Below are 71448 nucleotides of genomic sequence, written 5' to 3' on the forward strand. Positions count from 1 at the left end.
CTCTGGATATACTTTGGGTGACTTGACGCGTCATAAAATCACCGGAAGAAAATGCACAACTACAAGTTCTGAATTGGGGCGGGTCACAATCAGGCCCCCTGAAGCAATGCATACTTCCGCAATCCACCAGTGCTCAGTGGCCAAGCCTGGTATTGCAGTTGTTTTAGGGAGCTGTGGACGGGTCCCTCGATTCATGGAGCCCAGAAGTAGATATTCCTGTTCACTCCAATACAAGCGGGGAACAGGAAGTTGTCCCTGCAAAAAATTCTGGATATCAATCAAAGGCTCATAATTATCTTTATACCATGTACTAATAAAATAAAAGTTTTCTCTTTTCAAAACGCCACCCCAAGTGTTTTATTAGCCATCCTTTTTGCAGGAGAAAGAGGGGTGGGCAGCTGAAAGGAGCCATAGTAAAATAAATGTTGTTTCGGCCCGGCATCCGAGAGGGCTCATTTTAGTTGGGTTGGTATTTCGTTTTCATTTGCTTGTTTAGCTATGTATAACAGTTAACAATGTTGGTGTATTACAATTCCTTATGTGGGTAGGCTACTCGCTCAGACCTTATGATGCTACAATGCTAACAATGCTAGAGAACGAGAATATTTCTAAATCCGGAACGTCATGCACTAGGGCGTGGCTAGGCTCCCATGATGCGGAAGCAATTCTCTCCTTGATGTTGCCCTGCACCAATGAGCAGTTTTCATAGGAATAAATGGGCGCCATGTTTTATTCCGCTGTCATTTTCCATAGGTCCATGGTCACAATGAACGGGGCCGAGAGGATAGACACTACAAATTATAGCGCTCTTTGGTTGACAGCGGGAGAGGGAGAGGAGATGGCGGACCCGCGCTCTGTCTTCCATATATGTTTTTAAAGGTTTTGAAACATAGGGTACAGATTAATAAAGGCCTGCATGAGACTCATGTGGTCCTACCCTCAAAAGTAGAAAAATATAAACCTGGTGTGCAATGATCATGTTTTACATAAAGAAATTGCTTGTTAGATGGAAGACGGATCCGTGCTGTCCTTGAGGACAGATGGGTTGTTTAACAGGCAGTGGGTTATTTAACACGACACAAGCAGTGAAAATAACCACAGCCAATCAGAAGCAAGGACCCGACCGAGCGCTTTCTCTCATTGGTTTAGAACAGTATATGATCCTACCAAGTGTGAGTTCGGTCACAGGAGAACACAGAGAGACGATGCGATTGTGAAGGAAATGTATATTTTCCCCGGGCATCGTAGGTGCAACGGTGCAACCTAGAAAAATTATTAGTCGCACTCTTAAATATTTTGGTCGCATGTTCAACCAAATTGGTCGCTCTCTGGAGCCCTTTCCTAGCCTTGACAGCGAACCCTGCAAGCTGTATCCATGCTCAGACATTCATCTATCCAGGTACTCTGTGGGGTTGTTAGAGATAAGTGTTTTTTTTTACATTATTGCATTATTGCATTGCCTTGCCTCGTCCCGCAGAAAAGGGGAAAATAGTTTGATATAGGGCTGCTCGATTATGGGAAAATCATAATCACGATTATTTTGGTCAATATTGAAATCACGATTATTCAAACTATTATTTTTCAGTTTGCAAGAGTTTGATGTTATATTTATTCAGCATGTCTCCCAAAAAAAACTTTGTAACTGAGAACTTTGAAATTTCGCCTTAAAAAATACACAGAATGGTCAAAAAGAAAATGTTACAATCTAAAATGATATACAGATATGTATCCAGCTGTTCTGCCCTTTGTATAAAACATTTAAAAAATAAAAAAAATCGATTATGGTAATTTTGTGATCGTTTGACCCTAAAATCGAAATCACAATCAAATTTTGATTAATCGCCCAGCCCTAGTTTGATATTATCTTATTTGTTCTTACTGAGGCTTGCAGTGTCGCATATCAAATCTTGAGAGTAGGGCCAAAGCCAAACTTCTCTAGTGCATTGAACAGGTAGCTGTATTAAATCATGTCAAAAGCTTTTTTGTGCATCTCAAGCTATTATAATCTCTGGCTCGACATTGTTAGGTTGATACATGCTGAATACACATTGAACATTGAATACACGCTGAAGGCTGCTCGACAACTGCCTACCCACTATAGAACACGTCTGATCAGGACGTATTAATTTAGGCATAATTCTCTCCAGTCTACCTGCCAGCACCTTTGTTAAAATGTTTTAGTGGCCACATAGCAGACTGACTGGATGGTACGACTCACATAGCAAGGGATCCTTATATTTTTTGAGTAATAATGAGATGGAGGCCTGTTATCATAGTCCGGCGGAGGGTATTTTTAATCAAGACTTCTTCAAATACCTTCAACAATAATGGTAGTAATTTGGGAGCAATTTTTTTTTTAACTTAAATTGGTCACCAATCACGGCCTGGAGCCTTTCCGGATTTCATTTTTTTAAATGCCCTATCAATCTCAGTGAAGGTTATATTCCTTTCCAATCGTGATTTGTCCTCTCCATCTAAGGTTGGCATCTCCAATATACTAATGTAGTACTCTACCAATTCTTCATTGCCCGCTTCTGATGATTGCGCAAGAGCTTACTGGCAGGTTCCACATATTCATAAAATTCATGTCGCAATTTCAAATGAAGATCCATAGCGTTACTGTTACTCAGGGAATCAAATTCAATCTGAAGGGAAATCCTCTCTCTGTACAAGTTTTCAGAGGATGATGTCCAATGTAATTGGTTACTACTTTGATCCTGTCAATCAACTCGCTAGCCCATTTGGTTTTCCTCTTATTCTCAGCGGCGTTATAGGATGTCACTTGTCCCCTCACATATGCCTTCATGGTTTCCCTCAGCGTTCCATAACTTATCTCAGGAGACTCGTTAGTTTCGAGAAATAGATCTATGTGCGTGTTTAGGAATTCAACAAAGTCTTTATCTAGAGTAGTCTTTCGTTAAGACGCCATGTATGCTGAGGGAGCACATTTTCAGAGAAAACTGAAGTTTCAAAAGCAATTCGATTCAGAAATTTTGGTAGACTATTTTTTTTTTAAATTTAATGCTCTGGAATTAATACTCTGTGGGGGGGGGGGGGGGGGGTTGAGCATGATGCATTAATGCATCTTGGAGATTTGTTATGTGTGGTGAGCTTTGTACTGGAACGATCCAACGACGGGTCCAAGACAAGGTTCAGATCCCCTCCCAATATCAATTCACGCCAGTCGAAGTCTGGTAGGAGTAAAAAAAGATTACTGAAGAAATCATTATTATATATTATTAATTGGGGTATACACATTCGCAAGCACAGTTGGCCTATTCAATAATTTCCCTTGAACAATTACATAGCGACCATTTTTGTCCCTTATCGCGAACTCTGTGCAGGAGAATGGCCACCCCTCTACTTTTGCAATTAAAGTCAGAGTTTGTGTAAATTTTGTACATTTGTGTAAATCCTCCTCTTCAGAGTTTTGGTTGGTCCTTATTTAATACGTTTATTTCATGTAAATACACAATTTCAGTTTTTAATTTGCTTGAATAAGGAAATACCTTGCTTCGCTTCACAGGATGATTTAATCCCCTTATGTTCCAACTCACCAAGGTGGTCAGCTCTGCCCATACTGTTATTTACCGCTGCCATGGAGACGACCTCTCAAGTGATGCCACTGCCCGCTCTCTGTTCATTGCTGCCAGTGGTTCCAAACAGACTGCATTGGAAGTTCCCTGAGTTTGATAATAAGGCTATAGCCACACAAAGAGAAAAGGAGGGGGTAGGGTATGGGTAGCACAACTGGACACATGTATAAAAAAATGAATAACAACACAACTTATCACCAATATACTAAAACACAAACGTGAAGAAACGTGTCTCTTGGATAGAAACCGCCTACTCTTCCATTCTCATTCACTCTACTCCTACACTGCTTCCTATGCAAGCTCCGAAAAGGAACAAAACACAATAGTAATTCAATGATCAAGTAGCTCTTACGTTATCACAAAAAATTCTTACAAATATTTGTACTGTGAAAAGCCGGATACACTCAATGATTATTTTTTTTAAATTCTTGCTTATTTCTGGTTTTTCCCTCTTTTTTATTTTCCACTAATCAGGCAGGTTTGAGAGCCGGCCGTTTGAGAGGGGTCTGAAGGGCCGCAGCGTCAGCATGAGGAGCCCCAGCAGGGCGCGGGACACCCTGAACAAAGTCCTGCCCCTCCGCTGGTCCTTCGGCTCCAAGGACCGACGGAAACCCCAGAGCGCGGCGCCCCCCCCCGAGCCCCCACCGGGGCCGGCCGAGCTGGTGGAGTACCTGGAGTCCGGGCGCCGGCCGCGCTGCACCAAGGAGCCCATCGTCAGTCTGATGGCGGGGCAGCCCGCCGCCAAGGACAAGGCTCGCCACGGCCGCCCCGGCGTGGGTGGGCTCAACTGCATGGGGAGGCCGGAGGAGGACGGCTGTCCGGAGTCTCCGGGGTCGCAGGAGGCGGAGGGCCAGAGGCGGACGTCGGGCGGCAAGACTTCAAGCCTGAGGCGCGGCGGGAAGAGCAGCCAGGGGAAGGAGGAGAGCCCCGCCACGAGCACGACCGCCAGCACCGGCACCCTGGGCAGGAGCACCCTGACCCGCAGGAAGGACAGCGGGAAGCAGGGGTCCTCCAAGGGCCCCCCGGAGGAGGTCGAGACCAGGAGGGGGTCCAGCGCGGGGGTCCAGCACAGCGTCAGCACGCCCAGCCTCCGGCAGGGTTCTCTGAGCAGGACCAATGAGCAGGCGGGGAGGGCAGAGCGGCCCGCGGCCCAGAGGGGGGAGCAGGGGTCCCGCGGAGGGGAACCCCGGCCCGGCAAGGAAGAGGAGGCCATGGGCCACGACGGGATGTTCTCGTTCCTCAAGGGGAACTTCCTGAAGAAGGACAAGGACGCCAGGAGGACGAGGCATTGCGGGCCGGCCGGGGACGCAGACGCAGACGCAGGGAGGAGCAGCTCCTCCAGGCTGTCACTGTCCAATGGGGAGGCAGGAGGCACTGCGACCGCCAGTGAAGGACGGCGCTCAGATGGTGCGGGCCATCCCGGTGCTGAGCTGCCCAATGGGAAGGCGGCCCGCGGCACAGCGGATATCAAGCGCTCCCAAAGCTCCTCCAACATCCCCTCTAAGACTGAGGCGACGATGCGCAGGACGGCCTCACTGCACCGCAACGGGATCCCCCATACGGCCGCGTCCCCCCACGGCCAGCCCACGGACAAGCTGTCCCACGGCACCCTGCAGAGGCCACGTCACAGCACCCACTCCCTGGGGCGCAAGAAAACAGTGCCAGAGTCCAGCTTCTGAGGTTTAGGTGGACAGAGTCTAGCTTCTATGGTTTTCTGAGGTGGACAGTCTCTGCTGGACTGTAGAGGAGGTTGACTCTTTCAAATGAATTGTTGAGGAACATCGATACCGGAAGATTTGAAGAGATCCCATAAAAACTGCCCAAATACCACACAGTCAACACTGAATATTTACACATGAACACACGCGCGCGTGCTTGCAAGCCTATGCACATGAAAGCACTGGTGCACGCACCCCCTTTATGCGTGTGCGCACACACGCTCCTACGCCAAACCAATCACGCAAAGTGTGAATAATGAAAGCAATACAACCCAATTCCCGATCGCGTGGCCTAATGCTCACAGGAAGGAGGCTGTCTCACGTAAGGATGGAGAGCGGCCAGTCTCCAGCTGCAAGGACTTCAGCACATTCACATGATGTGTCACGTTTGGTGCCTTAATCTGTTTCGACAGTCTTAGTATAACTCTTGCCACCGAGTGAACGTGTGTGAGTATGATCACTCCTCGACTTTCGATTTGTCCTTTCTCTCCGCTAAGATCTTTGTTGCGTGCGTTTCTTTGGTAACCTCATGCTCTAGATTAATATATTGTTCTCACAGTCTCACAGAGCAGCTTCAAGAAGTGTGCCTTTCCAGGCAGATGTCTATTTCTATTTTAAATGTATATATGATATATGGTGACGTGTTTAGTATATATGATTGTCAGTCTGCTATGTTTTCCTTTAATTCATGTAGCAGGACCGCCCAGTCCAGCACCAGAAGTAATTGTCAAATGACACTAAATGCCTAATCCACCCTACAGCGTGCATTGACCAGTCCTACTAAATCTCATAATTGTCTTTGAATTTGTTTTAAAATCTTGCCTCGTTTTGATCACTGCAATATTTTGTTTTTTTGTTTCTGTCAAGGTTCCGACGCTGTTTTTTGAAATAGTCACAAATCATTCACTCTTCCCCATCAGATTCAAGGTGACTCGTTTGGCATGCAAGCATTTTAATGTTTCTTTGTAGGACTAATTAGCTCAGAAAGCATAATAGCGCAAATACAGAATCTTGCTGTCACAGAAATGCCATCAGGACACACATCCTCTCTCACACTGTTATGCTGTCACATCTTCTCCCCCTTTCCTGGTTCAATGTGCCTCTTAAGTGCCTTGTTTAGTATTCAAGCAATTTAACGGTGAAGGACACGATAATCAAACCTATTGATTTGGCTCTCTTCTCACTAATACCAGGCAGGGGACAATACTTTGGACGTCAGCCTGATAACCTATGTTTGTTAGACGTTTGCATCGCCCCGCTTTGTACACAAACTCAATGTTCTCGGTTCACAGCATGGAATAGAAGAATGTATTATTTATTAATCTATAAACTTTTTTTATGGATTTGAGGTATATTTTGATATGTAATGATTTGGTTTACTACTCTGGCATATGAAAATGACATGTATTTTGATGGTTGAAACCTAGTATGCTTAATGTGAATCATTTGAATCTATAGTGACAATACTGTTTGTCAAAATATGTTAATTAAAAAAATAATCAAAGCAAATCAACTAAAAGAATGTCTTAAGAATGTCTAAATCTTACTGTTTATCGTTGGAAAGACACAAGTCTACCATAAGAACAGCTTTCAGGAAATACCATCACCTTCACACATTCCTTTTTTGGCAAATACCAAGCCATACAAGCCAATAGCAATTCATAGCAGGTTATAATGTAAACCTGTGTTTGAAAAGAGATGTTTCATTTAATTCATTAATGTGTTCCACCTGCATTTAGGAATTCATTATGAAGCGATATAACATGAGGGTTTGTTTAACACAACTCGTTGTTCCGTACCGCAACACTGTTATGCCAATAATGGTAAATCACACCCTCCTGTTTAGCAATGCTTGAACAGATAAAATTACATAACAACTCTTTGTCTTCAGACATGTCAGTGTGACCAGAATGTGAACATGTTGATTCCAAGCTTTGGCCATGAACATGTTTTTTATCACACTGCTGCAATATTTGAACATTTGAATGCAGTACTAATAGATGATTTTGCTTGCATTAAAGGGCATTCAAATCTCTCTATAGGTTTTCACCTACCTGTTGACAAACAGGAACATTATACCATAAACCTTTTCATAGCCTTAATTGGTTTTGTTAAAAAAAAGATTTATTCAAAGAGATTTGTGACGCTTTATCATATTAATGTTTGGCATCGTTCTTATAATGTAAAATTATACATTTTGAGATACTGTTTCCCATTAAAAATACTTTTCTTAATTTAAATTGAATTTCGAGCATTCATACAACAACCCTGCTTTGTAAAAGTGCTTTCAGGTTTTAGTTATTTCTAGGACAGTGATGCCGGCATGTCTGTGGCATCAATGCTTAATCACCGTGAAACCATGTCAGCCAATCAGAGGTCATTAAAGTTAATCTTGAGTGGGCGCAGCTTCTGCTTTTAAAAAAAAAAAATTGCATTCTCCCACACACGCCAGCGAATAGTAGTGAATATTGTTGGTCTTCTGGCTTTTTGAGATTTAGTATTAATTAATGATTATGTGCTGAAGGCATTCTTAATGTGTTATAACCGTTTATAACAAGCAAACCTTTTGTAACTGGTCAGAAAAATAATGCATCTGACCTTTCCTATTCTCCTAAATATTTGAGGCAATAATATATCAATCAAACTTTAATTTGTGAGAGTATTCAAAGCCTACAACCAGACCGCAGAGTCCTTAGAGTCAAGTGCTGTCCAGATCATTTAAGGATTCAGAGTTAGTGTTCGACACAGCCGCAAGCAGCTAAGAGGACGTTTGCATAAGCATGTATTGCGACCTCTTGGTCGCAATTCCCGCCCTATTCATGGAAATATAAGTTATCTGATTGTATTTAATGTATTGTACCTCAATGGACAGTCATCCTCCTTTGATTGGCATGCCTTTTGGTTTCACAAAAATGGAAGTTTTTCATGTATGAGGAACTTTGTCAAGTCTTTGAAGGGTTAAATCTTGAATTGATTGCATGCCTCACCGAAATATTGACAGTTAGGGTTAGGGTTGCAATACACCGCTCTAATGTTCTTGTTGCCTGCAGCTAGGCTAGATATAGCTTTAAGTATACAAATCAAAAAGACTGAGTCCTCGAAATGTAAATACATTTGTTCATTTTTAGTTCAAAAGTAAGTCTAGCGATATTTTCTGCAGCGACAGGTGTTTGGAAGTTATATCGAGGTAAGTGGCAGAACCCTTCATTGTAGTGGAACTCAAAGGGCGGCTGGGGACATAGGGACGGATGAGACGTTGGTGAGTGCAGATCCAGGCACTATACCCTGAACACCAGAATAAATATAATAAAAATAGTGTGAAGAAGAATCTTAAATCCAGCATTTGTCCTCTTGCATGTGCTGCCTCAAGCATGCGACAGGAAAGGGACAACCGAAAACCCTCCTTAATAAGGGGATACAAAAGGTTACTCTAATTAGATGCACTTTTCCCTCTCCTGCAGGACTGGTATATAGATTGTTGTTTTACTTGCTGCAATCACCGTGTAATAAAGTTTCACGGTTACTCGTTTTTAATACATGTCAATTCAGTCTTGTATTCCAGTTACGTATTTATGTAACACTATGTATTCCTAGCTTTTATAGTAACAAAATTACTAAAAGGCAATGTTATTGCTATTTATTATATTTTTACTTTTATGTTTATCAAATATTCTTTACCCACATGTTTTTCAACATGCACAGAAAATTTCCGCAACTTTTACTTTCCATTAATCTAAGGGAAATCATGGTTGCTATCATAAGCAATCGAGTTCAGTGGCAGTGTCCAAAATCGTACCGGGGCGAAAATTGTACCACCTACGTAATCCGCGTCGAAACATTACGTACCGGGGGACAGCAGCAGTCATCGACTACTTGACTTTCACAGGTGATGGTAAACGTTTCCATGGTAACAGCGAGCCTCACCAATCAAAGACGTTGTGTTACACTTTAGGATTGTGGGTAATGTAGTAGTAGTAGGTGGTTTCAAATGACATCGCAAGTAAAAGTTGTTAAAAACTAGAAGTTCACGTCTTTAACTTGTGGCTTCTGCAAGAGCATATACCATCGTTTCACAATATACTTGCAATATACACAATATGTATACTTACCACGTTGCACGTGGTAATTATACATTGGATGGTTACGACATTATGGCTTTTAATCAAAACCTCTATGGAGAAAATGAATGGATTCTTTTACTCCCGGAAACACACTGTTACACTCTATACTGTGTGCTGTTTATAGCCGCATCTTGTCGCCGTGGAAAAAAAATGCCTTATGCTCACGATGACCCCAAATCATTACTATACTTTTTTTTGCGACTGATGACCGTCATTTCGTATCATTTATTGTATGGGTCCCTATGTGTGTGCGACTGTTTAACATAAATACATAGAGCGTCTACACAGAGTGGCTCTTGAGCGAGTCTACAGTGGCTGCTGCAGTACACAGCAGAGCGGCCAGGAGATGTGACATGACATCATATTCCAAAAGATGATTGGTGTCTTTGTGCACCAGTCACTGAATCGATTCTCTCCGAAGCAGGAGACACATTCAACAGCCCAAGGCCTGGAAGTCCATTCCATTTCACAACTGACTTTAATATTAGTCAGGGCAGTATCACAGATGTAGCTGTCAGTTATCTAAAAAAAGATTGGATCTGAAAAACAGATGGACTCAGAGAGAGAGAATCTGAGAGTTGTTTTAACAAGGAGAGGCAGAATTTGGATTCCTATTTCATGAGCTAAAATCCCAAATGTTACTTTCATCCAAAATTACAAAAAAGACAAGAAAGGAAAGACAGTCAGCACAGTTTAATTATTTAAAAAGTGACATTAATTAATCACACTAATATAAATGTTGACAGCTTTAGCCTGCAAATAAATTGGTTTAAACAATCCCATTTTGGTATCTCATCTCGCATGTAATGTGTGTGTGTGTGTGTGTGTGTGTGTGTGTGTGTGTGTGTGTGTGTGTGTGTGTGTGTGTCTAACCGTGTCACCACTCTACCAGGTTCACTACTCTACCAGGTTCACTACTACTCTACCAGGTTCACTACTCTACCAGGTTCACTACTCTACCAGGTTCACTACTCTACCAGGTTCACCACTCTACCAGGTTCACTACTACTCTACCAGGTTCACTACTCTACCAGGTTCACCACTCTACCAGGTTCACCACTCTACCAGGTTCACTACTCTACCAGGTTCACTACTACTCTACCAGGTTCACTACTCTAACAGGTTCACTACTCTACCAGGTTCACCACTCTACCAGGTTCACTACTACTCTACCAGGTTCACCACTCTACCAGGTTCACCACTCTACCAGGTTCACTACTACTCTACCAGGTTCTCCACTCTACCAGGTTCACTACTACTCTACCAGGTTCACTACTCTACCAGGTTCACTACTCTACCAGGTTCACTACTCTACCAGGTTCACCACTCTACCAGGTTCACTACTCTACCAGGTTCACTACTCTACCAGGTTCACTAGTCTACCAGGTTCACTACTCTACCAGGTTTACCACTCTACCAGGTTCACTACTAAAATAACGGATTTAGTTTTTACCCTACAAAATACCCCCATCGTTCCAAGTTTATAGCGTTTTGGTAGAATGGGCTAAATACAGCCAACAAGAATGTGTCTATACACGCTTTTTTGCTCCCAAACGAACATTCCAACTCGTTATCATACAAAACATATCCCAGATCCATTTTACACTTGATTTCTCCTTTAATAGCATAAATCCTTCAAATGACAAGTCAAAAGGTCTGTAAATGCAGAATTAACATGGTGTTATTCATATCTTTTGATTTCATTATCTTTCAAGTCTTTTTATTTTCTCCACACTGACCAAATGAATAAAAAAGGACTACGGAGCCTCATGGTTAAACATTCCAGGAGGTCTTTAGCACAGGGGCAAACACAGGCGTAGCTCTGCAGTTAATTATGGCCCTGCCTTTTACAACTATAATTTCACCTGTGATCAACTCACTCACTCACACTTCTGAAATGTAGTTCAGCTTTTAATTGTATGAATCATTTTCTTCCCTATTTTTGTCACATCTATAAATTAATGTTATATTATCAATACAAATACAAATTTGCATTTATTTCTCTTAATTAAATGTACCCATGAGAGACTTTGTGACTTGTTCAAATGAAGTGCAAAGAAAGATGCAACACTTTTCAAAAGGAGCACATACTTATTTTCTGCATATTAAAGCTGCCTTAGGCGGGACCGTGGGAGGTGAGTTTTGGTTTGGGGTGATGTAGTCGGGGCATGTAACTCGCCAGGAACCCATACAAACAGGGTTTATTGAAATGGTATAAAATGGATATTATTTTTTTGAAACTGCTTTCTCTGTTACAGGACAGCATACTGGCATTGCAAAACACACAGCACAGGCATACACTATCAAGCCAAGAGATGATGGCTCCACTAATAGTCATAAACACAAAATGTTGCAACTGCACACAGATTGATACAAAGCAAACAAAGTAACTGTCTGCTAGCAAGGTAGCAAATGTAAAACTTGGACCAAAATCGATTGTCTTGGTTTTTCTTCTTTATAGTGAAAATCAACACGTAAAATATCAAACTTTTGAACACCAAAATAAATAAAATAAAACATAATTATTGACGCTTCTGCCATGGGCGTCAAAACAGGCTACAGGATGTTACCCTCGGGACAGAACACTACTGCACCGCATTTTTAACACATTTACCCAAAACATCATTCAAAACTCAAAGTTCATAGGCTACATTAAACTAATCCACATATCACATAGATACAACAAATGCTATAAAACATCATGAATGCACAGGCTTGTAGCCGTAGCCTCCATTTTCAAAATCACAGCATATTTACGGTATCCATAATAGACAGGGACGGAGAGCGTTTTATTTTTTTTGATCGTGAATGGTATGACACATGTCATTCGTGCTTTCCTGCACTTCCCACGGTAATGGCTGTAGGTTCTGTTTTTGTTAGGATTTTGCTCCCAAACACATCTTAACGATTATAGACTCACTGTGAGTGAGTTTTATTGACCAGTCTAGCAGCACTACAGAGATATTCTATACTAACATTTCCCAGTGAGACTCCACTCCCTTCTTCTCCACCACGGTTATCACACAAAGAAGTAACTTCCATTCAACTAATACTGCTAGCGAGCGTTGATTGAAAGCATATGCTCTTTCTATTTACGTTTCTCTGACAGGTAAGAAGGAGGGGGCTTAGCTGTAAAACATTAGAAATTACTTACTGCAGCTTTAAGGTTTGCTTGATATGATGTGTCAACACAAAAAAAAATGCCATTGCAAATAAACACAATGTATTATCTGCTCTAAGCTACAATATTAGGCCTAATTGCAGCCAATAACAGTTGTCAAGCAAGTTAATGTGAATGCGTGCTTTGAATAAATGTATGCAAATAGAGCTTATAAAATGGTACCATCTTGTATGTTTTTTCTTATTTTCAGCTACCTGTTGCCTTACATTGGATCTCGGAGGGCCTGATCACTCAGTCTGACACAACGCACAGCTCTTGGTGTTCATCACAGTCCGTCTCCGTTGGCCTCGGTGTGGGGTTGGCTGGCCGGCAGCAGACCATGTGACAGGGCCTGGGGCTGGGCCGCCCCCGGGCACCAGCCTCAGGCTGACGTTGCCGCCGTTTGTGGTGCTCGGGTTAACCACCCTCAACCCCCTGTTCAGCGGCTTCACGGCCCTCAGGAACTGCCTCTTGAAGGTCTCGCTGAGGGTGATGTACAGGAAGGGGTTGATGCAGCTGTTGGCGTAGCCCATGCTGATAGCGATGTTGTAGGCGTAGGCGAAGGCAGCACTGGGCTTCTGCACCCCCAGGTGCACCAGCTGCAGGATGTAGTACGGAGCCCAGCAGGTGAAGAACGCCAGGCAGATGGCCACAGCCATGCGGGTCACCTTCCGGGTCCTCAACCTGAGGCTCCGGGGGGGCAGGGGAACCACGCTGGTGGCCATGTGCTGCAGGATCTTGAAGAACACCAGGCAGATGATAGCCAACGGCAGCGCAAAGGCCAAGAAGAACTGATAGAGCGTGAACCAGTAGGTGGTGGTGGCGGGGTTGGGGAGCAGCAGGGCACAGCCCGCCAGCCCGCCGGGCAGCGGCATCAGGCCCACGTACATCCACACGGGGAGGATGGTGACCAGGGACAGCGCCCATACCAGCCCGATGACCAGGGAGGCCGTGCACGGCGTGCGGACGTGGTTGAAGCGGATGGGATGCACGGTGGCGAGGTAGCGGTCCAGGGTCATGGTGGTCAGGATGTACGTGCTGACGATCTGACTGTTGGAGTCCAGCACCGTGATGACGGTGCACATGGTGGCCCCGAAGTGCCAGGCGCCGTTGCCCAGCAGCTGGTGGATCAGGAAGGGCATTCCCAGGAGGAAGAGCAGGTCCACAATGGACAGGTTGAAGATGAAGATGTCGGGGACGGTCTGCTTGGCGCGGCATTTGGTCTTCTTCAGGATGGTGTAGATCACCATGCAGTTCCCCAGGATGCCAAGGAAGCAGATGATGCCGTAAATGGTCGGGAGGATGGCGCTGCACTGCAGGGTGGCTTTTACAACGAGATACCAAAGGTCAAAGGTCAGATTGAAGGTCAAATAATAAACAGCTTTTTAAATTGACTATGAGTGGCATCTGATTTTCCAAAGTCCAAAGTCACCATGTATGAATTTATCTGTTATTTTTTATTTATCAATGTTTCCTTCATTCTTTATTCTTCTACAAACAAACTTATGTTCGGAATCCAGTGCCATATGGGTCAGGTGTTTTATTCTCTGTGCTTTATGGGTTGCCTCAAGGAGCCAGCTTTATGGTGCGTTAGTAACCATGTATGACTTATTAGAAATATTGTGAAGGTTAGGACATGGTTAGCACTATAAAGATAAATTGAGACGAAGAATGGATGGCGTTGCTGCTGTGAGTAAAAAACATTGAAGAGCAGACGCAGATGCGTCTCTTTAACAGCATACATGGCACTAAGACTATTGCTCAAGGATACCTCCTGACTAATGAAATAAGCAAAACGGAATAAAAACCAACAAACAAACACATACATAGATCTACGTTATCATCAATTGAGAACTCCACTCAGATATAGGCTACATGTATATTATGCCTTCAGAGTGTAGGATGATACATTACATAGAAAGCAATTTTTAATATGAAGGAATTGAATAGTTAGTATTTATTTTAAAGGTAGTAGCCAGCGTCGAAGTGGTTGTGTGTGATTCTATCGATGTATATGATATAGATCTAAGTGAATGCTGAAATCGAAAGAGACTTGCTTGACTCTATAACCTACCTGTGGTCAAATTAGAATAAGAAATATTAACCAAAGAATCGTTGAAGAAATCCATCAGTATTTCCAGGCAATATTTCCAAGACAGCAAAGTAAACTATCAAAAAGTTGCCCCAAAAAACGGTGTTTGAAGAAAATGTTTTAATCCTTCCCTCTTCGGAATAAAGTTATTCTGGGAATGAGGTTTCTACGGATCAGTTATTGTGGCGAGGAGCATCCATCTCAATTTGGCACAAATGTTGCTGAGGTGTCAATCTCGTCCACTCGTACTCAGAATGAAAGAGAACGCAGGTTGAGTCTGCGCTTTATGCAAACTCCAGGGTTTCTTTGGTGCTGCCTGAAAATGTCAAATTCGGTTCTTTCTAGACAACTTGCTCTTATAAAACGTTGTTTTCATTTGCTACTTCTTTGGATGTGGCCTAGGCTGCATGTGAAGAAGACAGAACATAAACCCTTCATTCAACTATAGCAGCACATGATTTAGTGATCTATGCTCACATCTCATCCCATGTGAGATGTGAGCATCACGTGCGTTACCGCGCTCCGCCACTAGGTGGCCATCATGCCCTTCATGTCTACACACGCACCTCGTTGTTCCCTGCGATCATATTCAACCGGGCTTAGCGAGACAGACTGCTCTGCTCATCTTTGAGTCATTAATTTACTGATTCTTTAACAAAACCTAACTTGGCCGATCCAAACCTTAACGTAAAGGCATTCACATCGAACCGTATTTCCACAAAAAAAAATCCCCCTATTTTTTACAGGGTGTGTATGTCGATCCTTCTTCACTTCCCCTCGAAAACGAGAGCAAAACCGAAACATGTTTTTTAAGGAATAACTCTCGCTCGGGATGCAAGGGACCTTAAGTCAGTTGCATTTCTGTTGGTCGGCCCAGGCCTCTGCCAACGTTTTTAAGAAATTGAATGAAAACTGAATTGTAATGAAATTTCATTTGTAATTTAAATTTAATATTAATGTGTAATTTAACTTAATTCACAATTAATTTGACTCACAAATTACCTTATTCAGCAGATATTATATACTTGCAGATAATTAGATACTTTTGCTGCAAGAAGCAGCTTGTTTATATCTGTGTGTGTATGTTTGAGAGAGAGAGAGAGAAAGAGAGAAATGTTGAATGGGGTACAGGAATGAAGAAAGGAGAAAGAGAGTAGAGAGTGAAAAGAGTATTGACTAGCGGTGAAAAGAAGCCCAGATCACATGATGTCTGAGGCCTCATGCCCTACAGGAGCTCATAAACACACCGTTGGCCATGGACATGTCATTCAGCCTGACATAAGCACGGGAGAGAGAGAGATTATTATAGCACCCCCTTATGACAGACTTAGACCATCCTATAATAGCAGAAACAAATGATTCTTCCGATGTTATAACGTGTGAACCCATAATGGCACATTGAGCAACACTCCCCAGACATGATAATGTCAGGCTGTGTGGATAGCTCAGTGAATGGTGACTAGACAGATTGGAGAGGTTATGGGTCAAGCTTTTTAGTAAACAATTCATTCTTCCACTTTGCCAGATACTGGAAAATCCATATTCAGCCACATAAAGAGTGGCTGAATAGGTATCAGGTGGTGTTCATTCAGTCAGCCATCTCATGTGTTTTCTGTCACCATGGAAACACTATATTAATGATTGCAATATTCTCCAAGCTTGGGTAGTGAAAGTTGCTTATCTTCTGAAAGCACCCGGCCATTACCAAATAATCGTTCATACAATCGGTTTCCTGTTCAATTAAATCATAAGCATATATAAGATAGAATACAATTCAATATATTTGTATATAATACTTGACATTGCCTTATTATTTGCATATCCACCAAGCGCTATGTTATTCTGTGCTTTGCTAAGTTCATAAAAACAATTCTACAAAGGAGATATGTCATATGAGATGAGAAAAGTTTTACATTTCACGACAATCTTTATTCAGGCCACAAAGTTTTGTTTCTGAAAGTTTTGTTTCTGATTTATAAAAAGTATATAAAGCTAATATATAATAATAACATTAGCCCTAATAATAGGTTTCATCTGCTCCAAATTGCTGGGCAAGTGTACCATAAGCACTTATCCTTAATGTGACCGGCCAGATTCACAATGTTCATTACCAAATGTTGATGCTTGGGTTTCAAAACTCGACCTGAGTGACGGAGGGCAGAAAAGGAATCCTGTTATCTTGTAGTTAGCCTTTTCAAAGGAATCAGAAAGCAAATAAACTTCATCTACAACAGGTTTAATGAAACAGTTTTGAAAGTAAGGGAATAAACATTTTGCAGAACTATAGCTCAGAAGGGCCATGGGGAATGAGCTAAAAAATGTTACTTTTAATAATCCAAGGATAAAAAAAAATCAATGCTGATATGTATGTAGTCTTCTCTTTTGATTTGATCTCGAACAGCAAATTCTTTCCATTAATTCTGGTTTTCACCTTTTTTTTTCAAGTAAAAAGCAAGTTTCTTGAAGTAAAATGTGCATTCAACAAAGTTGGATGTAATTTACTCGAACAAAGCTTAGATTATGCAATTTGACTCCAAACACAGAGGCAGAGTCACAGCCTTATGTCTTTGCTTATCAGATATGTTAAGTTAGGTTTCACTGAAAACATTTCAGAGATGGCATTGGCCTCCCCAGGTAAGGTCAGCTTTCATCTGAGAGCTCTCGAGTCCCTGACCTCTGAACTGTGTGTGCATGCATGTGGTCCAATGTAAGTATTGGAGTCTGTTGGTCCCACAGTGGATTTGAATAGAAATGTTGCTGTGTCGTGTCTTTTATAATCCTGTTGGTTGCAAGCAGTGTTTGTGTAGGGGACCACAAGCGTTGCAAGGTAGAACAGGACATTTACATTTACATGCAGGGGATTTAGCAGATGCTTTTATCCAAAGTGACTTACTATAAGTACATCTGTCAAAAGAAAGAGAAACAATATATCACTGGAGGAACAGTAAGGATGTTCATAGAACCAAGTGCCAAGCACTAACCAGGACAGGTGACAGGAGAGAGACAGGTTTGCCCTCTCCTGGTAACCCCTCAGGTAAGCCAGTTTTTGTTAACTACATACTAGCAATGTTGAACTACTAGAATATGATTTGCATTACATTTGTATTGCATTTAGGCAATGCTGGGGAACAGCAGTGACTGGCCTCTGTGTGGGGTTTGTTTGTTGAGCAGGGACGTGGATAGTACCATTGTTGCATTAGTCGAATCGGATGTCATTTAATGAGCATGTTATTTCTGGATTTCTGTCATGTTGTTTCCTAATTATGCATAATCTTTAAAAATTTCCTCCACATGTTGTTTATCTACTTTTCTCGGCATCTGACACAAATTTATTTATCTCGCCTTTGCAAATTATCATATTTTCATGTGCTAATTAATTCAGAAATATGTAAAAAATAATATCATAATGTAAAATATTTTTGATCAAAATGTGTGATCAAAACAAAGAGCATATTAAACCTGATGATTGGCCCTCTATTTTTAGTTAGTTTAGTCAAAGCTCAGCCAGGTGTTCTGCTCAGTGGTGTTCTGCTGACTGAATATAATATTACAGGAGTAGGAGGCACAAGTATCAGGTCACCGTGAACATTGAGTAAGCCTAATATATTTTGGAATTTAAGTGTCATATTTTTTATTGTGCAATGGTGTAAACTAGATCCAATTACCTATAAAACGCGCTTTATTTTCTATTTAGGGCTTACGCACTATAATTCGACGTTAACTTACATCGCAATGAATAGTGTTTGGAATGTATTTAAGTAGCATCTGACCTAACATACATGCGCGCGCACATGCACGCACACACACACACACACACACACACACACACACACACACACACACACACACACACACACACACACACACACACACACACATTGTATAAAATACGGTCTATGCGTTTGATCCATGAATGTTCCTTCCTTCATCCCATCGCTTTCCATAATAAAAGCGCACGAGGAGGGCGTGGGGATGTGTCGTCACAGGTCACGCGGTGTTTGCCTCCACAACAGAAGAAGGGTGGAAATATGGCGGGCGACGGGGAGTCGCTGGAGTCTTGGCTCAGTAAGTATATCTCTATAATGATATCGGTGTCCTATTGCATGAACACTTAAAGTAATGTGTTCCTTTGCCTGGCTTATAACAGTATTTTAAAGCGCTTCGACTGGCTCCTCAAGGGTGTCACGGTCAGATCAAGTGTGTTTACCATCACTTGTCAGAATGGGTCAGACGCGGGCTAGGACCTGTGGTCCTAGCTCCTCTCTGCGAAAACAGAAAGCGGCGATGCGAAGTAATTGTCCACGTTGCCGGTCGTATTGGCATTTTAGAGATGACATTACAGGTCGCAAATGTCAGCTAGCGAAAGCAAGTGGGGCTAATCTGGCTGACATGGGTGTGTGATCCTACCATAGCAATCCGTTTTACGCTCACAGTAAGAGCATCAGCCGACGTTTGTTTAGGATAAAATGTGGAGGAACCAGAAACGGGGTTGACCAGATGAACATAGACGAGGTGCCTGTAGGCCTTCACTGAACAAAGAACAACCACTGTGAAGTTGAAGAGCTATAGGGCCATCTAAAGGGAATGACAGCGTATGAGCCTTTTATTAACGACCTATCTTAACTATTACGGTCTGTGTCTGTAAGTGTACATGCGGGAGAGACAAAGAATGAGGGGCGGTTTATAGAGCATTACCTTCTCTTAGTCAGTATGTTTCATGCCTGACTGTTTGCCCGTTGTTTTCCCTTTTTTATTAAAAAAGGCGAAGTCAAATGAAAGCTACATGATGAATAACCCTGTTTGATTATTTCCAGACAAAGCCACCAGCTCAGCTAACCGACAGGAAGACTGGGAGTATATTATGGGATTCTGTGACCAAATCAATAAAGAGCTTGAGGGGTATGGGCATCTTTTACTTTATTCATAAATAATGTGTCAGATACTTCCTGTTCCAGAAGAGAAATAATTTGGGAAATAAACTTGAACTCTATTATACATTTCCCATTAATTGTGTGTATGTTACCCGAGGTAACAAGTTGTTGAAGATGATATATTTTTACAGTAGCTATGCTGGAAGCTGATCTAAAATGTAATGGGCTCATTATAAAACAACATTTGTTTTCCTTGTATGTCATTTTTGCAGTCCACAGATTGCTACAAGGCTGTTGGCTTACAAGATTCAGTCTCCACAGGAATGGGAGGCCATGCAGACCTTGACGGTATGTAGCCTAACTGCGCTCACATGGGTCACTGCCCCTTCTCTGGGTCACTGCCACTCAGTCATGTTATAGTGATGCGCTAGCATGGGGACAGGAATAAGGACACAGTTGTTCTTGACAATTCCCTAGTGTGGCTTTTAGGATAATAGATCATCATTGAGTCATTATGACCACGTAGCCTATCTTGGTAATTTGACCTTTGGCATTAAAATTTAATGCCAACGGTCAAATTACCAAGATAGGCTATAAACAACATTTAATGATTAAATGTTGTTTTTATGTGATGTCATGTCTAATGCATCGTTGTTGTTATTTGATGTATTCATACTTTTGACCATCTGGTATTCTGCAGGTTCTAGAGGCTTGCATGAAGAACTGCGGTGGAAGATTTCATAACGAAGTTGGAAAATTTCGCTTTCTAAATGAACTGATAAAGGTAGTTTCACCCAAGGTGAGTCCCATTGTTCATTTTCTTTAATTTTTTCCAGGGAAACAACAATATTAAGGGTGGATAATCAACTAGTATGACACAGTGGATTGGTTTCAAATCATTCGAGACAAAAATGCTAGCTGCAGAGAAAACTAAGCCTAGAGCATTTTGTATGAAAAAGGTTAGAGGGTTTGTCTCCTTTCAGAAAAGAAAAGAAAATGAAATTAAAGTTGACAATTTTTCATTTGTAATTGTGCAAGACACTTTACTTGGACATGCTCAATCTTGGCAAACAACATTTTACAAAGCGGTTTATAAAAAAAGGGGAAAAAAACTCATTCAGGTTTCTATGGTTATTGCTGTTTTTTATCATGTTAGCACAGCAGATAACTTATTCTAAACCTCTCTAAAGGCATGAGGTAATGACATGATTCACTTAATCATGTCATTCACGTAAGGTCACTTTACAAGACCACAGCTGTTTGACTCAAAACAGCTCCAGCATGTTTGCTTAAAGATTTAAAAATATCTGTGGAAAAACAGACTGTGTTATACATGTGCTTGATCAATTGAAAGACAAGGCAAAACAAACTTTTGTCACAGTTTCTTAAGTGATTCAGTCATACAGAAATAACTAAAAGTAGGTTTTCAACGCCACTGGAATAATTGCCTGAAGCTATTTATAACAGTTTTATTCATTTCCATGTTAAGCACACTCATTGATGTCCAAAGCACAATACTGGCGACGCTTTCTCATCCTTTGATAGTTCTATTTGTAACCCTTCAAATTGTTATGTTTTTTTCAGTACTTTGGTGACAGAATATCGGAGAAAGTGAAGAATAAGGTCATTGAGATTTTATACAGTTGGACTGTCTCTCTGCCTGATGAAGCAAAGATCTCAGAAGCGTATCAAATGCTAAAGAAGCAAGGTAAGCATAGAACCGCTTTAACTAAATATTATTATTATTATTATTATTATTATTATTATTATTATTATTATTATTATTATTATTATTAACTTTGGGAGTGTTTTGATTTTATTTAAATTGTGTGAGGAAATGGACCTGTTGTTTTCAATCTTCAACTGAATGAGGATGTGTTTTGATTTCAGGGATTGTGTCAGTGAACCCAGAACTCCCTCACGATAACACACTAATACCTTCACCTTCCCTGCGGCCCAAGAATCCTGTTTTTGAAAACGAAGAGAAGAGCAGGGTAGGAATTATTTTAAATGCACGTGCATATATCACATGGATCCCGTTGTATATTTAATCATTTACATGTGTTTCTCTCTGCAGTAATGAGTAGTTTTAGATTTATGTAGATGGAAAGTCTCTCGTGTTATCATTTGTGCTACGGTTACTGGCATGTCCTGACCTAAAGAGGGCAGACCGTTGGTGGGTTAGTGTTGGATAAGGTTGATGAATAGCTCATCGGTTGTTTTCTCTCAAAGCGTTGGGGCAGAATTTCGCTCTGCGTAGTTTCTGTGAGAAACAGGCCATGAGACTGACCTGACCTTTGATAACTCGACTTGATGAGGCTTGATTGATTTCTCTGCCTTCTATAGAGATTAGCAGAACTTCTCAAGAGCAAAAAGCCTGAGGACCTGCAAGAGGCCAACCGGATCATCAAAAACATGGTGAAAGAGGTCAGCACTGGCATCTAGCTGGTATTAAAATTCTTCTCATGATTGCTTATAGGTCCCATGGCATGCTACTTTATGGATGCTTTTATATAGACGTTCATGAAATTCAGCTGTGGTGCAGAATTACAGCCACTACGAGCCAGTTGCACATTGATCTTTCCCCAAAAGCGCCGTTTAGGTGTCTGTAGCTTTAGTGCAAATGAGGAGGAGAGAGGCGGGTCAAAGAGGAGGGTGGGGGTGTGGCCCTGAGCAGCTTGCGGCCACGGTACCATGCGCTCTGTTTACAGTGGATGCATCGCAATGGCGAGGCGCACACAGCCATTGGCCGTGTTCTGTAAATATTCTAGAACACCCCGGTGGGAGTCCTGGAGCTCTATATCTTAATGATATCATATAATGCATAGATATCTATATCATATAATATATATTATCACGGCCAAAAGCTGTGTGCGCCTCCAGACGATATTATGAATCTCAAACGTCTGCGTCGGGTTCGGAGCCCCGCTGCCCGCTGCCGAGGCACCACCGCCTCGGAAGCGGGCAGCGTGCCTCGCGGTGCTAGTGCCTCGTGGCGGCGGGCGGCGGGCGGCGGGCAGCGGGCAGTGGGGCTCCTCTTTGATGTGGAAGATGATGAGGAAGATGACTTCCACATCAAAGAAACAATTGCAAGAAACAATCACGGGCAACAATCCCTTTCTCCTCCGCGGTTCATGTACTTCAGGGAGTCAAAGCCAAATTTCTGTGCCCCCCAATTCCATCTCAACCATGGCTGAGGTAACCCCCACTACGAGTCTCATTGTGGAAATACCAGAGACGTCAGAATCCAACCTGTTATGCGCCATAACACCAACAGCAGAACGGTAATCCAAATAACAAAGAAAACACTTGCCTAACAGTGTGTGTGTATTCACACACACACACACGCACACACATGTGGCACTCGCACGGTCGTAGCTCATGGGGCAAAGCAGAGAAGGGGAGGTTACATGTCCCCGTATGACGAAATACGGGAAAAAAATCCAAATCGGCATGTCTGAGCTTTGTTTGTTCAAAGGCAGAGCAGGATAGCTAGTCCTCGGTCTACACCGAACGCCATTTCTAGCTACTGGGGGACCATTGGAAGCCTAGGGGAACTCATATTAACTTTAGAATTCCTCATAAAGTGACATTTTCATGCCATGGCACCTTTAAGATTTTGCTGTGTATTTTCCAACTCCAACCAAATGCCAGATGAGAAGATTGAAAACGCTGTATGTTACTATAGAGGGTCTGTCTGGCTGAAGTTTACCTGCCTTTAAATGAGAAAAACAGGCAGATTAATGAATGGATGAGTGAAGGGTATCTCTAAGTTGAAGTACTAAATCATGTCTACTGTGGGTTCTCCTTACAGGACGATGTACGGGCCCAGAAAGTTACAAAGACGAACAGAACCCTGGATGAGGTGGACCACAGGGTTAAACTCCTCAATGAGATGTTGAATCACTTCAGTGAAGAGGTCTCCACAGATGGGGACAAGGAGATCATCAGGGTTGGTCTTTAAATAGATTTATCTCACTTCATCTGTATTTTTTATTATTTGTTGACAAAGCGAAAATGTTTAAATTGTTTGTAAATGAGGAGGCTCACAGACAGCTATTGTAGTGAAATATAAACCCCATAAGAACTAATTTATACACATCACATTTTAGATGCAGACACGATCATTGAAGTCATTATTTTTAAAGGAACTTGTAATTAAACCCATAGCAATAATGTGGAAACCCCAGTCGATAATGTAACAAATTTTTGAGCGCATAATATAATAAAATTATGCCTATAATGTTCCAACGTATAACATTCGTTCACCACAAATGACTCTTAAAACCAGTGCCAACATTTAAATATTTTTTCACCATTCAGCGAACAAAAGGCAAAAGGCTGATTATCATTTAGGGGGCCACTCAATGACCTGCAGAAGTGTCATCAACACGCTCACTGAAGTGGTGTGAATAATACCGACTTTCTACTCCTTATTCACATATAAGGTAATCTCGGAGAAAATACTACCTCGAGGGTATTATGAATCAGAAGATTTTCATGGTACAAATGTCAGGATATGTTGTTCACACATACGGCCCATCAGGTGAGTCTCAGGACTTACACGTGTGTCTGAAAGCAGCTTGTGTGTGAGCATTTAATTACATTATAAAATGATCAATTTATGGTGACAGGGGTAATTGTTCAATGGAAAGTGTAGTATACTATGCATGCAAATCAATTAACTTTTACTACTATTGGTTAGTTGAAAATAATAATCATCATTGAGATTAAACATCTCTTCCAGTGTCCTTGCCAAGACAGGCAGCAGTAGCCTACAGTCACAAATAGCATACACACAAAACATAAGAAAAACAAAACAACTAAAACAGTCCACAGGGGGGAAGGGGGATATCAATATCGCAATTGAGGAGGATCAAGGAGAGGAGTAATGCTACATTTGAGTAACAAGTGTAGTGTAGTCTTGTGGTGAACTCTATAGACATAATTCACCATAATGTGTTATTGACATGTTTTCGTTGTGTTATAGGGGCACTGTCTCTTTAAGATCACGTGACTTGTGTGTTGATATGCGGGTCGGCGCGATGTTTGAATTTAACGGTTTTAATATGACAAAATTAACGAGCTGCTGTTGCTTGTCGAGAAATTGTCTCTTCCCTTCTTTTATAGCAATTTCTACAGTCTATAGACAGAACGTCTTACCTGGGAGAGTTTGTCGACGGCAGAGCCATTTTGTCTAAAAACATAACGTCTTAACTGGGCGAGTGTCGCTGCGGTGTTTGCGTGTGTGTTCTTACCTGCGCGTGTGTCGATGGCGGAGCTGTTATGTTTAAAGGTCCCATGGCATGCCACCAGGTGTGGTGTGATTAGAAGTTACAAGCCGTTTTGGAAATCTTCCCCTTATGACATCCCAGGTGGGCGTGTCCACCTAGATGTGTGACAGATAGATGAGCAACGTTTGCTACAGTCCACTGGGTAGGCTGGTAGACTGATCTATCCAGCACACATCTAGGTGGACACGCCCACCTGTGATGTCATAAGGGGCAGATTTCCAAAACGGCTTGTACCGGCTAATTACACCACACCTGGTGGCATGTCATGGGACCTTTAAAAACATAATGTCTTACCTTGGCGAGTGTCGCTGTGCTGTGTGCATGTGTGTTCTTACCTGCGTGTGTGTCTATGGCGGAGCCGTTATGTTGAACGACATAATGTCTTACCTGGGCCAGTGTAGCTGCGGTGTGTGTGTTCTAACCTGCGCGTGTGTCGATGGCGGCACCGTTATGTTTAAGGGCTAGTTTAGCTGCGGTGTGTGGGCGCGTGCGTGTGTGTTCTTACCTGCGTGTGTCTCGATGGCGGAGCCGTTATGTTTAAAATCATAACGTCTTACCTGGGCAAGTGTCTCTGAGGTGTGTGCGCGTGCGTGTGTGTTCTTACTGTGGGTGTCGATGGCGGAGCCATTATGTTAAAAAACGTCTTACCTCGGCAAGTGTGTCGCAGCCTTTGTCTTGACGTGTGGTGTGTGCGCGTGCGTGTGTACGTGTGCGGGCTTCCGTGTATGTGTCGCTGCCTTTTTCTTGACGTGCGGTGTGTGTGTGTGTGTGTGTGTGTGTGTGAGCTGCAGGCTGCTTTGCACATGCGCACATGACTAACTTGAGTAACTGGTGCGACAGGCCTGCTATTATAGTAGTAAGATATTCAATTTAGAATTTCTGTCCAGTTTTGATCCGTGTCTGATTTGGGGTCTTTCTTCTGAACAGGAGTTGTATGGAGATTGTGATAAGCTAAGGCAGACAGTTTTCAAGCTTGCCACAGAAACGGAGGACAATGACAATAACTTGGGTAAGGAATAGGGGAAATCCCCCCCCCCCTTTTTAATGACTATAGAATTAGATTAGTATAAATTGTCCCAAATGCACAAAACAAGATTTAAAAGTACTACAGTTAACTCGATAAATGCGCAAGGACCTCACACCTCTTCTTGGCCATGGCATATTGGATTTACTCATTTAAACAATCAATCAAAGCAACAATAAGAACATACCATCGGACAAGGCTATTGTCATTACATCCAGTGTGTGTGTGTAACAATGTTTTCTCTGAGCGTTTGGTCGCTCCCAGGCCTGTCTTAACCTTGTTGCCTTCACCATCAGGGAACATCCTGCAGGCCAGCGATGACCTCTCCCGTGTCATTAACTCCTATAAGATGATTGTAGAAGGACAGATCATCAACGGAGAGAAAGAACAACATTTGACTCGTATGCACATTTTCTGTCCTAATTCACATGACCTGAAAGATGGTCCATTGAATGTCACAAATTGCTGTTGTCAACCTACATTATTTTACGTACATTAATCTACGGTAGAAGTATAACGCTACTCTATAAGTAGCTTGTGCCTGTGCGTACGTGCTCGTGTGTTTGTGTGTGTGTATGTGTCTAACCCTACAACCTGATGTTGAGTCTTGTGTCCTCTGTTCCAGGCCACAAGGCAAAACAGTCAGAGGTCCTCATCGATCTGGCGGGCCTGGACCCCCAGGGCCCTGCGGCGGCCACCTCCAGCCATCTCCAGGCCCCACCCTCCTCCCTGTCCATCCCTGCAGACCTGCTGTACGGCGCCGCCGTCGCCCCTGGGCCTCAGGGCTCCTTCACGGCAGCCTCCCTGACACTGCTCGACGAAGAGCTGTTGTTCTTAGGTGAGGTCCTCCGAACCCGAACTGGCTGACCGCATTGAGAGAGACTTGGCATCACTAAACGGACTGTGGTGCTTTCTACTTTGGCATCATGGGATGCGTGTGTGTGTGTTTTTGTTGGCAGGTATCGGTGACCCTGCCCCTGTTGTAAGTCAGTCCATCGTGACTAGACCTGAACCCCTGGATCATCAGCTGACATCCTTACAGGTTGGTATAGGTTTATTTTCAATGCCCATATTCTCTTTTAAGGAATTTCTCCTCCGGGGGATTAAAAAAGTTGTTACCTTTCTTTGCTTATCTGTTGTTGCATTCAGTATTTATTTACATTTGTTTCTCTCCCAGGACTCCAGTGAGGACTTTGATCTTTTCGGCTCGGTCTCACTTCCCGCCCCGTCCTCCTTCTCCACGTTCCCAGTGTTTTCTACCAACCTCTCCCCAGGGGCTCCCCCGGCCCAGTGTTCCCGCCCCTCCTCCACCTCACACCACTCTGCTGTCTTCTCTGGGTCCCCCTATACCAACCAGTCAGCCACCACCGTCCCCAGCCTGCAGTCCTCCTCAGCCGCCACCGCTTCCCCTGCTGGCAGCCAGTCATACAGCATCACCTCGTCTCTCCCAAGCTATGCTTCAGCGACATCATTCCAAACGCAGGTCACCAGTGTGCCTTCGCCTCATGCAGCGAGCACTTTCCTGTCTCCCCCAGGCTCAAGTAACGGCATTCTGCAGGATTTGGACTTGCTCGACCTCAGCAGTAACAAAACGTGAGCCAAATAAAAACCTAACATATTTAATATATGTAATTTAAAAAAAATTCATGGCACAGTTTATAAACCGTTGCTGTCATCAAGAGGTTGATGTTATGTGTAAAAAGGTGCTAGGCTGTTAATCACCAATGCTGCCTTGCCATTAGGGCAGAAGTTCCAGCCTGAAGCTTTTAATTATTTCGTTCTTTATCTTCTTGTCTTCCACCGATCTCAGTACAACTGGCATGCTGGATGTCGCGGGGTTCCTAGGAGCAGCTTCCACGTCCTCCTGCCCCATGCCCCATCTCCTGGGAGGGGTGCCAGCAGGACCTCCGGTTGTCCCCCTCGCTAAGAGACAGGCAGACGACAGCCCACTGTTACGCTCTCTGTCGCCGGTCCTCACTCCGAGTCAACCCAGTCCAGGGAAGGGCCAGGAGATCTCCCTGTCCAGTGTCAAGGTCTCTCTGGAGGCCATCAAACCAAGTGAGTCACGTCTTGGGTTTCTGTTCAATGATAAGAGGCGTAACGCTTCTCCAACGATTCAATCAACGTTTTGTTGAAAACGAGGGAAGCCATTTCTGGGTTTTGGTACATCAACTACAATTGATTATCAAGAACACTAAGCACTATGAAGGAGCTTTTATACATTTATAAATTAACTTTAATCAACTTAATTAACCTGATCAATCATTTAAAGAGAATGGATTTTGTCCTTTGCCTGACTTTGATTTTGGTTATTTCCGCCTTCAGGCAAAGTGTGCCCGGTAACTGCTTATGACAAATACGGCATCCGAGTTCTGCTCCACTTTGCCTCCGACTGCCCACCAGACAGACCTGATGTACTGGTGATGGTGGCCTCCATGCTCAACACTGCCCCGCTGGCCGTCAGCCATATCGTTCTGCAGGCTGCAGTCCCAAAGGTACACACACACAGGATGTGCACATCCACATTTCATTATTGGTCAAATAATAGATATAGACAAGTCCCTTGATTTGTTTGGTCCTCTCTAGTCTATGAGGTTGAGACTACAGCCTCCATCCGGGACAGAGCTAGCGGCATTCAACCCCATTCTACCCCCTGCTGCCATCACCCAAGTCATCTTGCTGGCCAATCCACTCAAGGTACTGAAGTCTTTCATCGATCGCTTCACCCAGGAATAAGCTTCCATCCGATTGGTTTTCATCATAGTATATGTATAAACAATTGATAGATTTGTTTTATATGACCAAGGCTAAGCGTATTCTGGCTACACACTATCCAACTTCAAGGGGCTTTAGTTAAATACGCTGTAGGTACGTTTCGAGAGATGAAAAGAGAAAGCAGAAGCCTAGTTTCAAAAATTTGAAGCTAGATAACAGAAAATGCCCCTACCACGCGTTTTCCTCGTTCACCTTGTCTCCCCACCGTTGAGAAGTGTTGCGTTCACACACCTGGGATTCCCTGAACCAGGCAGGGAATAGATGTCCTGAAAGGCCCCTGATTTATTTTAAATCACCCTTAAATGATAATACGTACTGTAAATCCTACCTACAGCACCCATTTTAGTTAATGAATACTCAATTGTGCACATCTTTTTGGTTCTGTTTTTGCAGGAGAAGGTGCGGATGAGATACAAGTTGGCGTTCACGCTGGGGGAACAGCCGTGCTCAGAGGTTGGAGAAGTGGAGCAGTTCCCCCCTGCTGAGAAGTGGGGTGCTCTATAGCCCGGCTCTGTGTTGGAAGGGCTGCATTAACCGTAACATTCTTGAAACCCGAGCAAAGCAGAACTATAATCAACGCTTTGAGGTTCAAGACCTTTGTAGGCTCATGGTAGTGTCCACCTCCACCTCTGGGCGGGTCATTCAAACAGATCATTGCAGTGTTTTGGACCTGCTTTATGTCCTTACTGTGGACCTGATTCAGATGTCACCACAGTGCCAGCGCAGTAGTTACAGTGGTGAAGATCCACTTTGAGAAATGGTTTCCCACAGAAAAAATGTTCATGCCGGGCTTTAGTTTAACTTGCTACGTTACCATTAGGTATACTGTATTCTTCACTTGGCTTACAATCAAAGGACATCAATCCTTCATACTGCAGGTCATTTATAACCTTTTTTGTGACCAACCTTTGGTCTATCTTGCGCATCTTGGTTCTTTTAACCAATAATTGGTAAGAGAAGAAATGGTCATAAGCATGGCAAAAGGCAAGACATGTGAAAACTGAATTTGCACATGTTTCTGCTACTGACTGTTTTGACCTCAGAAGTCACTTAAAAAACCTGTGATTCAAGCATACAAAGTTCTTTTTTTACTGACCGTACTCCGATTTGGTCCAAAACAGTTCAATTCTTACTTCCAGTACTGGCCCTTCGGGGGAACCTGCATTTCTGCAGTGGGAAGCAGGACTCATGAGGTGAGCATTGACTCATGAGGTGCAACATTGGATGGGGATGGTAGGGATAGGATGGCTGGATCTTGATCATTTTGGAGTGAGGAATATCACCCATTAATAAACTTGTGCTTGAATTAATTTTTACCTTGTTACCGTATGACTCAGATTGTTAGAGACTTTTGTCCTTTAAACAATGATGGCACAAATTTATTTAGAACGTTGAGAAGCTGAAGAGCCAGTATGCATTGGTTTTGTGTGAGGATTGTGAAATGTATTTTATTTTCTTTATTGATAGTATTGTTTGCTCAATTCTTACCTAAATGCTTGTGTCGCTTTTAATATTACGCTCATGGCAGATCTGGTGGTGCTCAATGTAAACAAACAGGTCAATGAGTAATATTTAATATTCTACAAATCAACCTGATTTACCTGACTTCATTTTTTGCTCAGCAAAGAGCTGGTTGGCCAGACCTCTAACTAAATAATGTGTATAAAGTCATCCTAAATGGCCCTCATTCAATATACCCTCTCTAATATGAAAGTTTTCTCTGTCGGTCGGAGAGTCATTTTTTTGTGCGAATAAGCCTTGGTCTCGTGTCATAACCTGGGTTAATTCTTCATGTTGTTGCTCTCCTTTCAGACCTGGTAAAATTAAAGATAAAACTGACATTCGTGCTTTTCTGTCATGCGTTGGTAAGTTATTGCAATATTTAAGTTATTACTTTATTTATTTCCATAGGCCTACTTCTTAATTTAATATGTGATGTACATATTTTAAAAAATAAAAATGCATGGACATTGGTTGTACAATTATTTGTATAAATATTTGTTATAATTGATACGTATATAGCAAGAGTTTTATCATCAATGTGAAACATTGGTTTATCGGTGTTGTGAAAAGCTCAGTCAGGGCAGGTCGGCGCAATTAAATGCTTTCAGTGCAAGTCTTGCACCGAAAGCAAAGTGGCGCTCATCACCACACAGCGCAGCCGCATCAGGGCACTCGCAAACACAACAGCAGCCATGGCAGACGAGAAGCCCAAGGTGAGGAGAGAGTTTCCTTTGAGTATTGTTAATGCTTTGGATTAGGTGTACTAAAGAATTGCATCGAGTGTGTATGCTTATTGGCGTTTTAAGACAATGGATTCAATTTCAACAATTTGGTTTTGGGAAATCGCCAAACATTGGTGGCCAGATCTAGCTGATGCTAGCTAGCAAGCGGGTTTGCCGAAGGGGTGAGCATGCTAAGCTATTGCTGCTACTATCCGATCAGCGTGCTGGTTAAGTTCCTACGGTACTTTTCTGAAGTTCAGCTCCCTTGATTCAGGGGTAATTTGTTCAGCCTGTTTCATTGTATCAGTTGGCACTTATAGTCGCAGTCAAAATGAATGAATATGCATTAGGAAATGGCTAATGAATGATACCAGGCCATGGCTAATGCTAGAAAGCTATAGCTTATGCTACCTGGCTAATAGTACAAGGCCGGCAGTGTGCTGCCATCCTCTCGTCTGGAGAGCGATCATTGCATTCACTGTAAGGTCCCTTTAGTGCGTTTGCTGAGATTTGATCTATTCGGTCGCAGTAATGCACTTTCTTCATTCTTTGTCATGTTTGGAATTATCACTTACTAATTTTCTTTAGACCACCCACTTTCTTCTGTTCGCAATTAAGAACACGCATGCCTAACCTTAAACCTATGTTGTGTTCCTTGCAGGAGGGAGTGAAGACCGAGAACAATGAGCACATCAACCTGAAAGTAGCTGGACAGGACGGCTCTGTGGTTCAGTTCAAGATCAAAAGGCACACGCCTTTAAATAAACTGATGAAGGCTTATTGTGAACGTCAGGTATCAAGATCTGTTTATATCTTAAATCTGTCAATTAACCATTGAGTTGCATTACCACATTTTAGCTTTTGTAACTTGATTACACATGGGTTTAAAGTTTTACTTTATGCTCCTGGCCATTAAGTTTGAATTTAAGTCATTCGCATTGAGTTTGCTTCTGTCAATATATTGATTCACAGCATTTCTCTTTTCCATACAGGGGCTGTCATTGCGACAAATACGGTTTCGATTTGATGGCCAGCCCATAAATGAGACAGATACACCTTCACAGGTATGTGTACTGTGTACAGTGTGATGGGCTAATTTGTAATGAATGTTGTGGTTTGGCTAGGTTGGTGATTTTGTACTGTTTATTTTATAATGGACGGGCTTGCCCAGATGCTGATGAAGTACTTTGCTCGGTTCCTCTTTAATTTAGTAAATTCCTCCTAAATTCCTATAGTCAAGCGGGCGAGTTTGTCTTATGTGTTTTCTTTATTTCAATAACTTGAGCTCATTAGACAGCGCTACAGTGGCATCCAGGGAGACTTATAGAAAGTAAATTAATTTCTCTGTCCGGTTTCTATTCTACTTTTAAAAGGCCAAACGTGGGTCAAAGACACAATGGGTCTGTTACTTCGAAGTACCAGGGCACGGGGAGCAGAATTCTTTGCACCACTTAGTCCTGTTCCCTGGTATAAAGTCGCAGACACAAAATAAGTGTTATGAGCGCCACCTTTGATTGTACTAAAAAGCAGCACAGACTACTGGCATCAATGAGATTATACTATACACTACTTTTTTTTCTCCTGCTTTTAGATGTCAATATACAGCCACATACTAGTACAAAGGCACCATCGTTTTTTTTCTGTTAAGTGTCTTAGTTGGATAGGTATGCTAGTGAGAAGTTGTCTCTGCTCGTTGTAGATAAGTTTAAATAACATTGTTCTACAACTGCTTTTAAACTAAATCATCCTTCTTGTAAACACTCCAAATTCTTCTTTCAGCTTGAAATGGAGGATGAGGACACAATTGATGTATTCCAACAGCAAACGGGAGGCTCTTCTACTTAAAGACTTTGCCCCCCTCAACAAACACCCATGCCTGCATTTCTCCTTTCTTTTTTTAATGCCTCTTCCTTCTGTCTTTAAATCTCCATGACCAGCTTTTCCATGACCATGCGTTGGAATCCTGTCACAGATGCTCATAGGCTGCAACACAGGGATGGATTCATTATTATTATTGTGATATTTGTAATGATAGTTGATAGTGCACAACTTGTAAGCTGCATTCAATGTCATGTGCTGAACATCTAAAAAAACACATTTCTTGGTGACATCAAGCATAGAAATAGATTTTTTTTAACACTATTACTCATGCCATATAGCTGTTGGTTAAATTTAATGATGGTGTTGCTGTTCTATATGCCTGCATTTCAGTTTACTCACATTGGTGGTTGTTTTAAAAAATGTACAATTGGAATAAACTGATTTTTTTTAATAAAGTTAGTTGTTTGTGTTTTTTAAGATGTTTAGTCTTGAGGCTTGCTCCTTGCTCATCCTGCATGACACTGCATTCAACTTAAATGGGGTAATTTGTTAATTACTTAAATATTGTCTTTTACGCTACCAATATTAATTAATTGTCCTGCCTTCCATGTTATAAATGGTACATCAGTCCCTTGATGTCAGGATTCTTATCTGGGTTTAAAAGCATTCGCCACTAAACTGTCATTAGACCTCTTTTGCGACCCTAAATAAACAATCCAATCAGAGCCACGCTTGAGGTAGCAGTGTCCAATGAACTCACCTCACCGCGTTCTCGTGGGCGGGACTCACGCAACGCCCTCTCCACGCTGTGCTTTGCCTGAGAAGCCAGACTACGCAGCAGGTTGATGCGTTTTCAGTGCCGTCTGCCAGGGTAGATAATGAAAGGCGGGTTATGAAATTTTAAACCACGGTTATTTTATCTTTCAGTCTCAGAGCTTTATTAAATTACGACAGAATGACGACGACCACGACATTTCAAGGGTTGGAAGCCGGTTCCAAAAGCAGCTCCAGGTATAACGTTATTGTGGCACAGACATGTTTGAGACGGTAGTCATCGAGATGAACATGCTGTGCTTTGAAACGTATTCTCGGACTTAACGTTTGTGACTTAAAGGCCGTTGCTATAGCTAAAACTGCATGGCTAAATGTTTACAGTCCGGGATGCTGGATAAAAGCTTGCACCGCACCTGCTCTCAGCGCGGACGGGCCACTGGTCTCGCCCAGCGCGCCTCCATGCGACGGATCTCCTCTTTGTGGGGCATGGACATGGAAGTTGCACAGCTAGCTTGCGTTTGCTAACTGTCCGCATGCCAAACGCGTATTAAGCCATCTACATCGCATGTCTATGGAGCACCTTTCAATGTTTTGGTGATCGTCCCATTGTGTGTGATCTCCATCATCTCATTATCCTTATAGATGTGTAGTAACGTCTGCAGCTAGCGCCTACTAAGATTGATTGTATTGTTGGGTGGGGCCCCTGTGGATTTTAAATCAATTTTTGTGTCGCGTTACTAGACCACTATTACATTAATAATCATATTATAATCATATACAACCAATACAATGTTTGCACCATAAACCAACACATTAGGTGAATTTATTAATTCACGTAAACATCCCGTTGGGATATCTTGGAGTTGTTTGGGTTGATTATTGGTTGTCGTGCGTCGTTAGGGCTGGAAGTTGTACCTGTACCTGCTCAATGTAGATCTGTCATCCATTCCATTCAAAAATGTACACGGATCAAAAAAGGATCCGTGTACATTTTTAATTGTCTTCACACGCAGACCAGGTATAACCCCTCAAAGCCGTGCATAGGATGCATTTGCAGTGACTGTATTCAAATAGATCAGGTGCACTAAAATGGCAGACCCCTCGGTTGAGGTTCTTGGGTTGGGCTCTTTCTGTATGTTCCTAAGTACAGAGTAGCGGCCTAAACATTTTTGTTTGACATTAAGCTGTTGGTGGTCCCAATATTTAAAGATCAGCTCTCAATGATAGGATCTTCTGTGTGTACCACCAGATTAATATTGACCTAGCAACCAATTCTCACCATTATAAATCTTATACCATAAATTCTGCACTTCTCAGGCCCTCACGTTCCTGTTGCTCTATATGATTAATACTTAACATATAACATCCCTGCCACTAAATGTTGTCTTAAGGTTTGGTTATGTCCATATGAATGACCTGTAATGTGTGATCAGTTTCTCTGGGGATGGGACAGTGTACCTGAGTCTACACTTGGGAACCACAGGTGGTTTATCCTTGGTATCATTTTGCTGTCTTATATTATTTGCATGTTATGTGAAGTGCTTAAACAAAATCACGACCTATTGAATTGCCCCTTAATGAGGCCAAACCTGCACTATGCACATTTTCAATCACTGCAGCTATTAGTTTTGACAAATAAAAAAGTTACTTCTCCTCCCACCCTATGTGACAATGTGTACATTGAGATGATGAACCATACAACCGGACACAATTTTCAAAAAAAAAGAAGCATGCCTTGGCTTTGTTTTATGACTGAAGCGAAGATAATGTAGTGCAGGAATGATAACATTAAAATATTCACACAATACCAATTCCAAAAAAGTAAATGAGTACAAGTAAATAAATAATAGAAAACTAAATTCCTGACACTGAAGCACTGCTCTGGAAAGGCCAGCAGAACACGATAATGGCAGGCAGCCAGAAACAAAATATATGCTACTGTCTTAGCAGCAGTGTTTTTCCGCATTTGAACAGCAGGTGCTGCACGGAGCCCGCTTATGAGACTCTTAGGCCAATATGTTCCTCTTACCCAGCTCAAGAGAAATTTGATTGGTTAAAGCTTCTACTGTACAATGAACTTGTTGGACCGAAATTTGCTTGATAAATATTGACAACTTTTTTTTCCTTAATGTCCTTAACCTAATGCATTGTGTGCCTTTCTCATTGTTTCCTTATCTCCATCTCCAGAGTTTCAAACCCTCCAGGTGGCGCATCAAACATTTCTTTCGGCACAGATGAGGACAAACCCCCTGTACGGAAAAATAAGATGGCCTCCAATGTGTTTGCTGAGCCAGAGGACCCCTATGCCCATCGAAGGAACAACCCACCCGGTACCCCTTCTACGTGTGTCTGTGACGTTGGTGTGTCTGTAAATGTGCCCTGTCCTTCATTGAGTTCCAGAAGAGGGATAAGATACGTGCAATTTTACAGTATAATCAGCATACTCTATATAAAAGCCACCCAGTGCATTCTTATTAGTAATTTCAAATGTTTGCAGTCAACAATCTGATACATAATATTCACTAAAACAATCATTTTATTAAACAGATGTTACAGATTATAAGAAAAAACACATCCTGCATTTGGTATTTCCCTCTCCCAGCAGGAAAGCACTGGCTCTCATCCACCACAGACTTGTAGGAAATAGGAAGCACCTCCGGGATTTGCCAATGTTCTCCATTGTATTGGCAACAGCGTTTGTCATTTACTCATTGTTCCCAAGCCTCCCCTTGGTCATTAATGAGAAACTGAAGGCGTTTATGAGAAATGGATTGAAAATGTTACATCATCATGGGGTTTGTTTTTTGTTGTTTACCTTCCATTGTTTACCTTCCACCACTGTTTACCTTCCAATGTACGTCATTTGTCTGCTCACCATTATCTATGGACCATTATGTGTTACCCTGAGCAAACAACAACTCCCAAAAAGAAAAACGTTCCCCCTTGGGCTGATTAACAGTCAACTATAAATCAATTAGTCAGATAAAAGATCAATAGAAGTTTGAGGCCCTAATCTGGCCTTAAACTTTAATGCTTGGATCAGACTTCATAATTTCAGCCAGATTTGTTTTGGAAAAATGTCCAGCGTCAAGGCCAAATACAACGTTGGGAAAGGCTAACAGGGTTCTTACCCCTTATAGTGGGACAGTTGAAGAATACCCTAATGCAGAGTCTAGCATGGCCGAATCCTTGGTATTCCTGCATAGTTTGGAAACACCATTGAAGTGTTCCTTGATGTTGACCATAAGGATGGCTGAGTGCTCTCTAGTGCACATATGTTAACATGGCAAAAAGAGAAAGAGGGATGCTGTCAGGTGGAACAACAAAACCAAAGAAAGGACCCCTCCTGGTGACCCCTAGAAACAGGTCCACAATCTTGAATCATCTTTGAACTGCCAGACTCACGTAGTGCCTCTGACGGTAATATCTTGGTTCTCCTTCCCGCTGACCTAGGAAAGGTTGTGGAAGGCAGCATATGTTGGGTCGGGGTGATACTTGTAGGGTCTCCCGGCCAAGAAGCAGCAATAATCTAAGGCACTACGATGGCCTGATCTGACATGGTGGATGTAGCAAGGCCAGTGCTGACCGCGACCCCTAGGTAGCTGCCAAACTCCACATAGGTAGATGCAAAACACAACCTAGCCAGCTGCGAAACTGCACCTAGGTAGCTGCGAAACTCCACCTTTCTTTTTAGGTGGGGTAAATTGTACAGTTTAAAAGACAATGATACATGAGCTGTATTGTTGCCTTACCCAGCCCCAGATTAAAATTAAATTTAATTAAAATGTAGGCTTTTTGGGAGTTGTTGTTTGCTCAGGGTAACACGTAATGGTCCATAGATAACGGTGAGCAGACAAATGACCTACATTGGAAGGTAAACAATGATTGGAAACCCCATGATGATGTAACATGTCTGTTTATAGTAGAGGACGGACTGCTGAGATTTACAACATTGTAAAATCATGTCATAAGGTTATCCAAATAATTAAATGCTTATCGCTCCTTAGCTTGCAGACGTGCTTCTGTGTTGTCAATGTTTGCTGCTTTTAACAAGATTACCACAGGTTTATAGTTATTAGTCAGATTAGTCAGCATTTCAGAAGAAATATGCACGTCCGTATTGCACAATGAAACTACACCTTTGACCCACAATGAGTTTCAATGACTTTACTTGCACACAATCAGCCCTGAGTAGCCCAGTATTCGATCTAGTAGAACAACCAACAGCTTTATGCCTTGCGTAGGTTTTTCAGTGAATCAATAGATTGTATTTGTGGTCTAGTTATACAATACAGACTGCTTTTTTGGGTGACTTGAATCACAAATATGTTCCCAGCATTACTGTGGCCCTTTCTAACCATGTACCCTCCCTCCCACAGGGGGCAAGCCCACAGGGGTTCTGTGCGGTGAGTCCTCTGCCCCATTGAGAAGAGGACTGAACCACAACGCCAACCACTCTGCAGATCCAGCCGGCACGGTATGGTCATGAACACAAGTAGCTGTTTGTGAATTTAGAGTTGAACCACTGGGGATGGGGGTGACCTTCCTTGAGGGGAAGTGAAAATTACCAAATCTTTTGTTATATGACGCATTGTCAGGCCTTGGAGTGGGACTAAATTAAAACAGCACATGTTGGTCCAACAGCAGCAGCTTTTCAAATCTACTTCTGTTATAAATGTCTGGGCTAAAATACTATGACATCAATCACATATGCATTCTTTAAATCTGGATTAAACTATCTGCTCTGTTAAATGGAACCTTTCAATGTTTAGTTAGTGAGGGCTGGAAGCATGTTGTATGTTTATGTTTATATTTCTCTGAAAATAAGTATTGTCTGTGTTTTAGGATGCGGAGAATAATGTTGGTGATGCAGGTACATTTCTTTATTATATTTGTATTTATCTTTACCTAAATGAAATTTGAAGTGTTTTCACTTGTCGTTTGTTGAAGCCTATGTAGACTTTGACTATCGGGCATGTTTTTAATTATGTCTTTACTTATCTGGAGGTGGTTCAAACGTAGTCTAGTGTTAAAGTATGTTTTAACGCTTACAAAGTCAGGTTATACACATTACATAATGAGAACGGCTGGCACCAAGCAAACTAGTTCTTCACGCTAGTTATTAAATATTTCCACCTGCCCCTCCACCCCTCTGATTTGTCTTGACACGATTGCGATTGAGCCTACGCATAGCATGCACGCAAACTCACAGCCAGACACAAGAACTCCTTCTAATTCAAGAGCAGCTTTTTCTTTAATAACATAAAAAAGAAAGATTAGAAAGAAAAGAAAACTGAAACCTATTTTTTGCATACTTCCATATTGTGTTGTTACGCAAGCTGCATTGATTATTGCATTGTTCATAGAAAGTCATATTTGTGACAAAAGCTTTTTCTCTAATAAAATATTAGATAAGTTAATTAATCTGTTGATGTCTTTAATGATCATCACAAAAGTAGGAAGTGATTAGCAAACTCTGAGTAGCAAACTCAGTTGTATATATATATTTTTGAAAATCACGCATGGAAATGTACATAAAAAGAAATTGTTGCATCGAGATGCATTGATAATCATTTTAGAATCGTTGACCTCATAATCGGAATCAAATCGTGAGGTGCCAAGAGATTCCCACCCCTATTAATTATTGTAGGAGTGGCTAGGGCCGTGGCACTGTGTGCACTGTGCAGTACACAAACAGTCCAATACGATTGTTCCATGCAAATCGATGTCCTCTCCGATCTTCTAAAGCAAACTGCTAGTTCGAAACAAACTAGTGGTAACTCAGGACGTACGTGTTCGAGATGCACCTTACACCACCCACACGAGTTGCTCTTACACACTTGATTGGTTTATTGGTGCTTAATCCAGTCACCAATTTATGCATTGCACCGTCTTGTTGTGCGTGCAATACAATTTATTTATTTATTATTATTATTTTATTTTTTTAAGTTTTGCTCTTTGTTTTTGAGCTGGTTTTCCTAAAGAGGCTAATATAGCTAACGATAACAATGACTAGCCAATGACCGACTCATCGTGTAACGATGCCCACAAAGACAAACAGGAACGCTATAATTGCTACAAGCCAGGAAAAACATCACAAGTGAGGTGTACGATGCATCTCGAACACACCGGTTGTAGGTTCTGGGACCACCATCGTAGGCGACCTGGCACATCTGATCCCAATCTGACATAGACCCGACTATCCTCATCTCACCTGGCTCACATGTCAAAGGTTAAATGGAAACTGAAAGATGCGTCCACTTTTACACGGGTCAAATGTATGTCAAACGCTCTTATCTCTTTTGTGAGAGCTTACAGTGTGAATACTGACGCCCTTTACACCTGGCATTTACGACATACATAATAACCTGGCAATCAATTAGCCCTGTGGGACAAACATGATTATCTACTTAACGTTATGATTTTGCAATTGCCTGAAAACTGCTCATTGCGTTATCAGAACAGGGAAAACCCTAAAGCGGCCAGAGAATACCTCGGCCCTCGGTCCATCACAAACGGCCCATGCTGCAGGTTAAGGTTCCTGTTGTGCTTGTGTGCAGTCCACAATACAGAACCCGAGGCTATCTCGGAGCCGCCCAAGGAGGAGCCCCCACTGGCAGAAGCCCCCGCCGCTGGAGCCACCTCCGTCCGCAGGAACCCCCCAGGAGGGAAGTCCAGCCTCATCCTGGGCTGAGCCACAGCCCGCCCCCTGCCTGGCCTCGTCTCAGACCCCTCGTCCCGCTCTTTATTTCATATGTATATGGCCTGCTTGTTTTGATACGAACATGTTGCAACCCCTCATGTGTCCCTCTGAATCTAGCCGGATCACGGATCCCATCCAGAACCATGCGCAATGCTCAATGTTTTGATACCTTCTTTATACATTTTTATTTTGTATTTAGTTATTATTTATTTATACTTTTTCAGAAGCACTTTATGTATCTTGATGTTTGAAGCCTGTCCTCATGGTGCGTTAGAGCTACTTGACAGGGCATGGGGTTTACATTACGTGTGTCTTCTGCCAACAAACCCCAAAAAACGAACCCCAATATATTTGTAGTTACTGCACAAGAGCCAAGTAAAGTCATGGCAACCTGCTCAAAACAAAGAAAATCGACCACTAAGTCCATTGCTTTTTTGCGTTTTTTTTGCACCATGTTTAAACTTGTTCCAACCTGCATGCGTGTGTGTTCGGTTGTGTATGAATGTGAGAAGAAGAAGAAAAAACTGTGACAATTTAATTTAAACTGCTGGATAACTTTTGTTGTTTTTTGTTTATAGTGCATTTATGTGGTTTCATTGCATTAAATGAGACTTTTCTACTGGTGTGTGTTCACACGGTAGCAAAAAAGACATAATAGCTGTCATTCTGTCCTCAGTTTATTAGGGCCCATGTAAAGTGGGGAAAGGGAATTGGCCTTTTGTATTTTCTCTTTCCCCTTGAATAGCCTATTTTAACCTCAGTGCCAGTTGTTAATGACATGTGTTTTTATAGGTGTGCCATAGCTATAACAATTGGTGCCAGGATGTGTGATATAGGCTACAAAATCAAAACTGTGTTGGGTTTCCCAAAAACAGCATGACAATGCTTGTCCCTTCATCACAATTAATTGAAGGAACAATCTGCCAGAAATGGCTGAACGTTTCTGGAAAACTTAGCCCGGATTTGACAAGTGACCTTATGACACCTCAGCCTTTTTAAGTGTTTTCCCTCGGCTCCAAGAATGGACTTCTGTTTCTCACCAACCCAAGCTCATTGTTGGTGCAACACTCCTTTGGTAAATTATCTGTGGTTTTTCATGGTACGTTACCTGAGGCTTACAAACCAGAGGTATTTTTCATTCCAGCTTGTGTCAGTCCGTCACCGCCCATCAGTTATTCAAGAAACGCAACAGGTTAATAATGAGGGGTAAATGAAATGTGGCGTAGGTAAAGAAAAGTACTGTGGACTCTTTGCATCCTATGTCAATTCAATGCTGGGTGTGATCATTACAAAAAACAATATTGGCACGTTAAAAAATAAATTAATTTCTGATCAGCATTTCTTTCTTCAAGGAGATTTTTGTGTTATAATGGTTACGGATCGTTTAGCTCTCGCCTTAACGGGGGGCAGGCTGGATGGGGGTTGGTCATAACGAAACCAAAAATAAAAGGTTACAGTAAACATCGGTCTCAACACGAACGGCTGCTTGCGGGTGAGTTTAACGTTTATACTATGCAAACTCTACTACAAATTCCTTTTGCATGCAATACTATTATGCGCAACTTTAAGCTTGTATAGTAGACATACTGAGCGCACGGTTACCTATGGGACCTTTAGCCGGCACACACTATTGAGCGACAGATGAATGAATGGTTGTATTCTAAGGTAAACTGCACATTCACAACTGAATACGTCTGTCTACCCATTGATGCTGTTTGGTAGTATTTAATCTTACTAGTTTATAGGCTGTCAATGCCTGCTTCCTTTTGTGCTGGCTCACTCACAAACTGCATGGGATTCTCTGTAGTCAGAACTCACCCTAAGGGCATACAGGTACTTGATATGGAGAATCTGCCCATAGAAAGCATACCTTTGTTGCAGAATTTCCGTGATATTTATACATTTGTATGTTATTTTATATCCAAGTAAAACTCTGGATTGGTGGATTGTTTGAAGAAATGGGGAAGTGCACTTCGTGTCGCAATCCAGAGTAGGGATTGTGTAATATTTGTTTATGAGATCCATACAACAATCTACCTGCATGATATATCGTTTAATTGTTGTTGTCCTTTTTCCAATGCCAACTTTAAGTCTTCCAGCATGGACTTATTTTCACTATTTATTTTACTAATTTCACAGTTATATGTGGCTGCAAATGATGGTAAAATGTTGGCGTTGAGGAAAACCCGAAATGCCTACTGAGATTTCTTGTTTCAATCTAGGAAAACTGCTTCTATTGAACAGAGATCATGGCCTCTTGGACATGCTTGCTGTTCTTGACCCTTTTCTGCATCATTTCTGGATTTGATTGCAGTAAGTTGGTATATTTAGAATAAATAACGAAATATGTTCAATAAGTGTGTTTTCAAATATTTTCATGGATATAATGGATTTATAATTCTCTGTTCTTATTTGAAGGTTTTGTATATCTGAAGTGTAACGAGGACAACCACGGACGGTTAGGCCAGCAGTCATTGTTGGAGTGCATTGTGATGGGAGATGTGCGGATCGAGAGGGTCGATAGGGTCATTTGGAAGAAAGGAGAGACCCCTTTATTAGAATACCAGAGAGGTGTTAAACTCACATCTGAACCAGGCTTTACATTCGCTGAACCAAGTTGGAATGAGAACAACTTGAATGTCTCGATACTTTTGAGCAACACCACGATGGCAGACATTGGAAACTATGTGTGCATAGTGCTTACCAATCGAGGACATTGTACCAACTCAATCACGCTTGGTCTCTCAGGTGGGTCTTATCACTGACATATAAATATTCTGTTTTTGAACAACGAGCTCTGTGAGTTGAAAGGAAATGCAGAATAACGAATTTATTCATAGAAATATGCCACAAAACGTTCAGGTCTTTAGTTCGTTTGAGAGGAGCTCCTTCATATAAAAGCTCCATAGAAAAATGAAAACAGCATGAGGATGAGTGCATAGTTTCTGTTTGAGCAAGAGTATAAATAGCCTTTTAGAAATGTGCTACACATTTTGTTGTTGAGATATAAATACCAGACTAAGAATCAAATGCATGGTTTCACCCCATTATGTTTTCTTTCTTCAGCCACCGTTAGCATTCCGACCATCGGAGTGACTGAAAACCCCCAGCAGGTTTTGACGCCTTCCTGCGACGATGGTGTCTGTGATCCGGAACGGAGCATCGGTTGGTTTGACGAACACACTAATGATTTGACACCCAGCGACGAACAGGCCGCAATTATCGTTGCTTTCCCTTTATGAGTTATTGCGTCTCATACAGATGAGACTTCTAAAAGCGTATATACGTATTTAATGTAAGCATATAATACCAGTCTCCTCTCTAGCAGAGTGAGCCTCGAACACAGTTTCACAGAGCCTACAATAGCAGTGGAGGCAGGGAAAGAGAAGCCCATTATAACGTTGCACTTTACTATGAAGGGATCGTTCTCGCTGAAGTCTTCTCTAACCTAATATTATGTTTACCCTCAGGCCATTATGTTTACCCTCAGATACCAATTACACTCATGGTTGTGTTTCATGAATTAGCTGGTGGCTGAAATGAATGCAACTGTTTGCAGGATTTGTGCTTCATAATTTTAAATGAATGATGTGCTAACAAATGTGTTGGTAGCGGTGATAAAGTTACACATTTCAGGTTGAAGCTGTTGATGAGAGGAGTGGAACAACAAAAGAGCATGTCACTAAAAACATCTTAATCTTTACTTTCTTTCAGATCCACATCCAGAATCACAATTGGCCGCCAAAGTAGCACCACCTGTGGTCGTGGTTTTAGTGATAGGACTAGTCATAGGACTGCTGTTCCTCCTGAAAAGACGATGGAATAAATGTAAGTACTCTTCTTTGCCTTTCCCAGAAGTAACAGGATAAACGGCTTAAGTTTATCCTGTAAAAGGATAAACAGCTTGAGTACAAAGAGTCATGTTGCATGCTATCGTTCCTGAGCAAAATAAAAAAAGAAAATAAGGGAATAAATGTGTGAGTTGGAACAAGGAACACAATTTTACGGATTATACCGTAAAAACCTGTTATTGTTGGATGTTGGCCATGAGAAAAAGCTTTGAGACTAGCCTCAAGCAGCAGATATTTGGGTTGTTGTTCAAAACCAAAAGTAAAGATACAAATCTTAAAGGAATGTCTGTTCATGTATCATGAGTTGACTATGTTGATGGTCTTGTGTTTTTCTAAAGTGTGTGTGTGTGTGTGTGTGTGTGTGGGGGGCGGGGGGTAGTTAGTGAGAGACTGATGTAAGGTATTATTGGATTTCCATGAAAATGTTAAACCTACTTTTAAAATTGGTTACACTATTGGTGCAACATTTGAATGGTTAAGCACTATACCACTTCCAATATAGCTACCTTCTGAATAAAGAATAAAACATATATCTAGAGAAGAATACACTTCTGCTCTAAGAGTACTCTGCTCTTTATACACTGACATCATTATATAAAGTGCAGATTTCATTTCCAGGAAAACTAAACCAATTTGCGTGTAAAATGAAAACCTACAGTTATTAATTTCTGTGATAGAAGACTTAATATGTAATATCTGATAAAGGCGAAAAAAAATGCCACTTCTTGGTCTATTATTTGAAGGGTCACTGTGAAATTTCTCACAAATATTGGGCATTCATTGATCGAGGTAATAATTTACATGTCGGCCATTTTATCGCCATGGGTGTATAATAACAATATATTTTGTAAATATATGTATACTGTATCTTCCCTTTTTCATAGGTACCCATGAAGAAATTCCCATATACAACCAAGATCTATGTAATGGTGTGTTCATTTTTCATTATTATTTATTTGTATCACCTTTATTTCTTTAAATTTTGGTGAACCGATGTTTATTTGCATATGATAATGATAATAATACACAGATTAAATAATTTACTAAATAACAGACTATGTTTTTTAAGTTTTAAAACAATAACTTCACAAAGACAACGATGAAAAGCTTTAACTTTGCCAATAAGATCAATGGATCAGAAAGATCAATGGGCAAATCTGTCTGCAGAGGATGTCATTCACTTTCAGCAGTGGAAAAAATACGCTATTGTGCAGTTTGTTCTTCATTGTTCTAAATAGTTGTGGTTTAGGCTGAATGGTGTCCAACCAGTGTTAACCCCCATTTGGCAGAAAGTGAATTGCATCACTGGTTGTAGTACTGGTTTATATTACTTAACAACATAGATTGCCGCACTACCTGCCTAGTTCATCCAAACAGGATTAATGATTGAGGATTTGCTCTGACATATATGTGCTCTATACAGGCGAGCATCAACCAAACCAGGTCTGAGGGACTGTGCCAAACTGTTGTCTATTGAAGACAAAGAGAGAGTGAGAGTTCCTGTTACATTTACATTTAATGTAATTTTGCAACCAAAGCTAATTTCATGCAGCATCCAAAGAAATTCCTCACTTCTCTAACTAACTAATTGTAACTAAGTGTGCAGCATTTATAACACTGCCAACATCCAAAGGGTGTGTTGACACGGCTTGGTAGCACAATAAGACAAGACAACCTGCTAGAATCCAATTTTGCGCCAAACCAGTCCCAAATCTTCGAATGAAATGATTAAGCTAAGTCTAAAAGGATCTCTTTAAGCTAAAGAGGATGTATGTTACGATGAAGAATTGGAGAGATACAACATAAATGAACTGATGATGACATCTGCACTTAAAATGAGCTGAATAATTATTTTTACTGAACTACTTTCTACAAATCTTTAATACTAAAACACCAGATAAATAAGTTTGCATAATATTAAATGTAAATACTTAGTTTGTATAACGTAACATCAGTCTATGTAAAGCACTTGTGTTTTAATTTTTTTTAAGGATTTTGTTTGGATGTAAAAGGAAGCATTTGATGCTATTTTTGAATCACTGTGATACTTTTTTTAACAATGTTTAAATGCCAGCGTTTGTAGCAAGCCAAAAGCCTGGTTTGACCTGCTTCTGAACAGATTGTGATGACCTTTAAGGACAGAGATGTCAATACTCCATTTGCCACAAATGCAATAGCTTGACAGAAATAATGAATGTAATGTGAAATCAGTCTCTGCAAGGGTAATTTGTTGTGTAGGAAAAAAACAAATCAGCAGACTTTGGTGAATGTTTAACTATGTTTAATTAAACAGATTTAAATATTTGTATATTGGGTTTATGTGTTTATGAGCCTGTGCCTTTCTCTAACTGCAGTAATTAATTTACCAAATGTTGTGACACAATAAGTATACAGATTCCAACCATCCCAGATAAAAGCTAATCCAAGTAAATCGGCTGCTGGTCTTTGATGCAGAGGCTGTGTTTATCTCAGAAAGAGCTCCAGACTCGGCTGATGAGGATCATCTTAAAGACTAGGAGTTTTGATTGCTCTGAAATGATAACCTTCTCAAGACTATACAAGAGGATAATTACTATTTCATAGTTTCTCCAGAACCATGGAGTCTGGTCATTTTTAATTGGTAGTTAAGCCACAAATCAATATATTATCATTGAGTGCTTTAAAATGATCCCTGCATAACACAGGAATTTACGTTACTCAGACAGAGTTACTATTAAATAATTAATGGTTCGTTCAAATTAACGTAACGGGTCCACAAATACACAAAGGCGAGCAGGCAGGGGTGCTGTCCCTCAGCGGGAGGTCTCTTTTATTGTTTTTAAAACGAGAACACAAAAACTCGTAACCGTAACGAAAAAGGGGTTTGTTCCCACAATGTCTCTCTCTCTCGGGACTCGTGCGGGTTTCCCTCGTGCGGGATCTCGGGGTCCGTGCTCCGGGTTTTCCTTCTCCTACTACAACAGAAAGCAGGCACATGAGTACACCCTCCCTGATTGACCTGAGCGCAGACACCTGCTCGCCACCAGGTCAAATCCCCCTGGCCAATCCCGTGCGCTCCCAACCTGTCCATACTTCCCTTGCAGGCCAGACGTCACACTTCCCCCCACAACTACATTTAAATAAAAGTATATTCTTACTTGTGATATTCCATCCAGGCACAATAGTTTTGAGCAGGAAAACTGCTCAACCGATGTTTGATATTTCTTCTTAAAGTATGTATTAGTATTTATTTAGCAATTTTCATAAACTATTCTATGGTTTTATTCATCATAAAGCTGTCTTCAATCGGCAAACAAAGAGATTTGTGCAAGCCTTTTCCACACATTTTAAAGTTTGGAAAAGGCTTTCAACAGGAACGAGTCCAGACCGATCCACAGAGAGCAACAGAATTTGAACTTGCAAGATCGGGATCGTCTTACAAGGATGCACATTCACTGCTACATTCACAAACATGCTGGTAACAGCTTGCTCTTCAGGATCAGTTAGATCATGTCTTGGACGCAGAACACCTTTGTTAAATCTGTTTGAGATGCTGGTTCTAAAGACCCCTTTGCCCGTATTTATCAAGAAGAATAGGCTTTAACTTCTGCCAACTTGCACATCCTACATGCACTGAAATGTCCATGGGTACTTTCATAAACACATAACTTGGGAAACTTGTAGTTTTGTTAATGTTATTTTCTAATCCTGTTTCTTCTGCTTGTGAAATATATTGTCCTTTGTGCCATCACGAGAACCTAATATAAGGGGAACTGAGCCATTCTTGTACCCAATATCTAGTGGCTATTGTCCAAACCAGAGTTCACACAACAAGTGGACATTGCTATGAGTAGAGTGTCCATAGATCCTTAGTGATAGAGATAGAGATTATAAAGATTTTAGAAAACAAATTTTACTTGGGCAAGAGTTGAACACCAATGGCCCCTTTTAAGGAGGAGCTTATACTCCAGGGAAACGAAACCCTAATCATGAACATGTTCTGCTTAACTCTGGAGACTGACCTCAGACTCACTCATTTTGTTCTGCTATTACAATGAATTAACAAAATAAGCTCTAGAAAATGGTTCTTCTCTGCAAGTAAATTCCTACTATTTTAGTCAGCGTGTTCACCTTCCTCTGTGCCAGTTCAACTTTGTTCTTCAAATCAAGTGTCAGCATTTTTCTAGCGGTTCCTGGTTTCCTGAATCCTGCCCGTTGACTGCCCGTTTGCCTTCTCCCTGCCAGATGGTTTGCCTGATCTACGACTGGTTCAAACAGTTTGGTGCTCACAGAAATGGCTGGGCGTGTCGGTTGTGACATCAGACGCTCAGTGAAAAGCCATGCGTGTCTCCAACCATGCAGTCTACCGCGCCATAATCGATGCTGAGAAGGTTGTCCTTTAGAACATTGACCCCAAGTCAGCAGACATCTTCCACCTAGCCAACCAAATGCGGTGGGACAACCAAGATGTCTCGGGGGAGAAGCCAGTGAAGAACAATGCCGGCGAATTGTCGCTCGATGAGGAGACCAAGAAAGTGGCATGGAAGGAGCACTATTAGCGCCTGTTCAATGCTATTGGTCGAGGGCACTATTGAGCCGAGTACTACAGAGATGATCACCAAAGCCATCTCAAGGTGTTGGCGCCGAAATGCTGAATGCTGATCCCCTCTGACTGGCAAGAGAGTCACATCGTGAGTCTTTAGAAGGCCAAAGGCAATGCTCTCAACAGAGGCAACTACAGGGGGTTGAAGCTTATTGAGCAAGTACTGAAGGTGTTTGAGCGTGTAGTAGAGGCATTGATCAGGAAGTGAGTGGGGATCAATGAGATGCAATTCGGCTTCATGCCGGGCCGTGGGACTACTGAGGCTATCTTCATAGTCTGCCAGCTACAGGAGAAGCACCTGGCAGCCAACAAGCCCCTCTACATGGCATTCATCTACTTTGAGAAGGCCTTCGACATTGCCCCGTGGGACGTCATCTGGTGGGCATTGCGCAAGCTCAGGATAGACCCCCCCCCCGCGCTTCGAGGAAGTCTTGCCCGGGGTCCAACTGGACGTAGAACCGCCACTGTTTACATCTATAGTCTGGCGTTATAATTGATTTACCTGTGTACTGTGGAGTGGGTAAGACTGTTTCATTAGAAGGCTAGTATTGCCCGTTACCGTGCGCTAGCCTAGCATGAGCGAACTCTGCAACTAGAAGGACTGAATGAAATGTGTTGAAAACTATCTCCAATGATAAAGAACACCAAGGCTAACTTGGGAACTTTAAGGACTAAGGAGCAGACAACAGTGCTAAGAGAATCCGACTACACCTATACTAGGCTACGTCATTATGCGAACGACGGATGTTATTGTAACGTGAGCGTTTGGCTGAACCCAAGTGCACAGACTGGCGAAGAGCGTGGAACAGTGTCAATCGTTTATTCGGATTCAGGATCGGCAGGCAGAATAGTCAGACAGGCGGGGATCAGGAGCAGGCAGGATAGTCGGACAGGCGGGGATCAGGAACCAGCAGAATAGTCAGACAGGCGGGAGTCAGGAGCAGGCAGGATAGTCAGACAGGCGGGGATCAGGAACCGGCAGAATAGTCAGACAGGCGGGGATCAGGAGCAGGCAGGATAGTCAGACAGGCGAGGATCAGAGAGCAGGCAGGATAGGTGGTAGGTCAGGATTCGAATCGCGGGAAAGCACTGTGAAACACAAGAGACAATCTGGCAGGGAATGTTTGGGAGGAAAGGACTGATATAGGGGAAACACAGGTGAAGGTGGTTGGGTTAATTGGGAGTGATCAGGGTGGCAGGCAGGTGAATGGGAAAACCAGGGGCGGACCATGACAGTTATGGACTGCCGTGATGAAACTACAATGTTCAGAAGATGAACTACTAAAAGAGCATCTTAGATATTTTGCCACGTGCGTTCTTACTGTGTTGTTTCATGCAGTCTATACAAACGTGGACAGACCAGTGAAAAATATCCCTTCATCACCATGGTTTGAATTGAATTAAATTATTTAATAAAGGCTCCCGGTCACTAAAGAGAAACAAAGTACCTGTCATATTGTGAATGGTTGCTCATGCTCACTCACACTCCTGTCCACTCATATTTATGGACAGAAAATTAGTATAATTGTATGATAATAACTGTCAGTCAACGGCCGAATGGTGCGTTGCTTTAAATGTTCCTGCTGCAAGGAATTGTGGGAGGGCACTGTCTCCTTTCCTTTCGCAAAAGTGGACCAGTGTACCCTAAGAGATGGATGGACTATTTTAGTCCTGGACGTTGTGCCGACGGCAGACTATGTGCCCACAGTTCCCGCCAGTCCAGTGGAACTCATCGCAGCGGCATATGACCGGTCTTCTTCTGCCTCATCCTCCTTCTCAGAGGAAGCTGGCACCTGACCTGCCACATTTTCTTTGCCCCCTAATAAAGATATTAAAGTCTGTTTGACTGAACGGCAGAATATATTTAAAAAGCTCTTTCCTTTGGGCTACCGGCGCCCAGCTCCTGTTCTCCAAGCTTCTCCACTTCTTCTTTTTTACTCTTCATGGGTGCTTCTGGATGGGTTTGGGCCGGGAACGTGCCTCACAGTCGGTCAGAGGCAAGTGGCCAACGTCCCCCACTGCACGCGCAAACGTGCTGGAGCTGTCCAAGGTGAAGAAAGTGCTTTTACATTTCTTTTACCAGATCTGGTGAGCTCCTCTGCCCTCCACTGAGCATCAGTGCAGCTCTGGCTTTTGGCTCATCAGAACCTGCTCAGCCTCAGAACTCGGAGCGGACCTCTTGACTCATGGCGGTCCCTGCCGAGGCAAGTGGCGGTTACATCGTGACGTTGTCAGACTGATCTGGCAGAGGTTCAGATGGACCTGTTCGCTTCCAGAGAAAACAACCCCTGAAGGACGTGGTTTTCTTTCAGCGCGCAGGACCGCCCCCAGTTGAGGGTAGACCTGATGGCACACACACCGTGGCCACGGGCTCTCTGGTTTGCGTTCCTGCTGCTTAAGCTGATTCTTAATTTTTTTCTTTTTTTTTCTTATAAAACCCCAGGAGAGGTGTGTGCACGTAGAGGTTGACGGGTGGATCCTCTCTCGTTGAACTTGAATCAGCTTCAATGTGAAGGGAATATTGGATTGAACCACTGTGTCACATTTGTTGGACAGGGATAATTCCTTATTCATTGAGGAATTGCATATTTATACATAAAGGCGGCAGACTGACACTCCTCCAACGTCGTATGAATGGTCAACCGGCCAGCGTCCTCCTTATGGTCCAGTCGCACTGGGACAGTAGAACCAGATCCTTTTGTCTCTTTGTGGGAGAGAAAACATCATTAAACATCATTAAACTTCATTAAAGCAAGCGCTGCACAACAGGCTGTTCAGTCAGAACAAGACAGCAGGTTTGGGTCTGCTGATAATGGTTTTATTGTCATTCTTCTTCCGACCGAAACGTAGGCATGTGGTTTCTATAAACAGATTAACTAAATAATGATTGCAACAAATCAATTTATATACAAAGAAATATAATTTGAAAAAAAATAATATTTGTGTAGGATCTTAGTGAAGAGGTAACATTTCTGAAGGTTGCTTTTTATTGGGGTATAGCCTCCAGCAGCCTTAGGCTGGATTGGGTAACATCGGACGGTTGTATTCTTCAACAGACTCACATAGTTTAAAACGTTTGGAAATGGACTAGTCTAATATTCAGCTCATATGAACTTCATTGTGTACAATTCTTTCATGTTTCGCATATCTATTAAATATATTCATATTTTAAAAAGTTTGTAATAGGCTAGCCCAATATGCAGCTTTTTGAGGAAAGAAAAAAATCCTCCTTGGTATCAGATGGGAACTCATCTTCCAGCCCATTCGAGGATGTGTTGCTCAGAATCGTTATCGGTATTGAAAATGTGGGATCAGTGCAACTCTATTACAACCATAAGAGAATTTAAGACTTGACTTGGACTTATGCGCAAATACTTGAGACTTGAAAGACTTGTGAGCATCTCTGGCTGTCAATCAACTTTGTGCACGCAATTTAAGGCTGGCTTCTCTTTTTGAGTATATAGCTTGCTAGCTAGTACTAGCTAAGTGGTTAGAAAGTTACTTCTTTGTGTGATAAACATGGTCGGAAAAAAATGACCTTGTACCTTGTTGTGAAATGTGAGAATGGAATATCTCTGCACTAATGAAAGTCACTGTGAGTCTGTCCGTGTACGTCAAGATATATTTTCAGTCAAAATTACTCTTGAGGGGGTGATTCTCAAAGTTCCCTAAACGATATACACAGAGCACTACCTCTACCGATTAATGAAATCAAATTGCTTTTTATATTCAAAATAACTGCTGGATCAACGGTGTATTGTAAACAGTTAGGGCAGGCCTAATTGCTTTAAAGCCAATTTCAATCAATTTCTTTAAATGGGATATTTGCTCCCGAGAAAAGTCAAAAGATTTATCTGTATGCAATCGTAAAAGACACACCTGCACACTTCCTACACCTGTGCAATGTATAGGTCTACTTACATTGATTCTCAGCTGCACTGGCAAGGGAATTTGGAGAGCATAGGAACGTGGGGGAAGAAAGTCTAGTACATCCAGCTGAAGCCTAGCAATGTTAAATGTGCGTACCTTGTGGACCAACAGATGGTAGAAACATAAAGAAGAAGGCTGTGTGAATAACCCTACAGAGATCATGGCCTCCTGGGTTGACCCTTTTCTGCAATATCACTGCTGAATGTCGTTACGGTAAGTTGGTATATTTACCAGAACTAACTTATACCAGAACAGAACTAAAATACTGTGATCTAATTAGACCATTTATATTTGCAGCATTTGTAAATCTGAAGTGTAATGATAACAACAATGGACGGTTTGGCCCACAGTCATTATTGGTGCTTTGTAATTCTTTCAAAAGAGGCACCAGATGTACGGATAGAGAGCATCATTTGGGGGAAGATAGGAGCCCTTTTAATAAAATACCGAAGAGGTGAAAACCTCAGATGTCAACCGCTTTACATTGTCTGAGCCACGTTCGAATGAGACCAACTTGAATGACTCGACGCTGGCAACCAACACCATGATGGCAGATGTTGGAAAATATACATGCCAAGTGGTCACCAATAGAGGTGGTTGTTCCAGCTCAACCACCCTCAGCCTCTCAGGTGGATCTGGCCTATTGGTGATAAAATAATATTTTGTTTTTAGAAGACAAGATATGACTTCAAGGGAAATGCAAAAGCGTGAAGTTATTAATACAAATATGCCAAAAAACGTTAAAGTCTTTAGCTGTTTTGAGAGGAGCTGCTTCATATAGTGGCTCAAAAGAAAATAGAAGATGAGAAAAGGAAAACTGAAAACAGAATGAGGATCAGTGCTTGGTTTCGGTTTGAGCAAGAGTAGATATACCCTTTTAGAAATTTGCCACATATTTTGTTTTTAGAGATATTGATAACAGACTAAGTAGATTAAAATCCATGAATTCCCCCAATTATGTTTTCTCTCTTCAGCCACCAATAGCAGTCCGACCATCGGAGAAACTGAAAACAACCAGAAGGATTTGACTCTTTCCTGCAATGATGGTGGCTGTGATTCGGAACGGATAATCGGTTGGGTGGACGAACATGGTAATGATTTGACACCCAGCCACGAACAGGACGCTATTGTCATTGCTTTTCCTTAATGAGATGTTGCGTCTCGTACAGATTAGACTTCTTAAAGCAAAGAAGCAAACAATAGTTGCAGAAAATACCTATTTAATGTAAGCATACACCAGTCTCCTCTCTAGCAGAGTGAGCCCTGAACACAGTTTTACAGAGCCTTTTAAAAGTTCACCCCCTCCCAGCAATACTATTGTCCTTATAGACCAGTGGTCCCCAAACTTTTTTCGGTGGGGGCCACATCAACTTTCCTTTCTGTGATGGGGGCCGGGATCAGTCTATAACAGGAAATGATATGGGCCAAAGTGACAACCAGTATTATTGTGGAGATTATAATGATAATTCTTTTGCAGCTGCCCTTGTTGGTTTGCAAAAAAAGTAATAGAAAGTCTTCACGTGTTTATTTGAAGTACCACAGGAACTCCTTTTATTTTATGGAAAATAAAAACACAAGCTGATGCCAGGTAACAATGAGGTGGTGTGATTTTGTAACAGGTACAAGTGAGTTAACAACAGGTAGGTATTATGTCTTTACAGGTAGTGAAATAATATTAATAGAGAATAATAGTAAAAATCAGGTAAAGATCAGGTCTCAGATAAAGGGGAGTTAACAATAGTATAATAATAATAATTATTATGTCTAACAGGTATGTTTACTAAGGCTACAGTAAATAACATTAATACAGAATAATTTTAATGAACAGGTATATAAAGTGATCTGGTTTCGTATTTACATGACTCTTAGATTAGGTTTTTGTGCTGTGATAATGAGGATCCTGGCTCCAGGGTGGGAGCGGTCAACCACAATCTCTCTTCCTGACTTCAGGGTGGTCCTGGAAGCATGCAGGCCCTTCAGGAATGGCAGATAAAAAACACAAGCAACGAATCAGCAGATGACATCAGCTTGACATCGGGTCAGCTTAGCTCAGGAGGTAGAGTAGTGCTCTTGTAATCGAAAGGTTACCAGTTCGGTCCCCAGTTCCTCCTAGTTGAAAGTTCATGTGTCCCTGAGCAAGACACTTAACCCTAACTGCTCCTGGGCTGTCGACTTGCATAGTTGACTCTGCCGTTGTAAGTCTCTTTGGATAAAAGCGTCTGCTAAATGCCCTGTATGACATGCTGCAGTCTCATTTTGTCTGTGACATCACTGTTCAAGAAACATGTTGCCTATAAAAAGAGCACTATACTGAATTCTTTTCATTTTCATAGTTATTGAAATCAGCAGGCTTACCATATCAGTGTGAGCTGTGGACTTGCTTCTGACTGGTTAGGAGATTGATATCAGGTTCCATTCCAGTTACAGCCAGTCTCAGAGACTGATGCAGGTGTTGATCTGAGAGTCTTGATGTCGTCGGATTTTTTATCAGCTTCATGCGTGAAAAAGTTTGCTCACAGATATATGTGCTCTCAAAAACTGTGGACATCTTCATTGCGTTCTTTCTTATGTTGGGGAAGGTCTCATTTGGGATAAAAGCATAGTATTCTATGAGACAGTTGGGGTTGAATGCGTCTTTCAGCACATCGCAGGTCTGCAACCAGGCCAGTTCAAATTGAAGAGAAGGCAGGGTGTCCAGTGTTGTGCCTGAACGCGTTCACTGAACGAAAGTTCATGAACTCGTTCATATTTTGGGCGAACGTGAACTGAACGTACTGTATTACTGCCTGATGAACGTTACTGTGAACTCGTTCATTCTGGTGTCAGTGAACGGCACGCTCACTCGGTTTAACTTCGTTCAATGGGGGGGTTATTTCTCTCTCATCAACACGGCGGATGCACGCGCAGATCGCCGTGTTGTTTGACCGGTTGCCATGGTAATCTCCGTGCGGTTCATTTGCAGTTGAGGTGTTGCCAGCTTACTGTTACATTAAACTGTAATCAGAAAAGGTGGTTATATGCTATAGACCCTATAGTATCTGTCATATAAAGGCTGGGATGAATTTCATATTATAAATATGTACACTTTATTTTGAAAGTATAGACCAGCGCGATTCCCATTGAAACGAATGGCGTGGTGATTATTCTTCAAAACGAGAGCTGTTAAATTGTGGAAAATGAATTAAACTGTAATAAGACAAAGCGGTTATATGCTATAGACCCTAGAGTATTTGTGGTATAAAGGCTCAGACGAATTTCGAATTATAAATATGTACAATCCATAACGTTAGCTCTCTGGCTCATAGCTCAGCGGAGTAGAATACCTCCTAGAATCATTGCTTGTTGGCCGGAAACGGAAAGGGGGGCTGTTCACGTTTGGTTGTAGTCTTTTCGCTCGGTTCTCCGTCTCATCAGTAGGGCTAGAACCGAGCGAAAAGACTACAATCAAACGTGAACACCCCCCCTTTCCGTTTCTGCCAACGAGCAATGAGTGTCTTCCAACAGAAATCAATGGGATTTACAAAATGCGCTAAATGTGCAATAAAACACGATAGAAACTGTATTTCGCTACGATACTTGATTCAACCACTCCATATCATCCTAGACAAACCACAAAGGGGGCTCAATGTTCAAAATACCGGAAAAAATGAAAAGCTCACAGCAACATATTGAAAAAAAGAACTATGAACTAGTTCATTTTTTGGAACTGTGAACTTAGTTCAAAATTTTGAATTATGAACGTTTAACTGAACTAGTTCATTTTAAAATTTGTGAACTGAACTTTGAACTAGTTCACGAAGAAAGTGAACTTTCCCAACACTGAGGGTGTCATTAATGTCGACAGCAAAAGGGTTCTGGAATATGCAAATTTCTTTAACGTGGGCACGAAGCTCACGGAACCGCACACTGAACTCCGCTCTCAGCGTTTCCAGTGCGTCCTTGCACTTCTTGGTTGGAAACGGGACCGCTGGTTTCTCAGCTGAGAGGCTTCGAGTAGCAGGGAGATGGGTGAAGTCTTGGTTTTGCACTTGTCCAACAAGCAGCGCCAGTTTAACCTCAAATGCTTTGACGTGGGAATACATGTCACAGATTAATTTTCCCTTGCCTTGGAGCTGTAAATTGAGGCTGTTTAAAATTTCTGTCACATCTGTTAAAAAGGCGAGGTCCCATTTCCATTCTGTGTCGATCAGCTCTGGGACCGTTTTTCCCTTTGTCAGGAGAAAGGCATTGATTTCGGGTAGCAGCTCGTAGAAGCGTTTCAAAACTCTGCCCCGGCTTAACCATCTGACTTCAGCGTGGTAAAGCACGTCTCCATGGGCAGACTCCAGCTCGGATAGGAAAGCTTGGAACTGCCTGTGTTTTAGTCCGTTTGCTCTGATGAAGTTTATGCAAGACACAACCACCTTCATGACAGATTCCCACTTCAGAACTTTGCAGCACAGTGCTTGCTGGTGAATCAGGCAGTGGACTTGTAGTGGGGGGGTGAGACCTCGTTCCTCCATTTCTCTTTTAATGCGCCCCACTAGCCCCCGCGACACACCAACCATACTCGGAGCACCGTCCGTTGTGACGCTAGCCAGCTTAGACCAGTCCAAACCCAACTCTTCCATCGTTTGGTGTACTTTATAAAAAATATCCTCGCCTGTCGTACTATCCGTGAGACTTTGTAGAGCTGCCAGCTCCTCGGACACTTCAAAAAGTGAATTTACTCCCCGAATAAAAATCAGCAGTTGTGCTGTGTCCTGCACGTCATTGCTCTCATCCATTGCCAATGCAAAACACTCAAAATCTTTAGCTTTCTCTTTCAGCTGGACATGTACATTATGTCCCATTTCTTCAATTCGCCTGGTAACTGTAGATGCGGCCAGACTCACCTCGTTCAGGGCATCTTTCCTGTCCGGACACACCTCCTCCGCGACAGCGTTCAAACACTTCTTAACAAACTCCCCATCACTGAACGACTTTCCACAGCTTGCAATCAGTTTAGCTACCTTGAAGCTGGTCCGAACAGATGACAGGTTCATCTGTGTTTGGCATAGCATTGTACTCTGCTGGGCAGCAAATCCACTTTTTAGCCTAGCCACCTTGTCTCTCCTCACTTGGCCCAGCAAGCTAGCATACTGCCCGCCGTGGCGGGTTTCATAGTGTCGGCGGATGTTAAATTCTTTGAACACCGCCACCGTCTCTTTGCAGATTAGACAAACTGCCTTTTCCTTGCACTGGACAAAAAAATTGTCATCTGTCCAGTGCTGTTTAAAAACTCTGCACTCTGAATCTATTTTCCGTTTCCCCAACAGTTTCGACATTTTGTTGCCTTGCTTTCTACCGTTCTCCACTCCCGTGCTTACTTACCGCTTGATCACCGCACGCACTTGTGGCATGATCGCCCGACATTGCGGCGCGAACTTGGTGACGTCACGTTGCCAAGCGCTATTTGACATCTCAAATATATGAAAAAGTACAATGTAAAAATTAACAATTGCCTTTTATGGTATATTTAAATTTTCATTTCCCTCGTAAAAAAAGAAAGAAATATTTATTTATTTTAAATAGGCCATGTTTAAAGGGGTTGTTTGGGATCGTTAAGGGGCCACTCCAGTTGTTTAGGTGGGCCGAATCCGGCCCGCGGGCCGTAGTTTGGGGACCCCTGTTATAGACAGTTGCAGATATGAAAAGAAACACCTAACCCCAAAGTAATTCTAACAAAAGGTTTCTCAGCTGTTTTTTGTAGTTAGGTGTCCTCAATAACATACTAAAAGTTTACCAAAGTTTGACCACTAGAAAGGTGTAATTTTCACGACGGCATCCAAGATGGGCAGGAAGCCCTTAAAATACCCTAACTCCTTCATTATTTGACCTAGCCAAGTAATCTAGGTGTCTAACCCCATGTTTTCTGGGTCTATGAATCCATTGGACTTGTCTAATTGACATGATTCCATACTTATGGAAAACATGATTTTGTGAGATTACTGTAAGGTTTTATCTTTGTTTTGGTTGAACCAGAGATCGATTTAGCTTGTCATGTAAAGGCGAGGACACATCGGGCCTAAAATCAGTCGGAGAGTCTGGAGAGGTCGGTGACATGAGTCAAATGAGAAGAAAAAATGGAGTAATAACTTTGCTAGCAACCATGCTAACTAAACTCTAGTCAATTACATGCAATGTAATGACAGCTAGATGCTAGCAAGCTAACAACAAATAGATTACAGACTGATCTGAGGGGATCTAAGCTCAAACACAGTATTTCTGGTATGTGATGAATGTATTTATCTTTCTTATCAGTGCTCGAAAACTGGACAGTTTTCACTGGGTAATGCGCTACGAGCTCTGGTCATTTCCTGCAGCCCTGTTCGAAGGCAAGTAGATCTTCCGTAAAGCCAACAAGCCCCAACTAGTGCAATCTAACAAAACTGTCCTGGATTCCATCCCACCAACTGAGCATTATGTCCTTGACAGTGGCTCCCTGGTACACCGCTTGGCATGGAAAAGGGGTGACAGTTTTGGTGCATATGCAGTCATATGCAGACTTTACCATACGCAATTATCTAAAGCAACAGTCGTTTTTAATAATAATGGATTGAATTCATATAGCGCTTTTCTAGACGCTCAAAGCCGCTTTACAGTGAAGGGGGGACCTCACTAACCACCTCCAGTGTGTAGCACCCACTTGGGTGATGCACGGCAGCCAATCTGCATCAGAACGCTCACCACACACCAGCTTGAGGTGGAGAGTGAGGGAATTAATGAGTCTGCCAATTATAGAGGAGGATGATTAGGGGGCCAGATTGAATGAGCCTGGTTGGGCCAGGACAACCCCTCCTCTTTGCGATAAGTGTCCTGGGATCTTTTATGACCTCAGTGAGTCAGGACCTCAGTTTTACGTCTCCTCCGAAGGACGCGCCTTCCACAGCACAGTGTCCCCGTCACTGCACTGGGGCATCGGGATTGATGTTAAGGCCAGAGGGAAGAGTGCTACCTATTGGCCACCACCCGACACCACCTGGTATTCCCAGGCGGTCTCCCATCCAAGTACTAACCAGGCCCGACCATGCTTAGCTTCCGATATTAGACAAGATCGGGCGTGTCCATGGTGGTAAGGCCGTAGTAGATCTAGTTGCCATTTCCATCAAAGACAATACTCATCAGAGACGTGGTGCAAACACTCACCCCATCGTTAAATTCAATTCAGAGAGAGAATGCAGAGAGTTTGTGAGAAGAAAGGATGATTTCCTTTCCAGATCTTCAAACAAACAAAGACTGATCAATCTTATGACCATGGAGCTGGAGAAGAAGGGCTGCACTGTTATCAATGCATCAGGTGATGCAGATGTGGACATTGTCAAAGCTGCAGTCAAGGCCTCAGAACATCAGCCCACAACCTTGATAGGAGAGGATACAGATTTACTCATTCTTCTCCTCTACTATGCTGGGACGAACAATAGAGGCCTCTATTTTCGTTCAGACAAGTCCAAAGCCACTAAAGTGTACAACATCAGTGAGATGAAACAAGTCCTGGGTAGTGACTTGTGTTCCCATTGCTGTTTGTTCACGCCTTCACAGGATGTGATACAACTTCACGCATTTTTTGTGTTGGCAAACAGAAAGCATTCCAAAAACTTGTGAATGGGGAATCAACCATCCAGTCCTGTGCAAATGTGTTCCTGTTCTAACATCAAGCAAGGAATGTCATAGAGGACCATGGGACCAAGGCAATGGCAGTTTTGTTTGGCGGAAAGAGTACCGGTTCACTTGCCTCTTTGCGCTACAACCTTTTTAGCAAGAAAATCTTTACCGCCAAGTAAATTGTTACCCCAGAACCATCCAACTGAGTCCTCAACCAAATATCACTGCCAAAGATTGTACTTCCAGATCATGGTGTGGATTGGAAAGGAAGGTGACATGAACACAGTCGATTGGGGATGGAAACTGGTGGAGAACCAGTTTCTGCCAGTTATGACCAATAAGACTGCTGCCCCAGAAGGCCTCCTGAAGATGATCCACTGTAATTGCACAACTGCCTGCCGAACACAACGGTGCACTTGCAGGGCATATGGATTACCATGTATGCCTGCTTGTGGACCATTCCAAGTTGGGAATTGTGAGAATCACTATAATCAATCTCTATGGGAGGAAGAGAGTGACAACTAATGGTCTATCTAGAGAAGATCACAGTGCAAAATAATATAAAAAATAAGCCATAATAAGAGGAAACAACTGAAGGAAATAGAAAAAGATATGTATAAATAAAAAAAGTATTTAAAAATGCATTAAATATGCAAAGAAATGCATAAAATATGCAACAAAAAAAACGCATAAAAAATATATAAAAACAATAAACACAAAAAAATTAAAGGGGTTAGCGGTACTGAGCCTTCACGTGGCAGCCCTGTTTTGACTAATTTTACAGTACCACACAGTTCTAATGAATTTATTATTTATTGGAATCAAAAGAATGGCTATGAACCAAAGAAACCACCACCACAAGGCAAAACAATATGAGAAAGGAGAAATATGCAATTACTTCAGGGAAATTGTACTTATTTTTCACATGAATATGCTTGTAATCAATTGTTTTAATATATAATTGTACTTGTAATCACTTATCTATCATGCAAATTAGAATATTACATGGCCAAAACATGTATCAGGCACCAGTATTCCTGGTCTAGGAGGAACCGGCCATTTTGAAAATTGGGCCTTTCTTGGTATCAAACTTTGGTAGACTTTTAGTAGGTTTAAGTACATCTGATACTACTGTAATCCACTGAGAAACCTTTTGTTAGAATTTGTTTGGAGTCAAGTCATATTTGCAGCTGACTATTACATCAAAGGAGGGAGATGTTGCCCCTGCGTTTTTTACGAGCCTCAATAATGATGAGCAGTTTGTAACGGCAGCTTATGCCCACCGACCATTTTGCCGACCATGATCGTGAGTCAGGTCATATGGATGTTGTGTCTACTGCACCAGCCATGGCAACAAAAGAGCATGTCACTTACACTAAAAACATCTTGATCTTTACTTTCCTTCAGCTCCAAATCAAGAATTACAATTGGAATCCAAAGTAGTCCCCCCTGTGGTCGTGGTTTTAGTGATCATAGGACTAATGCTCTTCCTGAAAAGACAATACAATAACGTAAGTACTCTTCTTGGCCTTTCCCAGAAGTGCCTCACAGGATAGGTACGAACAGCTTGAGTACATAGAGTCAATTTGCATGCTATCATTCTTGATCAAACTCCGAGCTATTCTTTGCATAGATTTGCGATTTGTCTTTCTAAGCAAAATACAAATAAAACCCAAATCGAGGAATGCATCTGTGGGTTGGAATGGAAAACAAGGAACACATTCTTTTGTCTGCTGATTAACCTTAAAAACCTGTATGGCGACTCTGCACAGACAAAGCAGAAGTTCTTTGTTCCTGTTATTGGTTGTCTGCCATGAGAAAAGCATTGAGACTAGTCTCAATAACAGCAGATATGCGGGTTGTATACCAAAACAAAAGATTTATGCCATAAAATATTTACTTTAATGACATATTAGGGGTCAATTGGATTTTATGATATATATACAGAGATTATTTCTGTGATTAATTTGTTAAACTCAAAATCGTGGCAGAGTACATATTATTTAATGCCTGATAAAGGGTCTTCAAAACATCTTCATAAACCTGTAACAGGGGTTCTGGTCAATTATCTGAAGGGTCACTGTGAAATTTCTCACAAATATTGTGCATTCATTAGGTGAGTGTTGCATGCAGCGCTCTATGAGGGGCCGCCTGGGGCAGAATTCATACTTGATCTTACACACACTATTATAATATCATTTCCTAACATTTGGTAAACAGATCTCTGTTAATATTTTCTAGTAACTGAAAGGTTTACATTACATTGTGGAAATTGCATTAAATGGAAAGAGACAATTTCTCACGTTGAGCACACAAATGCGCAACTCGTTTATCTAGTTAGAAAACCAGGAAGAGAAAACAGGCTGCATGTTAACAAACCCTGCAAGGGGCTCTACGTCATCATGAGATGTTCCTAACATTTAGATTTAGATTCAGATTCAGCTTTATTGGCCAGGTTTGCGTAACAAACAAGGAATTTGACTTTGGTTAACCATTTGCTCTCAAAGTACAACACTCAGCATTTAATCTATTGTTAATCTATAAAAAAGATAACACAAAACAGAATGAACAGTACGAAATATAAATATACTGTTTACAGTATACAGTATAACAATACAATATAATGTACTAATTTGCAAAAAAGATTATACAATAACAATATAAGAGGAAGAAGATTTAGGATTTCAATATAAATATAGTGCAAGGCAGTTCAGTGCATTGGCAATATGTTAACAACAATATTGGAATTTGAAATATACATGAGGTAGATGCAGAACAGGGTTGATAGCCCTTGTTCAGTGTAAGGGTGGGGGCTACTTCTGAGCGTTCAACAGAGTAACTGCTTTGGGAATGAAGCTGACTTTGTGTCAGCTGGTTTTGGCAAATCAGTGCCCTGTATCGCCTACCAGAGGGAAGGAGGTTAAACAGTTTGTGACCAGGATGTGACGGATCTAGGGCAATTTTTGCTGCCCTTTTCCTTACCCTGGACTGGTACAGGTCCTCGATGGTGGGAAGTTCAGCTGCAATGATCCTCTCCGCAGCCTGTATTGTCCGTTGCAGTCTAAAGGGACAACAATCCGTGAACAACCAAGACAGTAAACGATATGCATACAACAGTGTGTAGAACAACACTTAACAACATAAGTTAATTATGTGAGAATTGTTACATATGTTACATTCACTACAAGTACATTCAACCATGAAGATACTACCCAGAAATGTTAAGAATCATGCAAGTACATGCAATTCCTTGAATAAGCCAATTGCTTCATCATAGAAACTGGAGATAGAGAAAGTTCGTTTTTTTCCATAGTGCTGTGTGGTAGCAAAGACATTCCTATGCTCCTTGCTGGCTGCCGGGTATTACATGTGTATTACATAGTGTTTGAAGACCTCACTTATACCTCATTCATACAATGCAAGACCAGCACATGTCACGCACAGTAGGTATACAATATAGCTTCGATGGTTGGAAGTTTTGAGGTACAAACAATAAAACAATTTATTGTACAAACAACAACCTTATCTTCTTAATCAATGGACTTGGAAGATCAATGGGCAAATCTTTCTGCAGATACTGTCATTCACTTTCAGCAGTGGAAAAAATATGCTATTGTGCAATTAGTTCATCATTGTTCTAAAAGGGAGGCTGTGGTTTGGCCTGAATGCTACCCAACCGGTATCAACCGCCATTTGGGAGATGCTGAATTGCATCACTGCTGGTTGTATTGGTTTATATTACTTAACAACATAGAAAGCCACACTAGCTGCCTTTTTCATCCAAACAGGATTAATGATTGAGGATTTGCTCTGACATATATGTGCTCTATACAGGCAAACATCAACCAAACCAGGTCTGAGGGACTGTGCCAAACTGAGCGTGAGAGTTTCTGTTTAATGTTGAAAACAAAACTAAATTCATCAGTCATGCATCCAAAGAGACTTCTACTCAACTAACTAATTTCAAAGTGTATAAGTGCCTTTATAACACTGCTCACATCCCTAGGGTGTGTTGACACGGCTTGGTAGTATAGCAAGCATCCTGTTATAAATCCATCAAGCTTTGATGTGGACCTTGTTTCCTGATTCGCGCCAAAGCAGTCTAAAATGATATATTCTAGCTAAAGAGGATGTATGTTACAATGAAGAATTTGAGAGAGATACAACATCAATTAGCTGATGATGACATCTGCACTTAAAATGACAGATTTTTTTAACTTAACTACTTTCTACAAATATTTAATACTAAAATGAAATACATTTGTATAATATTAATTGTAAATACTAACATCGTGATATCAGTCTTTGAACAAAAACACAAACACAATGTCACAGTGAAATCAGTTTCTGTTAATTAGTTGATTGGGTACAAACAAATCAGCTGAAACTTCTGAATGTTAAACTAAATGCTTTGTATGTGCATATATGTGTGTGCCTTTCTGTATCTGCATTTATTGGTTTGCAAAAATAATAAAAACATACATTTAAAAATGTATTTATTAACTAGATATCTGTGTAAGAACATTAACCTTTGATGTTCCCTCAATGGTAGGCCTAATTGAAAGAGTTTGGAAAAGGCTTTCAACGGGATGGATACACATTCACTGCTAGAAGTACACATTTGCCCCTGCTCACATACATTCACACACAGATGCTGGTTACAACTCGCTCTTCAGCATCAGTTAGATCATGTCTTGGTCAAGTACACCTGGTGCAGCCCGCAATATATTTTCACCAAGGCCACTGAATCTTCTCTCTATCCACAACTTCTCTCAGATCGTGCAGTGCATGGTAATGGAAGGATGGTTTATTACCAGGCCAGTCCTATGATTTGCATTTTGAAGTTGTGTGCGGTCAAAGTGTAAGAAGTTAGGAACCCAGTCAATCTAAATAGTTGACATAGACTTACATTTCATTGTGCGCAAATGCAATTTTTGGTCAACTTTAATTTGTGCTTCCTCTAACACCTATCACCTCTGATGACAATTATTATTTGTAAACAACCACAGTGAGGGACAATACCTATCATATTCATCTCTCCTAGCTTCACTCAAACATTTGTTCCCAATATGCTTTCGTATTAAACATATAATATATATATATATATATATATATATATATATATATATATATATATATATTCACATGTCTGACAAATGGAGAACACAAATTGTGGACTAATGATGACAATTCTCCAACAATTCTTTGGTTTGGTCCTTATGTTTTCTTATTTTAGAAAATAGCAAGAGTGACAATTCTGCGTTAAGGGAGCAGGTTTGTCTAGCAGTTAGCGAGGATTCCTAGCTGAGAGGTTCTGTTCTACAGCTCACCTTAGGTATCCCTGAGCAAGTTACCTAACACCTACCTGTATCAAACCAGTAAGTACCTCTGGATAGAAGCATCTGCCAATTTACTAAACAGAAAAATTGTTTGAAGGGATTAGAATTGGAACCCTTGAACCACGCTGTGCCCCCTTTTGTTTCCTCAGAGTTGGGGCCTCCTCTGTCACAACTCTGGGATGGAGAGGAACGTCACAATGGTGGGTAAGCAGCTGTGCTGGTCAGATGCCCTTTTCGACTGCAGAGGTTTTCACTGGGACCTTCTGAGCCTCAAGGGTCCAAGGAGCACGGAGCTGGTGGCTGATTGGCTGATGCCCACTAACCAGCCACCTTTGGGTGGGCCTGTCTAGGTTTCCTGCTGCTGTCCAGCCCTTAGGTGTTTATCAAGTAAATTAGTTGGTCTGTCCTTATGCGCATCTGTCCATCCACCTGACCACCTTCTCAAAAATAAAAGTAGTTAAATATTTGTCCATGTTTTGTCCATTATTCTTTCTACCAGGTAACTCTTCCTTTAATGGATGAAAGACTCATAGTCCTCCAGCCGTCTGTATATGTTTGTATAGGCCTACTGTCAGTGCTACATAGTTTCATTAATGTTGTGCGCTTGTGGACTATATCATTGTGCATGGCATCATTAGAATGTCATATAAGGCGATGATATCTAAAAACACAGGCTATTACTTGATATCTAGTTGTATAACCATATATGTGAAACCAAGTTGAAATAGAACAGATTGAAGGTTCTACTCTCAAGGACACATATTTCATTCAAATACCAAGCAGCCAGCCATCTGGTACATGCGAATAGTGTACATAGAGATTTGAGTAACCAAATTGAACCTGGGGATAAGTTCTATCTTGAACACCGTTTGGATAACTCAGACAGCGCCCACAAGATCAGGTAAATCGTCCCCTTTTAAACAGGAGCTTAAACACCAGAGAAACAAAACCCTTATCACAAACAAGGACACTCTGCGTAATTGTTCACTCTGGAGATTGACCTCAGGTTAAATTATTTTGCTCTGTGATCACTTTGTATTGTCAGAATAAACAAATAATATTTATTCTCCACGCTACGCCACTTAATTTTGTTATGTCCTCTCCCCCTCTCTCCTTTCGGTTTATGTTTTACTCAGAGGATTGAATTGAAACTTGACATGAAGTGTCCCCAGAGCGGAAATAACCCTAAGGTTAGTTTCTGAGAAGATACGACGGAGCCCTCCCCTTCCCTCTCCTCCCCTCTGCTCCAATCTCATTTCCTTTCGATAAACAAATTACTGAGCTTGTTTCGGTACAAAGTGGAAAACCGTTTAGCGTGAGAGAGAAAGCGAGAGCGAGACCTTTAGTTTCAGTTAGCGGCTAAAGCGTCCGTCTTTTCAAAGCGCTGCTGCCTGAAAGGAGCAGGAGGCACGCCACATGGTTTGTGGTTGTCATTACGAAACCGAAAGTAAGAACTCGGTTCAGCTTAGTTCATACCGAAAGTGAGCGAGTCGACCAAGGTAATGTATTTGACTTATATACTTGTTTTTTTTATGTAGGATAAACTGAGTGAAGAGGTTCTTTCAGAAATAACATTTCTAAAGGTTGCTCTTTAGTGGGGTATAGCCTCCAGCAGCCTCAGCAGCATTAGTCTGGATCGGGTAACATCGGACAGTTGTATTCTTCAGAAGACTCACAAACACGCAGCAGGTTTGTATGAGTAGTAGCCTACACTAGAGATAAAGCAAGGTTAAGGTTAACAGGCTGTGTTTGTGTGAACGGCTGTAGGCTGTGTCCGGGTTCACATACGCAGGCGACCGCGAACGCAACAATATACTTAGACGGTTCCTGAAACAGATAACTGCCGGAACGTAGATTAAAGTGCTGTTCTCGCACAGATATCGTTAGCAACAACTAACTCTTTGTGTATAGTGTCGATACGGTGTTAAAACCGAATATCCGGCTAATATCAATCCTGCTGCTAACTTTTACCCGCGCTATATTTTCGGGCGCCATAAAGGTTGTGGACTATTAAAAGATTCCTAAAACCATGTCTCAGAAGATGTCAAAAGTGTGGCGACATTCATGAATAGAAGCGGCTGTCTCCCCTTTCATTATTGCTACATTTTCTCTAGCAGCGCAGTCAGTGTGGCGACACAGCGCTGTGTATTCTTTCGGGCTCAATAAATGCAATCAGATCATGAACACGGGGCTCATATAGTGGATTATCCACTAGCCTATACATGAGCCCCGCGTTCATTATCGGACCGAATTATGGGCAGGAGCTTAATTAAAACCCAACAGGAATAAATTGGCTACAATTCCGACGAGTTGGATTGACAGAAAACTGTTCAGGTGAGAACGTAATGAGCGCAACGCGCAAGCATATATAAAAGGCTTATAGCCTCCCAAAACAGAGTGTTAATAGAAAGAAAACTCATTTTTTAAACCTCCAAAAGACCTGCCCTGCACGGCCGCCGAATAGTCAAATCTCTGGACTGAAAGGGCAGATCTGACTCAAAACAAATGTTTAGATGATTTTGATGATTAAGGGCATAAGCTCCATCAATTTAAGATGGTTTAGCAGAAAAATACAGACTGGTGAAGTTATAAACTCTTGTACAAATTAAATGTTTGATTTTAAAGTAAAATAAAGTTTATAATTATAATCTTTAAATATATATTTTTTGCCATTTTTTGTGCCCCTCTGGTTAAACACTGCCCCCTCCTTGGCCCCCTAGTAAAATTTGTCTAGAACCGCCACTGCACATCCATATAATCTCATGTAATCAATTCGCCTGTGATACGCTCGGCTCTGCTCGTCTCAACATGCTCACACAAGAGAATTGAGCGTATAAATATTATTCCTGTGCATTTTAATGTTTTCTATTTTTATTTTTATTAATGCTCACCACTCACTGACGAAAAAAAAAAAAAAAAAGAAAGAAAGAAAGAAAGACTGCGGGAAACCCGCAGTCGACTCAGATTCTCTGAGTCGACTGCGGCATTTCCCGACTGATAATTCGAATCATCGACTTTCAGGGGACAGCCCTAGGTAGGGCCATAGAAAATGAAACAGTACAAGGTATAAATGCAGTGTGTCAATGTGAAAAAATACTCCATGGTACAACAAAGTGCAGAACAATGTGCCATTTGCTTTTTTTGCTTCAATGTCCATTTCCTTTTTATTTTATCAGTTCAGTATCACTATTAAGAAAAAAATTTAGGGGCATGCAGTACATTTCGTTGCATAACCATCCCTCACTACTTAACACGGGAAGATAGCCTGCTACTCTTTACTTAAATGTATTTGTTACCCCAATGCAACAGCCAAAACGGATGAAAATACATGGTTAACATCACAACATTGTGTTGCCTAGACCTAGCAAGGATACTGACATTTGTAAACTCGCTTCTGCTTCAATGTGTTTGCTTAGATATGATTATGTTTCTAAATACATTGAGACCAGACATTTACAAACGTAATTAAATCAACAGTGTGAGGAACTACAGTAACACGTTTATGTGCAAGAACATCAAGTCACTTACGAAATTAAATCGTTTTGCTTACCTTCGACCCTTGCAACAGGAGAAATCGTGGCTCCTTTCTCCAAGAGTAGTCGCTGCGCTCTCATTCACCCAGCAGCAGCACCATGGTGTTTGGGTGCGCCCCTCTAATTTACCCGTGTGGAACGTTGCGTTGCATTAGTTACGTAAAATCAGTGAAATCATAATTGTTTTATTTGGTCAGCACGGGGGGGCCACAGGGGGGGCCAGGGACATGTCTACAGGGGCACGGGCCCCTGTAGGCCCCCGTGTAGAACTGCCATTGATTATCCATACAGTCTATGGTATTATATGTTATTGCTCATTTGCTTAACGAGTCTAAAGGTGCTGCGTTTCAGGGACACTTTTTAGCCCATAAATTACGAGATTGAACTGTCATGAGTGCACTGTCATAGTGAGGGCTGTCATCGGGGAGCTGGGCGGGCTGTTTGATCATGTCAATCAAACTGAGACGAGGACGCAGGTTAAGGGCACGCCCACCAACCAAAAAACAAAGCACGACACGTACGGCTAAGAAGAGGAAATGCAGCTAAGACAATGCAAGACTCACCAAAAACGTGTTGCTCAAAAGGAGGCCTCCCAGTCTATGCATACGGGAAAGTTTCATGTCAATAAGATATATTTTTATTTGCAGGCTGTTATGTGCTATTGAATCAACCAGATGACAAAGCATAGTAATGTTATAAGCAAAGGGGCAGAATATAAATGTTTAGTTCTTTTAGGCTACCTTGATGCATTGGTATCCCACATTGTCCCATACAAACGTAGTCTTTGGGTGAATCCTGTTTCTTTGCTCCAAGCAAAATCTCAGCCCTACACCTCACTGTTGCGTGTTCACTCGCAGGGGAGCCGTGTCCCGAAAGCCATTTTAAGGTAGGGTAAGGTGTAAGGGGGAGGGCTAACATCCCCTCAAAGTTAATATTTTCAATGGGCACCCTTGCAACGCTACAGTTGTGACTTGCTCCCGCAATACCTTGCGAGAAAATGGAAAATCCTGAAAAATCCTAGGCAAGATGGCAGGCGAAAAGATGCGACAGGATCGAAAACCACAAATGTAAGTGTTAAAAATCATTCAATAAATTATGATGACCATTGCATTATCATTATGCCGTTTGAATGTTACATAGGCATTTTCTTTATAGCAAGCCAAACCACCAAAACTCCCGGAGCAGAGCTCCCGGACTCATGCCGGTGGCTCTGCGGGCATCTTGGACGCAGACCAGGGAGCTTCCGGCTGGGCTGCCCGGGGCCGGGCTGCTCGCGGCAGCCCGACCCCGGTCCACGGGGAAGCTGCCAGGCCCAATGACATCTATGTGTTCCATGTTCTAGGGACTCCAGGTTGATGATAAGCTTTAATTCCCTGCCAAGTAATCCAATAGTTAGTTTTAAAAATGCTTACTAGCCTGGAGAATGGTCGATCAATCAGTACGTTTACATACATGGCTTAATCCGATTAAAGCCATAGTTCGACTATGCTCCTCAATTGGACAACTGCAACATTACATACATACAACTTATCCGATTTCGCTTGTCCGTTCATGTGCCGATTTTTGTACGAGGTAGATTGGTTAAAGGTGTTTACATGCATGTATATGCACTGACTGTTCTCGTTATTTTTTATAAACAAATGTATTTTTTCATATATTTTGCAAGAAATATTTATCTATCCATCCATCCATCCATCCATCCATCCATCCATCCATCTATCTATCTATCTCTCAGTTATTATATATTGTACATAACATGTGGCCATATAACCCAGTTCTGCCATATAATTCCTTCTTAATTGTTATGTTTTCTTTCAGGGGATCATTGAGGCCGCTGCCATCACAGAGCCCATCCCTCCACCTCAAGCACCTCTTCTGCATTGGTAGCCCTAAGCCCCCCAACCCCCAGAAAGATAGAAAGATTAAACATCCACTGATGGTTTAAAACCGACCGAGTTATTAATAAAATGTGATGGTTGATGCCTTTTTGTAATTTGCAATATTAGTTCCATTATATCACTGGTTCTTGTTTGTATGATATTTATGTTTTACATGGATGGCATACTACCTCAAGTTCTATGTTTATTCTGTTTTTTTATATTATGTTATTGTATAATGTTTGATCCAAAATAAAGTGCAATATTGCAGTTTCTAACAGATATTCTTATCTAATCATACCATGTTTTTCCATGTGGGTAAGGTTGCATTCCTAAGTCATTCAAACTATACAGTAACATTCCAGAGAAAGATATTGTATCAAAAGATTAAAAAAAATCGAAATAAAATAAAGATCAAAAACCCTGTCAATGACTACTAATGACGTACTGTTGGGTCTTGAAGAGTTGTCCTCCCATTTCGTAGAGGGAGGGTTTAGGGGTAGAGATAAGGGGTAGGGTTAAGTGGTAGGGGTAGGGTT

General features: G+C 41.8%; 6 protein-coding genes across 9 annotated transcripts in view; 5 read left to right on the forward strand and 1 right to left on the reverse strand.

The window, feature by feature from the left end:
* usp43a (ubiquitin specific peptidase 43a) overlaps window positions 1–7477 on the forward strand; it is a 108596-nt gene extending 101119 nt beyond the window's left edge. Inside the window, exon 16 of the mRNA XM_079729809.1 lies at window positions 4071–7477. Within this exon, the coding sequence (XP_079585935.1) occupies window positions 4071–5275 (1205 nt within the window). The 3' untranslated portion in view covers window positions 5276–7477. The remainder of the gene's footprint in view (window positions 1–4070) is intronic.
* Window positions 7478–12843: 5366 nt separating this feature from the next.
* On the reverse strand, window positions 12844–14339 carry mchr1a (melanin-concentrating hormone receptor 1a; the record flags this gene model as incomplete). The annotated part of the gene is made up of 2 exons (XM_079730296.1): window positions 12844–13919; window positions 14312–14339. The coding sequence occupies 2 exons, from the start codon at window positions 14337–14339 to the stop codon at window positions 12844–12846; spliced, it is 1104 nt and encodes a 367-aa protein (XP_079586422.1).
* A 4374-nt stretch (window positions 14340–18713) lies between these two features.
* On the forward strand, window positions 18714–30621 carry gga3a (golgi associated, gamma adaptin ear containing, ARF binding protein 3a). Its single transcript, XM_079758764.1, has 17 exons — window positions 18714–18752; window positions 19502–19586; window positions 19831–19906; window positions 20259–20357; window positions 21143–21266; window positions 21449–21552; window positions 21905–21985; window positions 23373–23510; window positions 25780–25861; window positions 26173–26277; window positions 26502–26714; window positions 26836–26918; window positions 27054–27469; window positions 27687–27934; window positions 28202–28371; window positions 28463–28573; window positions 29045–30621. Exons 1-17 carry the CDS (start codon window positions 18716–18718, stop codon window positions 29153–29155), a joined length of 2283 nt encoding a protein of 760 aa, XP_079614890.1. The 5' UTR covers window positions 18714–18715; the 3' UTR covers window positions 29156–30621.
* A 190-nt stretch (window positions 30622–30811) lies between these two features.
* On the forward strand, window positions 30812–33172 carry LOC307070640 (small ubiquitin-related modifier 2). Its single transcript, XM_079729206.1, has 4 exons — window positions 30812–30867; window positions 31538–31669; window positions 31869–31940; window positions 32656–33172. Exons 1-4 carry the CDS (start codon window positions 30847–30849, stop codon window positions 32719–32721), a joined length of 291 nt encoding a protein of 96 aa, XP_079585332.1. The 5' UTR covers window positions 30812–30846; the 3' UTR covers window positions 32722–33172.
* Window positions 33173–33563: 391 nt separating this feature from the next.
* On the forward strand, window positions 33564–46333 carry LOC307070870 (jupiter microtubule associated homolog 1-like). 4 transcript variants are annotated; one of them, XM_079729566.1, is made up of 11 exons: window positions 33564–33708; window positions 35659–35801; window positions 37851–37948; window positions 38317–38344; window positions 40032–41666; window positions 42397–42487; window positions 42593–42922; window positions 43241–43339; window positions 43889–44002; window positions 44910–44954; window positions 45449–46333. In XM_079729566.1, the coding sequence occupies exons 1-5, from the start codon at window positions 33653–33655 to the stop codon at window positions 40163–40165; spliced, it is 459 nt and encodes a 152-aa protein (XP_079585692.1). In that variant the 5' UTR covers window positions 33564–33652; the 3' UTR covers window positions 40166–41666; window positions 42397–42487; window positions 42593–42922; window positions 43241–43339; window positions 43889–44002; window positions 44910–44954; window positions 45449–46333. The 4 variants fall into 4 exon arrangements, with proteins under 4 accessions (XP_079585692.1, XP_079585693.1, XP_079585691.1 ...); XM_079729567.1 differs by lacking the exon at window positions 38317–38344 and having other exon boundaries at window positions 37851–37953; window positions 40009–41666; XM_079729565.1 differs by lacking the exons at window positions 33564–33708; window positions 35659–35801; window positions 37851–37948; window positions 38317–38344 and adding an exon at window positions 42101–42175 and having other exon boundaries at window positions 41393–41666.
* Window positions 46334–66741: 20408 nt separating this feature from the next.
* LOC307071256 (uncharacterized protein) overlaps window positions 66742–71448 on the forward strand; it is a 10113-nt gene continuing 5406 nt past the window's right edge. Inside the window, exon 1 of the mRNA XM_079730231.1 lies at window positions 66742–66998. The gene's annotated coding sequence lies outside the window, so the exon portion shown is untranslated. The remainder of the gene's footprint in view (window positions 66999–71448) is intronic.

Source organism: Pollachius pollachius, assembly GCF_949987615.1.
Source record: "Pollachius pollachius genome assembly, chromosome: 2".
In the NCBI taxonomy this organism is placed as follows: Eukaryota; Metazoa; Chordata; class Actinopteri; order Gadiformes; family Gadidae; genus Pollachius; species Pollachius pollachius.

What these genes read in the sequence shown, in the direction of transcription:
- gga3a (XM_079758764.1), top strand. Translation starts at nt 18,716, where the DNA reads ATGGCGGGCGACGGGGAGTCGCTGGAGTCTTGGCTCA. An exon ending in TCAAAAACATGGTGAAAGAG is followed by an intron (nt 21,986 to 23,372) that starts GTCAGCACTGGC and finishes TTCTCCTTACAG; the next exon opens with GACGATGTACGGGCCCAGAA. An exon ending in TGCTGGCCAATCCACTCAAG is followed by an intron (nt 28,574 to 29,044) that starts GTACTGAAGTCT and finishes CTGTTTTTGCAG; the next exon opens with GAGAAGGTGCGGATGAGATA.
- LOC307070640 (XM_079729206.1), top strand. Translation starts at nt 30,847, where the DNA reads ATGGCAGACGAGAAGCCCAAG. An exon ending in AGGCTTATTGTGAACGTCAG is followed by an intron (nt 31,670 to 31,868) that starts GTATCAAGATCT and finishes TTTTCCATACAG; the next exon opens with GGGCTGTCATTGCGACAAAT. An exon ending in AGACAGATACACCTTCACAG is followed by an intron (nt 31,941 to 32,655) that starts GTATGTGTACTG and finishes TTCTTCTTTCAG; the next exon opens with CTTGAAATGGAGGATGAGGA.
- LOC307070870 (XM_079729565.1), top strand. Translation starts at nt 42,424, where the DNA reads ATGGCCTCTTGGACATGCTTGCTGTTCTTGACCCTTTTCTGCATCATT. An exon ending in CATTTCTGGATTTGATTGCA is followed by an intron (nt 42,488 to 42,592) that starts GTAAGTTGGTAT and finishes TCTTATTTGAAG; the next exon opens with GTTTTGTATATCTGAAGTGT. An exon ending in GAAAAGACGATGGAATAAAT is followed by an intron (nt 44,003 to 44,909) that starts GTAAGTACTCTT and finishes CCTTTTTCATAG; the next exon opens with GTACCCATGAAGAAATTCCC.